The sequence below is a fragment of the Saccostrea cucullata genome, unplaced genomic scaffold (assembly GCF_032062105.1).
Source record: "Saccostrea cucullata isolate Sc308-1 unplaced genomic scaffold, CSIRO_AGI_Scuc_v1 ctg1324, whole genome shotgun sequence".
Classification (NCBI taxonomy): Eukaryota; Metazoa; Mollusca; class Bivalvia; order Ostreida; family Ostreidae; genus Saccostrea; species Saccostrea cuccullata.
Genome location: NW_026920528.1, coordinates 48457 through 120545, shown reverse-complemented (window position 1 = coordinate 120545; position 72089 = coordinate 48457). Strand labels below are relative to the sequence as shown.

At 32.7% G+C, this 72089-nt stretch overlaps 2 protein-coding genes and 1 long non-coding RNA gene across 3 annotated transcripts; all 3 read left to right on the top strand.

The window, feature by feature from the left end:
- The first annotated feature begins 20670 nt into the window (after nucleotides 1-20670).
- Nucleotides 20671-26979, top strand: LOC134250433 (uncharacterized). The gene is made up of 4 exons (XM_062732806.1): nucleotides 20671-20781; nucleotides 22780-23043; nucleotides 26436-26539; nucleotides 26937-26979. The coding sequence occupies exons 1-4, from the start codon at nucleotides 20671-20673 to the stop codon at nucleotides 26977-26979; spliced, it is 522 nt and encodes a 173-aa protein (XP_062588790.1).
- Nucleotides 26980-28280: 1301 nt separating this feature from the next.
- Nucleotides 28281-34639, top strand: LOC134250391 (serine/threonine-protein kinase Nek4-like). Its single transcript, XM_062732746.1, has 3 exons — nucleotides 28281-28336; nucleotides 30229-30333; nucleotides 34388-34639. The coding sequence occupies exons 2-3, from the start codon at nucleotides 30244-30246 to the stop codon at nucleotides 34532-34534; spliced, it is 237 nt and encodes a 78-aa protein (XP_062588730.1). The 5' UTR covers nucleotides 28281-28336; nucleotides 30229-30243; the 3' UTR covers nucleotides 34535-34639.
- Nucleotides 34640-44312: 9673 nt separating this feature from the next.
- Nucleotides 44313-46232, top strand: LOC134250384 (uncharacterized). Its single transcript, XR_009988500.1, has 3 exons — nucleotides 44313-44646; nucleotides 45237-45302; nucleotides 45825-46232. It is a non-coding gene; the product is annotated as an uncharacterized LOC134250384 (long non-coding RNA).
- Nucleotides 46233-72089: the final 25857 nt, after the last annotated feature.

Here is a 72089-nt window from a genome sequence, read left to right as displayed (position 1 = left end):
GCCGCCGGGAGCATAGTGTTTCACGCACACATCTTGGGTTTTATACAATCATTTAAAAGTACCAGATTTGTTGCCCTAATTTTTAGTTTAGTTCCTTATGGTCGCATTGGCGACAATCCTGATAGTTATCGTGACTTGACATGATATATGCTTTATTGACAAAAAGTTAAGTTCATGGCATAAATATACCACAGTTCCTTTGCTGTAAAAGTTATAAACAAAGAATCTTATTGTAGCTATAACATTATATGCACAACCTTACATTATTAACATAAAGAAATACTCAAGTATTGTTTTGAAATAACCTTAATTTGAAAATACGTATAAAGGGTTTCATCTTAATTTAGAACAATTGGGAATAAAATATATTAGAAATTTAAATTGTTAAGATTGCTTGTCAAAATTAATTACATCTCAAAATTGATTTGTAAGATTTCTTAAGATTATAAGCAGATATCCAAGCTTCTTAAGAGATCTGCTCTTCATGATCACTACCTTACCCTGTTGATAACTATGATTTAATCTTAATTTTAAAACAATTTATTCGAATTTTTCTTGAAATTCGTCATATGTATTTACATTTAAAACATTGCTGTGACGTCATGCCTTTGTTCTTGCAGTCTAAAAATTTACCTGTAGCCGTCCGATGATAATAATTACCAGTCTGATAATGTACTATCGGACGGCAATGATAACAAAATCGGACGGTATTTAAAAACAAAAGGAAGAGTGGAATAAGTTAAATATTTCCACAAACCCCCCCAAAAAATTAGGGAAAAAAATCAGGGAAAGAAATCGCTAGGAAATTAAGTTGCTACAAACTAGCAAATCCATGAAAAATCGAGTTTAAACCATCCTCAAAATTTATAATTCGCATCTTTTAAGTGTTTTCGATACAGCGCTTTGAATAATCGAATTTAGATCCATTTCTGAGAAATATTCGGCAAATCTATTTATTTTATAAGGATTGTTTCCAAATGGCTGCACTTGTAAAACCTGAGAATTTCCATTATATAAGCTAAAACTCAGGATGAAAATTCACATTTTTACTTTCCATGGCGACGGTAGTTATATCACTAAAAAAAAATCTGTATCAAGGTTAATTTATGCACAAAATAAATGAAAATGTTCCAAAATAAAAAAGGAAATCCTTCCCCACCGGACCCCTGTCCTGCTTATCTAAACGACTGCCATTGAATGAATGAAATGAAACAACAGTTCACCCACTTTTTTTACTGTATCTTTTCTTTTGTCTACTTATAAGACGGGTAAAAAACAATTAATGCCTAAACTCCCATTGTTTATTATCGGACTCCTCCTATATATATTTTTGGACATTTAACAGGTCGAGACCACTAGATTTTCTGACGTCAGAATGTACATTAGCTAATATGTTTACTTTACCTACTGCTGAATGAGCCGCAATGCATTGTGGGCTACTATAAGTACCTAGCTGTGTTGAAAATAAAGGCAACTGTTCAATTCTTTTTTTAAATTTGTGAAAGAAATATTTAAAATGATATATAATCTTTCATTTTTATGCTCACAATTACAAAATTTGCTTTATGAAGCCTTATATAAACTTATAATACAGCGGCCTAGTATACCATTATTAAAAGAGACGTATAAGTGCTATCGTATCGATAAAACATTGAGTTTTTTCACGTGATATACTTGTACATAGCTTTCCCAGGTAGTATATATGTCCTTGTTTTTAGACAGCAGGAGAAAGTGCGCAATTATTATTTATAGTCTCTATAATATCAGAAAGTGTTTTATGCATAAGCAAAAGTCAAAGCGTTTGTACGGTATTCGAAGCTACTGTTAATCATCTAAAACAACTCCAATATTAAATGTGAGCATTTAGCAGTGTCTTTAGAATATAATCTTTCAATTTCGGTCTAATAAAGTTATAAAGAAGCTCTACAGTATTTCCGGTGACGAGTTAAATTTTGTGCAGTAAACCGACAAAGACCACGTGTAGCCATTGAATCGTAAACACGTGGTAGACTGTAATGCTTTGGGACTCTTTCAAAGATTGGAAAACGGCCGTGACGAAGACAACGTCATGTGTTGAAAATTGCCTTCCATATAAGGTTGTGGTCTCGACCTGTTTAAATGGTAATGTTTTAAGTAAGATATATGCCTCATACTATTCTATATGTAAAATTATCAGACAGTTATCGGCCCTAACGGGACTCAAACAGTCTGATAATTTTACATATAGAACATAATTCGGCATGTATCCATTACCTATACCCCGTAATATCATTCATTTTAAAACTGGAAATTGTTGCAGAGATTTTGAAATGACGATGAAAGACATTATTTCTCAAAAATATTTAAACATTCCGATATCAACCGCCCCGTTTTTCTGCAAGCCATGGTTGATCCACTCCTTCCTTCTCAATGCAAGAGACGTCCGCTCCTTAACTTACCATCCGCCTCTCATTTTGTCATGGTATAGATTCCCAGTGTATATACAGAGTCTGCCTGGCTTGTTGTCCGTTCACATGTTGATTCCATTACACGAAATAAGAAAACTCAAACCATTACACGGAATAAGAAAACTCTAATGAAGCGAACACAGGACTCACGTTAGGAGCCAGAAAGGTCGCTCTCAGGAGACAGATTACCCCGACCTCAGCTGACAGCGTGGGAGGCCTACATTTACCCCGCTCTGAATGAGGACCCCGTCCCTCCACGCCTTACTTTAGTACGGAGTCGTGGGTGACTTAAATCGTACAGGTAAATCCATGTAGTGACAGACCCTAGGGCCCCCGGCCTACTGCCGATGAAATCTTACCGGAGGGCTTTCTATGACCGGCAGAGGTAAGTTCCCAGGGTAGGGTTGAGAGGGGGGGGGGGGTGAGGGTTGTTATTTAAACCAAAGCGGGCTATAAGATGCACTAGATAACCGTATACTAATTGATCACATTTATTATTCAGCATCTTTTATTCCGTGAACTAATTGACCACAGCTGAGGTATATAACGAGTACTGCCTGCTGGCAATGTTACAGAGAAAGCTATACAAAATCTTACCATTACTCCGCCGCCAAGATAATGATGCATTTCATTGGAATTAATTAAAAACAAAACATGAAATAAAAATCTTAATGTAACAGTGACATAAAACTTGTTGACATATATAACATATTAAAATCTGTAGTCTAACCGTGACATTATTGAGTATGTACTGAGACTTCTACTGTTATATTCAAGAAACCATTATATAAATTGAAGTATATACTGCTGATCGAAAATCCAATGATTATTTAAATTTCCTTCTAATATATACTTAAAAGTCTTTTTTTCATTGTAATTTAATCACATGACTCATTTGTTATCAATATATTAAACGATTTCTTGATAGTAAAATCATAATAAAGGGGAGTAATCAAATGTTGAACCCGCTTTTGGTTGGTTAATTGGATCTTGAAACTCGAAACTCGTATTTCGAAACTCGAATCTCGAATGAGCCTTCTGGGCTTCCGTAGTAAGCTCCTTGTTCTTCAACTTTCAATCAAACAGGTACTTTTTATTTCTATTTGAATATAAAAATAATATAATATAGATAATGGGGGAAATTTATAATAAAAATATTAAATCTCACTCCTGGCCTCGTTTTTTTTTTTATCTCTGTCATTTTGTTATGCTTCCCGCTTTTTCTTTTTTTCCCTCTGTTCATCGACTCCCCTGGGCTATTTGGAATTCCTACTTCATACAGCCCATTTTGTTCTTCGATTTCATTGCAAACAAAGCAAATACTGGTATTGGACTCTAATATATAAATCATATAATTCTTTTAAAAAACAGAATGATGTATAATACTAGTAGTGCATATTAATGTATAAAGCTAAGTATCCTTGTTAAAACTACAATCGTGTATGCAAAAGATAACAGAGTGAGACAAGTTGAAAGATTTATAACATGCTTTTTATTGTATTTTCAATAAGCACTAGAATTTAACGTGAATAAAGCTTACAATACATACATATGCAAACTCTAGACACAAAATTATATAATTAATTCATATTTACACTAATTTATAGTGTTTGTGAGCATAAACATGAACAAATGAAGCCCGAAACAATTTCAATATTAAACTTCAATTAATAAGAAAAATTGTAATTACATCGCTTCTAAAGTCCAAAGTCTCTAATGTTATAACAACTGTATTATCCTATCACCACCTGTGAGCAATTGAATCTGACAGTTCACTAAACAGTTAGGTATTTCAATCGTCGCGAAACTATCGAACCTATAGCGAATGCTTGACTTTTTCAATTTAATTTTGAGCTGTGTTTATGGTAATCTACCAACTAAACGCTATGACAAACTTGATGACTTCAGCTTTTCTATCGTCAACTTCCCCCAATCATGCAGCAAGATTAATACCTTCATCACCTACATACGGGGTTTACATCTCTCAGTTGATTCCTTTTGCAAGAGCTTGCTCAACGTATGAGCAATTTCTAAGACGAACGAAATTACTGCAAAAGAAGTTGCCCATATGAAAAAATACTATTAGAATTCAATCGGAGTATTCAGTTGACTACTAGTTGACGGTCAACTGACCGTCAATTGACCATTAGTTGAATTTTTGCCATGCAAATGAGGGAGCGATCAACTCATTTGCATAGAGTGGACCACTGTTGAATGCTCCTATATATTCTTTGCAGTTGACCGCTAGTTGAATACCCACTATTTCCTTTACAGTTGACCGCTAGTTGAATACTCCTCTATTTCCTTTGCAGTTGACCGCTAGTTGATTACTCCTCTATTTCCTTTGCAGTTGACCGCTAGTTGAATACTCCACTATTTCCTTTGCAGTTGACCACTAGTTGAATACTCCATTAGTCAGTGCACGTAGGTTGCTTTCAGTATAAATATTTGAAAAAAAATGGAGGGAGATTTGAAATCTAAGACAAGCAGTGTTCTTGAAAATACGAAAAGTCAAACCAATACAGTTTCTAAATTGACATAAATGTACTTGTAAATCTATATGCATTATAAATGAATTGAGCTGGCACACTCTCATAAGTTGTTACAGTCCTTCTTCATTTTATGGGCAGAAAAGGTTATATATAGAATAAGTCTAAAGCAATTGTATATTTTTACAACACAACAAAAAACACAACAAGACACTTGATGCATAACAGGTTTTCAGAATTCTTTCAAAATTTAAAAAAGTACACAAAAATCCTATACTGGCTACATTTTTTTGCATTTCTATTATGATCTGTTTAAAAATAACAAATCTTTAAATCTTATATACTTACAATAGTACATGAGATATTTCACACGCTGAATCATCACGAAGACAAAAATAATGTTTCAAATCAAAATTCCCATCTTCTACAGAAAACACACATGTACTGATTCAAATCTTAGTTGTTGTAATTATGGTATAACAAACCCGATCTATGATAATGTAATTTTGAACCCAACATAAATTGAGCGTGAGAGAAATTTCTAACAAGTCGGAGTGTTCAACTAGTTTTCAACTCTTGTTCTGCATGAAATTTCAAAGTATGAGCATTCAACTAATGGCTAACTGTCCGTTTTATGCTAATCATTTGATCGCTTTTCAGAAAAGCATTCAACTCCGAGTGGTCAACTGTTTTCGCATTAACAGTTGACGACTAGTTGACGTTTAGTTGACGGCTAGTTGACGGTCAACTACACATTTTCGTATGGGTGATAAATCAAGAATATCAGCAGTCTTATTTTGAGTCATCATTTCGTACGTTCTACAGTCAATACAATAACCTTGTCAGTAAATACAATTTATCGAGTCAAATGCTTACTGACGTTGTTCAAACTTACAGTTAGGCCATTAGTTTCACACTGCATTGACAAAAGATTTTTGCGTTATTTCCAAATCATGACAAGGAGCACACCGAGGCTGTGACCGGTCGGCATATATTTTATATATTTCATGATCGAAAGTATTTACATTAAATAAGAAATCTACAGTATTCTTGGCACTCGGAGCCATTGAGTAGCGAGGGTATTTTAAATTGCACTAATATCTACAGCGACACAGGTCCTAGGTATATATTGTCTCATGCGAAGAACCAGTCTACACGTCCATCAGTGGAACTAGAATCCATGACATAAGAATCAACTCTTCATTCCGCAACTATAGCCCTGGTGCTAGCGCAGACGATTAAAGTAAGCCATGAAGAGTACAATTGTTGTTGGATCTAAAAATAAAATAATAAAATAAAATCAAACATGTCTGCGAATAAGGACACATTACTTAGAAATGGAAGTAATAAATAGTATAAGTAGGAATCATGTCTAAATTGATAGTTCGTCCTTCGTTGTCGAAGATGACCATAATAACATCTCGTCTGTTAGGTTTTTTCGTGAATGCGAAGATGGCTGTTAAGTCCAATCCTTGCATGGAACGTCCTTTCACAAACTGGGCATGAAGGTCCTAGTTGAGTGTCGACAGAGGCTGCTCTCTCCTTTCGCTTTGTGCGTTTTTGCTCAGCCAGGTGCTTCATCTCTTTTTGGTACTGGTTTGCCCCCATCATCACGTTTGAGCGCCAGACGCTGCGATCAAGCGCTAGGTTTTCCCATTTTGTAGGTTCTATATGGAACAGCTTCATGGACACTTTTAGGGAATCTTTGTATCTTTTTTTCTGTCCACCCCTGGAACGTGTACCATTTACTAACTCGGCATATAGGAGCTGCTTCGGGATGCGCGAGTCGTCCATTCTACGAACATGTCCAGCCCATCGGAGTTGACTTGAGCGTAGCATGGTATCGATGCTGTATATATTTGCCTGGTTTAGAACCTCTGTGTCCGGGATCTTGTCTTGCCATTTAATTCCCAATATTTTCCGGAGACAAACTGTATGGAAATGGTTTAGTTTCCTGGTGTGTCTCTGGTACACGTCCAGGTCTCACAAGCATAAAGTAAAGTTGTCAGTACAACTGCTCTGTACACACTCATGTCTAAATATACTAAGGATCAAACATTAACATGTTCGCTTCATTAAATAAATGGCAAAAGGTAAGATATTTAATCATTGTTAACAAAACGTAGTAAAATTGCTTACTCGATCAGGGCATAATGGGGTTTTTAAATAGCATTGTATCCGACATTACCCACGGTAAAGCGAAATATGATACATCAAGCAAGATAAAATCTTAATAAAAATATAAAGTTTACACAAATATTCTTTTTTAAAGATCACATCTATGTTTTAAATCTCGTTATATCATGCCATTCAGGCATTGAATAAAAGTGAAAAAAAACCCAGAAATGCCACAAATATGAAATATAACATAATTCTTGTTTTAAAAATATCAGATAGGCAAGCTTGTGTTCTAAATTTTTGCGAAGTAAAAATTATTTCTTATTTGCCTTTCAGAGATATTTGTAGGAAAAGGAATACACAATTTTTGTTATTTTTAGGAATATAAACCATTCTTATATATGCACTTTTCCTTTCAATATAAATTTGCGAGAAAATCATTTTTTTTAATTCAGCAGACGCTATTAAAAACTGTAGATCATCATATTTTCAGGACACCTTATTTTCACCAGATAGTCATTGACTCTCTATAAGGGAGACAAAATTTATTTTATTTTTTTTTTGAGATTGAATACTGTTTTTATCTCCATTTCTTAAATCTTCATTTAACAAATTGTGGTTATCGCTCAATATAATCTTTTGGGGTAGAGATGCCTCTGTTTGTTAAACGAATCCGAATCTTAAATGAATATGAAAGGAATATGAAGATGCCATGTGTGAAGTTTGAGATCCCTAGCCCAATCCATTCAAAAGTTATTGACAAGGAGGTTAAATTATTTAAAAGTAGGTCAAACTCATAGTTCAAGGTCAAAAAGTCAAGTGTTAGTATCGAAATGAAGGTTTTTTGACAATAATTACATAAGTGAAGTATGAAAGCCCTGGCCTTAACCGTTAAAATTTATGGGATATTAAGTTGAAGGGTTTTTTTTGAAATAGGTCTTACTCCAAGGTAAAGTCAAACAGGCAAAGTTGTTGGTATCCACTGAAAGAACTTGTGCAATTGCATATTTGATGTATGAAACCCTAGCCCTAACCATTCAAAAGTTATGACCAAGAATAAAGTTTTTTTAAAAGTAGTTCATACTCAGCCCAAGGTCAAAGGGTCAACGTTATTGGTTTCAAATGGAAGTTCCTGACACAAGGATTACATGTGTTAAGTATGAAAGCTCTAGCACTAACATTCAAAAGGCAAGATTGAAAAAATTTCAAAACTGGATCAAACTCCAAGGTCAAATGGTCAAATTTGATGGTACCTGTTGAAGAAAAATCTTGTCACAGGTAATACATTTGTGAAATATGAAATCCTTAGCCTCAGCTAATCTAAAGTTATGGGAAATGGTAAATAAAGTATTTGCTGACAAAAAAAACAAACGAACAGACGGACAGGGAAAACACTATATACCCCCAAATCTCCGATAAAGGGGGCATTAAAATAAACTTTAAACACTCTATTTGATATTATATTACAAAATCATGCAATACCATGATATCATGCAAGCAGATATGATAGACATTATTTTTCTTATCGGGTTCAAGATTCAACGTTTTTTCATTATTGTATTTTTAGATGCAGGAAGGACAATTCAGAAGGTCCTTGGAAACGTACACAAATGGAAAGCAAACTAGGGCTAATTGTAACGGGAACCGTTACAGATGTTCCCCAAACGCTCCCCAACTCCCTTTTGGTGCCTTATTCCCTGTAAGCTTCATTAAATAAGACGAACTCTATGCCTTTTAGACTATAACAATGTTTTCCCAGAAGTATATTCAGTATATTCAAATTTATGCATTGCACGCATGCGCATTTGAATGCATGTGCATAATGACCATATCATCTTGTCTACACTATTTATATAGTAGAAATTACAGCGTTTTATCCAAAAGTATTAAAAAATACGTTTTAATCTAGTGTATTTGTAATTTTACTCATTTCATGTGCACGCACGTGCATGCATGTGCATGTCGACTGTATCTTCTTGTAGGAATCTGTTATGTTTGTCTATGTTCTAAATCCCATCCTGTTTGGTTGAAAAACGAGGAAGTTATAGCCATTTTAAGTTTAAGCCAATCAGATTGCAGCGCACGTGTATGCGCATGTTTTCATGACAACTGTTATATATCATATTGTAGGACATCCTAATGCATGATTATGTTTAAAATTTTAAAGCATTTCGTCAAAAATTAAAAAAAAGATATTGCGATTTTTGTTTCAGCGAATCACAGCAAAGCACACGTGCATGCACGTGCATGCATGTGTATGACGACCATACCTCCGGTGGGAGTCCATTATGTTTGTCTATGTTCTAAATCCCATACTGTTTCGTTGAAAAACAAGGGAGTTATAGCCTTTTAAAGTTTAAGCCAATCAGATTGCAGCGCACGTGCATGCGCGTGTTTACATGACAATTGTTATATATCATATTGTAGTACATCCTCAAGTATACCTATATTTTAAATTTCATAGCATTTCGTCAAGAAACAGAAAAGATATTGAGATTTTTGTTTCAGCCAATCAGAGCGAAGCGCACGTGCATGCGCGTGAGTTCGTGCTAATTTGACAGTGTCACATTATCTACACTATTAATATATCCTTATTAAATGAGTTTTAAAATATTTCATCAGAAAATGTTAAAGTTATGGCTATATAAAGTATATCACTCATTTCACTCATTTCACGCGCCCGCACGTGCATGCGTATGCGCGCAAAATAACCTTCGTGTTGCACACCTACACTACACACCTATTAACCCTAAAAAGGTTTTAACTCAGTTGGGTGAACAGTTTCTGAGAACACTCGCGGACAAAAAAAGTACCGGAGAACAAAGAAGAAAAAAAAGAATAATAATAATAACTAGTGCTAATTGTAACGGGGACCGTTACGGATGTTCCCCAAACGCTCCCCAACTCCCTTTTGGTGTCATATTCCCTGTAAGCTTCATTAAATAGGACAAAATCTATGGATTTGAGACTTTAACAACGCCAAGTTCATTCAAATTTTAGCATTGCATGCGTGCGCATGTGAATGCATGTGCGTAATGACCATATCATCTTGTCTACACAACCTATATATTTTTTATATACTAAATATTAAAGTATTTAATCCAAAAGTATTAAAAAATACGCTCATTCCAGTGTATTTTTGATTTTACTCATTTCACGTGCACGCACGTGCGTACATGAGCATGGTGATCACACCTTCTTATAGAAGTCCATTACATCTATCTATGTTCTAAATCCCACCCCGTTTGGTTGGGAACCAAGGGAATTATAGCTGTTTAAAGTTTCAGCCAATCAGATTACAGTGCATGTACACGAACGTGTATGCATGTGCATAGTGACCATACCTTCTTTTAGAAATTCATTATATCTATCTATGTCTCAAATCCTGTTTGGTTGAAAACCAAGGGAGTTATAGCTATTTATAGTTTAAGCCAATCAGATTGCAGCACACGTGCATGCACGTGTTTTCATGATAATTGCTATATATCATGTTGTAGAATATCTTAATGCATGGCTATGTTCAAAATTTCATAGGATTTCGTCGAAAAACAAGAAAGATATAGAGACTTTAGTTTCAGCCAATCAGAGCGAAGCGCACGTGCATGCACGTGAGGTCTTGCTATTTTGACCATGTCATCTTGTCTACGCTACTAATATATCCTTACATTATAAATTTAAAAAGATTTCATCAAAAAATAGAAAAGTTACGGCTATATCCAGTATATTGGTCATTTAGCGTGTTGCACGTGCGCGCTCTTGCAAGCACGTGCGCGCAAAATGGCATGTTGACAATGTCATCTTATCTACATTTATAATATGTCTATATATTTTAAATATCAAAGCATTACATCGAAAAATGTATAAGTTACGGCAATTTCAAGTATATTGGTCATTTCACGTGTTGCACGTGCGCGCTCTTGCAAGCACGTGCGCGCAAAATGACCTTCGTTCCGCAAATCTACATACAATGCCTACTTACCCTAAAAAGGTTTCCCCTTAATCGGATGTGTACTTTACAAGATCATTCGCGGACAAAATTTTCCCGAGAAGAAAAATAATAATAATAAGAAACAGAGTAAAAACAATATGTTCCCCAACTTCGTTTGGGGAACATAACTAGATGCGTTCTTGTTGCTAAAGCAACAAGCGGTCTTCCGACCGACTTTTCGTTAGATATCTATGCTGCGTCATCCCATGAAATAGGTTTCAGAATGTATTTTTCCCTTTACGTTCATTTACAGCAGTCTCTCAACATATATCATGATTATTACAGATAAACCTCAAAATATCTTTAAATATAGCTTTCAAAAATCGGCAAAATATTTCATACATGTTATAAAAAGTGAGAAAAGTCATTTACAATTGAAAAATGATAGAAACAAAGAAAAAATTTGGGAACGCCCACGGCGGGATTCGAACCCCCGACAGTGGGACAAAGTTTGGTTCGATCATATCTTTTCAATAAATGCACGCATCAAGATTCTGAATACATATTTAGAATTCTCATAAGACACACTATAAACCCTGTAAAACCGAAAGAAAAATATTGAAAAATAAAAAAGTTGAAAAATGAGACTTTTTGAATTCACTTCCGTTTGCGACCGGAAGTGCAGACGACGAAAAATAAAGGTCGTTGCCCATAATGGAGTTCGATGTTCTATCACCTCAGTGAGTTTCACTTTCATATCTTTAGCCGTTCTCGAGAAAAATGCTGGACAAAATGCCTTTTAAAAAAAACAAAAATCCCCAAAAATCGCGAACAAAAGTGAATTTCGAAAAAATAAAAACACGTCTGGAGATATTCTCATGATGCATCATCCCTGTGAAAATCTTTTAAATCCATCCACGCACAGCTGAGATATCGCTCTAACTATGAAAAAAAGAATAATAATAATAATAATAATAAAAAACAGACGAATAACAATAAGGTCTTCCGAAGGAAGTCGGAAGACCTTAATAATAACTAGAATCTTGTTGCCATGGCAACAAATAAGTCTTCCGTTCTTCTAAATCTGTAAGAATTTGCTTTTTTCTCTACAAAAAACATAGATATCATATGTACTCTGAAAGAAAAAAAAACTTGCAAAAAGGTTTTTCAGTACTTAAGGTACTTTGATTTTCATGACCAATCTTAGATTATGCATTTTGGCACTCATAAGAGCTACACGTGTATCATAGATAAACCAACGGACGGACGAACACCCTATCCTCATACACTTCACTGTGTTTATTGTCAATGTACAATTGTGATGGTGTTATAAAAATGTCATGAACTAGGTTTGTACTACAGGTGCCTGAGGACAGGACCCCATCCCACCTTTAATATAGAACCCCAGGCCTGTTAGACTTTTTTCACACTTAGTACCACATTAAACGTAAAGTCGTTGATTTTTTATTACAGTAATACTATCGAGATTTGTCAGCAGAAAGATAATTCAACTACAGAAATTATTCAGCAATCAATCAATTGATTGTATGTTGTTTAATGTCTCTCTCGAGAATTTTTCACGTTGTCCTATTATTTGCCTCTAATCGCCATTGAACAGTGAGGAATCTTTTGGAATCAGTACCATCTGACACATGGGACCTCGATTTAAACGATCTCATCTGAGGAACCGGTCTCCACGTCCCACAACTGAAGTCCATAATACAGATATATGATGCTCTAGCCATGTTTTTATTTTATTTTTTATTTTTAAAGATCATTCTTAATAATAAAAAAAATCATTTCGAACAACTTTATTGCAATGTATACAGCGTCCGGTGATTTTGATTGACAGGTCAATACATGTGCACTTAGTGTAATACTTCTTAAGCAGAAAAAATATACAGAGAGTGACTATAACGGACTATAAAATCAGGAAATATTGTCTATGTAAATGGATAGGATAATCAGGATTAACAGGGAATATCTCTCTCTCTCTCTCTCTCTCTCTCTCTCTCTCTCTCTCTCTCTCTCTCTCTCTCTCTCACAGACATGTAAATTTCAGTATCTTGCGTAATGAAAAATATACTATTATAGAATATGAAATTTTTTATACATGTTCATGGTAATTATAACCAAATGTTCCAGATTTCATTGTATAACGAATTTATAATTAAAAGGCCTATAGTTGCAGTAATGTCTCCAAATAAAATCAAGAGGGGTGGGGGGGGGGTCAAAAGAATTACATACTCGGTAATTTTATGGTTTAAGAATTAAAAGGAAATTACATAAGGTTCCATGTACAAACATATAATTATATAGCATTGCATAAAATTGTGTTCATTCGTAAAATTCATCTAACATATCAACAGACCTTTGCATATGTTTTTGTATCATGCTTTTAGCGTAGCATTATTTCACACAGAAACGCGTAACTTTAACAAAATGTCAACCCTTTGAGTACTAGTATTTCACAAAAATCCAAGAATCGCTTTTTCTCATCTTTAATAACTTCTCGGGTTTATATAAAACTATAGATCGTGTATAATAAATAACACTATTAGACTTTTAATCAACGAATATACGTGTTAAAACCAAATCCAATCTATAGATTGATTTTCTTTCGAGTTGCAGATATCAATTTATTTCTAAAGGCTTAACACCTAATTTTCTAACTCTCAGTTCCCTTTTGAGTACATGTAATATTTTAGAATCGAAATCGGAATCGGAATCGGATTCCGGGATAATTTAGCATTGAAATTAGAGAATGAATTAAGATTTTTTTTTATATAATCATAACAGACATTACAGATTTACACTACGCTGACAAATTCAAACTATGCATATACTGCAAGCAGTAACCAACGTAATATTTCATGCGGAAGTGGATATGGAAACTCAAAGTCCAAATATTTTTTTATGTGAAAAATGTGGATACACGGTGTAGTATCTAAACGGCTGCTATCGGAACAAAACCGCGTTCAGTACGGCTGCTAGCAGAAATAAATATGTTGAAAACTCTCAGAACAAGTTGTAAAACAGTGAAATTAAGACCCCAAATCAAGATAGTCTCTGAAAAGTCCGGGTGCACGGAACAAGTAAGATATTTCTATAGATGTTGTCATGTGTAATTTGCAGAATAGCCCTCTAATAATTTAGAATTAGTAAAATTTCCGAAGCCTGTACAAAATCTCAAGTCAATAAATACCCAGTTTTCATGCTTTTTTAAATCATCTGTTATTCAGATTGTGGGTATTTTGGTATTTAAAATGCGCCAATCTATAATAAAACTTAGAAATAATTTTAAAAAATTGAAAAGTGAATTTTAAAAGAGATTTTTTGATAAAACACGATTTTTTAAAGTTACGGTTGCTATCAGAGTCTTAGCAAATATTGCACCGGTTAATAACTGAAACATCGCACCAGCTGCTATTTGAAAATTTTCCTCATTAACAGATATGTGAAACAAACTTATGGCAGCAGATGTCTAAAATCTACATTTTTAATATACCTAATTGCCTGTGAAATAAGATGACTATATATACAGTATGCAGTTGACTTTTACCATCTTAACTCAGGGGTGTAACTTCGATTTTGAAAAGGGGGGGGGTAGAAAAATTCAAATCTATTTTTAAAAAGGCTGACATGGAAAAAAGGAAAATTGTCAAACTTCTTTCAGTAACATTTTTTCTCACGTGCAACCGCCTACCCCTGTTTGACTATGCTGCAATAAAAAAAGAGGGGGGGGGGGGCTTCAATGAAAATTTTCAAAATAGTAAAATTTATGCTTTGAATAAAGTCAACAGGCCTTTCAATGAACATTTTAGAAAGTAAAGGTTATGATTGGAACAAAATGTGGAGGGGATTGGGGGGGGGGGGGGCGTCTGTAACTTGAATGTATCGTATTTTTGCAAAGTAGAGCTGATCTTCGAAAAGGATTGCTACACAAATAAAAAGAAAGCTTCACGAAATGACTCGTAAATCAATTTGAAATAGCATATAATATATATTTACAATCAATTACAATTATTTCTTTAAATCCTTTCTTAAGCTAGAGTTATGGGGGATTTTTGTAGCCTACATGTATACTTAAACATGTATAATATCTAGTAAAGTTATAGTACAGTGTATAAGCTTTGTCAAATATTTCTAATTCCATATTTCTTTTTCGAAGTACGATGATGCATTGGTTCGTTGAACGCCTAACATACAATATTCAAAACATCACCCCCCCTCTCCCCGCCACCCCCCCTCCCCGCCACGAAAGAAAGCGTGGTTTTTATATTAATGCTTTTCACTTCTTTTTACTGTCGAATTTCTTGTAAATTGACTTATATATTTTCATTAACATTTGTACCTGAGTAAGTATCGACGTTGGACAGGAAAACTTTATAACTTTATGTGAGATTTATTCATTTTTCAATTCATATTTTTATTTTTAAATCAGATATAGAGATTGCTAATTTGTAGGTTTATGTTTGGATTTGTAGAGGTGGGTTGCGTAAATATTTGAGACAAATAATCTCTTGTGGTTTGTGTATCGATAATTATTTTTTAAAATTCCAAATCGTAAATTTAATAAATCTGACATAATAACATAGCTGGAATATAATAAATTGAGTGGTAACATGATTTAATGGCTTACACTAAACAGGTGTGTGTGTGTGTGTGTGCATATGCCATAGACGTCGGAAGCAAATTGAAAGATGTGAGGGGGGGGGGGTGCACCTGGTCCGATAAAAAAAAGATTATAGCCCAAGGTTTCAGTGCCTATATTATGTCTGTATCTTTGCAAAAAAAATGTGAAGGGTTAGCCTCCCCCTGTTCCAAAGCCAATGTGTGCAGGGGTACATGTACATGTCATACATATGTACAAACCCTTCTCTTTACAACATACTTATAAATATACGATTAATTTGTCATTATATGATGGAAAGTAACATATACGACAAGTCTATCATTAAGAAAGAATGTAAGGTGTATATATAGTTTTCTTAAGGAACTATATTAATTGCATAAATCTGTAAATTGAGGATGTGATTTTAATTTACATTGTATGAAATTTGAAAACAAACTTATTCAAATAGTAACCGGTGCCGTTGTCTAATAGTAGCCGTAACACAAGATTCTCCTAATAAAAACGCTCTATCTTGTAAGAAACCCATCAAAGCGGATAATGATATAAAATAACCAATAATATTTACAAATACACAACGAACTGTCGATTCATTTTTATCAAATATCTAAAACTTTTGACGCAATTTTAATATATTTCTTACGTGCATGTAAATGTGTCCAACACCTTCGACAGTTTTCGTCATATATATCAGCAATCCTTCAATTCATTAAAATTCTAAATATACATGTTAGTTTCAAAATGTATGTAACGTTCCGTAAGGGTGAAATACCAAGCAGCTAAACTTTAATAATTGAATTATTGACCATTTTGTTGAGCCAGCGAAGAAAAATACTTACAATTTCGTCCATTTTTTTCCACTAGCAACCGCTCAGTTTTCAGATAGCAGCAACGAACGCGCAATTTTTTCTGATAGCAACCGTTTAGGTACTACACCGTGGGATAAAGACGTCTGCAACGTCATGGAATCTACCTCCGCCTTTATCTAGAAAGTTCTATTCCCACTTACAAGTCAGAGTTATCCATCTTTGCTCATTGTCACTGCGTAAATAGAGAAAATGAATTTATTGACGGAACCTTAAATCTCCAAAATGCAGAATCCGATTGAATAAATAATATGTTTAGTATTTTTGTAGAATAATTTGTATATACAACGCTGTAATGTATACTGCATACAATATTATTTTTCTTCAAAGTGGTTAGTTGACACAGAACGGAGATTTCTTTTTAAGATATAAATTTGTAAATCAAAAACTTTCAATATACAGACTAACACTACACAGCTAAATTTAAACTTATAGGCATATAATGAATTAAGTAACATGCAAAAGAGAGAATATTGAATGTGTAAATATGTTGATCTGGAGAGTGTATATATCTCTAACATCATCAATACTATTTCCGCTTTTATCTCGAAAGTTCTATTCTCATTCACAGGTCAGAGTTATCATTCTTTGCCCACCATATACATACTAAGTAAATAGAGCAAATTTGGGTACCGAAAATATACAAAATGCGGAATCTGATTTAAAAACAAACTATATAATTAATATTTGTAGAAAAATGTCTGTTTAACATGAGAATATTTTGAAAAAATATCCAAAAACAAAAAAAATTAAAATTGACCAAAAAGAGATTCACTTCCGGTTCGGACAGGAAGTACTGGAGTCACACGAAAACAACTTCAAAACAAATAGAATATCATTATCTCATACTCCTGTAAATATCATATCTTTACCTCAAACCGTTTCTGAGAAAACTGCCGGACAAAAATCCATTTTAAAATTCGAAAATCGACCATAACTTCGGACCGGAAGTGAATTTTTCAAAAAACGGATTTTTATATAAACTTCATATATCAACCTACTTACATGAGAAAAATTGTGAAAATCTATTCAGCCATCTCTGAGTAATCGCGCTCACAAAATTTGGGAGGAATAATAATAATAATAATAATAACTAGAATCTTGTTGCCATGGCAACAAATAAGTCTTCCGTTCTTCTAAATCTGTAAGAATTTGCTTTTTTTCTCTGCAAAAAACATAGATATCATATGTACTCTGAAAGAAAAAAAACTGCAAAAAGGTCTTTCAGTACTTAATGTACTTTGATTTTCATGACCAATCTTGTTGTGCATTTTGGCACTCATAAGAGTTACACGTGTATCATAGACAAACCAACGGACGAATGAACACCGTACTCTCATAAACTTCACTGTGTTTATGTTCTGGCACAATTGTGAAGTTTATAAAAATGTCATGAACTAAGTTAGTACCACATTAAACGTAAAGTCGTTGATTTTTACAGTAATACAATCGAGATTTGTCTGCAGAAAAATTATTCAACTACAGGAATTATTCAGCAATCGATTAATTGATTACTAGTATATGTTGCTTAATTCCCTCCCGAGAATTTTTCACATGGAGAAGCCTCCACTCGCCGATGGAGACTGCAAAATGTTGTCCTATAATTTGGCTCTAATCGCCATTGAGCAGTGAGGAATTTTTTTGAGTCAGTACCATCTGACACACAGGACCTCGATTTAAACGATCTCATCTGACGGACCGGTCTCCACGTCCCAACTGAAGTCCATAATACAGATATATGATGCTCTAGCCATGTTTTTATTTCATTTTTCAAATTTGTTGCATCAGATTTTCTTAAAGATCATACTTAATAAAAATCATTTCGAACAACTTTATTGCAATGCATACAGCGTCCGGTGATTTTGATTGACAGGTCAATACATGTGCACTTAGTGTTATACTTCTTAAGCAGAAAATATGTACAGAGTGACTATGGCGGACTATGAAATCAGAAAATATTTAATAAAGAATGGGTACAACTGATATAGAACTGATTTTTTGTCTATGTAAATGGATAGGATAATCAGGATTAAAAGGGAATCTCTCTCTCTCTCTCTCTCTCTCTCTCTCTCTCTCTCTCTCTCTCAGACATGTAAATTTTAGTATCTTGCCTAATGAAAAATCTACTATTATAGAATATTAATTCTGTATACATGTTAATGGTAATTATAACCAAATGTTCCAGATTTAATTGTATAACGAATTTATAATTCAAAGGCCTATAGTTGCAATAATGTCTCCGAATAAAATCAAGAGGGGGGGGGGGGGGGGCTTCAAAAGAATTACATACTCGGTAATTTTATGTTTTATGAATTAAAAGGAAAATACTTAAGGTTGCATGTACATACATATAATTATATAGCATTGCATAAAATTGTGTTCATTCGTATACTTTATCTAACATATCAACAGACCTTTGCAGGTGTTTTTGTATCATGTTTTTAGCGTAGCATTATTTCACACAGAAACGCGTAACTTTCACATAATGTTAACCCTTTGAGTACTAGTATTTCACAAAAATCCTAGAATCGCTTTTTCTCATCTTCAATAACTTCTCGCGGTTATATAAAAGTATAGATCAAGTATAATCAATTACACTATAAGACTTTTAATCAATAAAATATACGTGTTAAAACCAATCTAAAGATTGATTTTCTTTCTTTTAAGTTGCAGATATCAATTTATTTCTAAAGGCTTACACTTACTCTTCTTTCTCTCTGTCCCCTTTGAGTACATATAATATTTTAGAATCGAAAATAAAACTCGGATTCCGGGATAATTTCGCATTCAGATTAGAGAATGAATTAAGAATATTTTTTTTTTTAAATATAATCATAACAGACATTACAGATTTACACTACGCTGACAACTTTAAACTATGCATATACTGAAAGCAGTAACCAACGTAATCTTTCATGCAGAAGTGGATATGGAAACTCAAAGTCTAATTATTTTTTTTATGTGAAAAGTGGATATAGACGTCTGCGACGTCATGGATACTACCTCCGCCTTTATCTCGAAAGTTCTATTCCCACTTACAAGTCAGAGTTATCTATCTTTGCTCATTGTCACTACGTAAATATAGAAAATGAATTTATTGACGGAACCTTAAATCTCCAAAGTGCAGAATCCGATTGAATAAATAATATGTTTAGTATTTTTGTAGAATAATTTGTATATAAATCGCTGTAATGTATACTGCATACAATATTATTTTCTTCAAAGTGCTTAGTTGACACAGAACGGATATTTTTTTTTTATATAAATTTGTAAATCAAAAACTTTCAATATACAGACTAACACTACACAGCCAAATTTAAACTAATATGCATGTAGTGAATTAAGTAACATGCAAAAGAGAGAATTTTGAATGTGTACATATGTTGATCTGGAGAGCGTATATATGTCTCTAACGTCATCAATACTATTTCCGCCTTTATCTCGAAAGTTCTATTCTCATTCACAGGTCAGAGTTATCTTTCTTTACCCACCTTATACATACTACGTAAATAGAGAACAATTCGGTACCGAAAAATACAAAATGCAGAATCTGATTTAAAAACAAATTATATATTTAGTATTTGTAGAAAAATGTCTGTTTTACATAAGAATGTCTTGAAAAAATATCTAAAAACAAAAAAATCAAAAAATGACCAAAAACAAATTCACTTCCGGTTCGGACAGGAAGTACTGGAAACACACGAAAACAACTTCAAAACAAATAGAATATCATGATCTAATATTCCTGTAAATTTCATATCTTTATCTCAACCCGTTTCCGAGAAAACTGCCGGACAAAAGTCCAATTTAAAATTCGAAAATCGGCCATAACTTCGGACCGGAAGTGAATTTTTCAAGAAACGGAATTTTGTATAAACTTCATATATCAACCAACTTACATGAGAAAAATTGTGAAAATCTATCCAGCCATCTCTGAGTAATCGCGCTCACAAAATTTGGGAGGAATAATAATAATAATAATAATAATAATAATAAAAAGAAACAATACAAACACTATAAGTCTTCCGTTGTGAACAGAAGACTTAATAATAAAAAGAAACAATACAAACACGTTGTGAACGGAAGACTTAATAATAATAAGAAACCGAGTAAAAACAATATGTTCCCAAACTCCGTTTGGGGAACATAATAATAACTTGAATTGACTGGTTGGTCTGAAAATAAATAGATGGCAAGCGGAGATGATTATAATTTTGAACTGGGGGAGAAAATAGAAGATGGATCCTACGGCAATGTATACTTGTGTTATGACAGAAATGATGGAGACAAAAAGATAGGTGTACGAAAATACCTTGGGGAAATATTTGTTATCTATTTCTTGTGTGGTTTTAAATGGTGTTTAAACTGAAACTTGTCTGCATTTTGTTCATTTTGTAATAATTGAAACAAACTTTAAATTGTGCCTAGATTGATTTCATTCAGTTAATTATATAGATGTTTTAATTCTACTTTCGTTTCGAAAAGGCGTGTTTCCACTTTAATATAATGATAATAATAATACAAGTAGAGCTTTTCAAAAAAGCTTACCGTCTTTAGCAACAATTTTAAACAGTAAACAGATCTATACTTAACAGGCCGTATAATTCTTTTGAATTTCTTGATTTTGTATTTCTAAATTAGCTTTTTACGGGCATTAGCCCTACCACGGTTGTCGCTCAGTCATCTCCGTAAACTTTGACTGGCCGAGAGCTTTCGGCAAACCTCGGCTGATTCCCATTCACTCTTCAAACAAGAAAGGGGAAAAGAATAATAACAAATTGTAGAGCCTGCAAGTACGAGGGTTGTCCCGTAAAATCGTGGACAAGTTGTCTAGTTTGAAAAATAATCATCACTGAATTCTGAAATTTTCACCACTTTTTAGTAGATAAATTATGAATATACATAGCAAATTTTAAATAGATATATGCATAGGTAAACAAATTATGATATTTTATGTTATGTACTTTATCGCCCTACGGCGCACGGATGATAACGTCAAAGTGTCAAAAACAGCGTCACGTTTCATCTTTGCTAAACTTAAAGTTGGATAAGCCCCACTTAAATTTAGAAATTTTATTGATTTACATATGTGAGTATCTATAACCAGTTAAGAAAACAATGTGGCCAACTCATGCGATCTGATGAATATTTATTAAAAAGTTACAGACAGTATTCTCACCATCATTCAACTAAAAGAGAATCTCGCATGGACGGTCGACAGTGACAGCTTCCTTTGCTATTACAAATGGCAGTCTGTCCATATGTTTTGTACTATCTGGGGACTCGACCACGAAGACTTCACTAAGAAAACTTTCATTTCATTTATATACTAAGGATCTGGTGATATTTTTCATATTTTTTCTTTCTTCTGTATTCATTTAAAGTCTCTTAAGGCGTCATTACAACATCCTAATCTATCTGAACTGCTCTCCGGTGCGCCGTAACGTCATAAAAAGTCGCCATTTTTCGTGTATTGTGTTTATTACTTTCCCATTTCAAATGCTCGGGAAACTGCCAAAAATTAACCAAATGTCTTGAAATTTTTAAAAAGACGACAGAATCGATTAAGGAATGGAATTAAGATAATTTTCATCCTAATCTTATGTATTGAAAACTTTTATTACCAATTAATTCTTATGTCTTATCTAATATAGCCTTGCTATTTTTAGCTTGCGCCGTAGGACCGTACCTTGTGCACATTCAAGCAGAATAAAATCTTTATTTTTGAATATATATTATCAAAAACATTATGATTCACTTAAATATGATGAATAAACATTTACTGAAAATTTCAGCTTAGTGCGCCCATTACTTTTCGACAAAAACGCCTTGTCCACGATTTTATGGGACAACCCTCGTAATAACTATCAAATTTTATTGATAATGAAATTAAAGAGACCTTTATATTTATTGCTATAAAAAATATCATGTTATCAAGAAATAATTAATGCTGATTTTGTTGTTCGTTTTGTCATTTTTTTAAGATTGGAAATCTTGCAAAATTGTTAAGTCGTACGAAAAATAGATCATCAGAAAGTTATCTCCCTTGCCTTGAACAGCATTTCAACCAATGAAATAATTGAAAATTTTCTCATCATGCAATTTCTACCAATCACAAAAGAGAGGAAGTGCATAGTCCGAAGACTGTAAAAAACTTCAACTATATAATACCGTCTTCAAAGGAAGACGGTAATCAATCTTATAACTTAAACTCATGGGAATTGAAAATCAGTTTGCTGTAAGCATTTCTTTATTATAAAAGTGTTCTTTATGGACGTGTTTTATTGTGTACTTTCAGTATGCTTTGAAAGTAATTGACCTGACAAAATCAACAGAGGATGAACGTGAACGAGCAGAACAAGAAGCAAGTTTGCTGAAAGATTTACAGCATGAATTTATTCTACGTACAGTTACATCATATCATGAAAAAGGTGCATTATGTATAGTGACAGAATTCTGTGATCAGGGAAATTTGTCAGAATTTTTGGAAAGAAGAAATGATAATTTTTTAGATGAACTACGAATAGTAGAGTGGTTTCGACAGATATGCAGTGCTTTAAAGGTACATACAACTTAAAAAAAAAACAATTGGGGTTTAAAAACAGGTATGAAACTCTTTTCATTGAATGCCCAATCTCACCAATGAAATATTTGTATAATCAATCAGACAATCAGGCAAATGATCTAATTTACTTTCCATTCATATCAATTCATTCTAAATAGTATACATAACTAACATTGTTCATTTCAAATTCTGAATACTTCCTGAGGTATATATGCTTAATGAAAGATATGAAGAAAACAAACCTAATTCAAGATAACAAAAATAAAACAATACAAAATAGGAGCAGAACAAACATGGACCTCCAAAATCAACCTACTTCTTTAAAAATTGGATTATTTATATGTGAATACATGTAAAAAGTAAAATATTAGATCTTGAAAGTATTTATGAAACATTCTTTATAATGACTTGGAAGAACTAAGAACGATAGCATTGTTCTCCCGCCTACCTCCAGGTCAGTTTTCAAAAGTTAAAATAAGATGATGTTTTATTATTTCAGTGGAAAATATCGTCTTAGGTCTACCCCCCTTACATGTATTTCAAGAGCTCGATTTATTTCAACAATAAAATGCTTTCTTTGTTTGTTATTACTGGAATTCACGGAAGCAGCTGTTGCAAAAAAAATACATAACCCGCGTAAGCGGGTTATGTAATTTTTTTCTGCAATAGCCGCGACCGTTAATACCAGTAATAACAAACAAAGACATTTTATTGTTTTATTTATATTTGTTTGAATAATCATTTAAAGTAGAATTAAAAAGATTAATTATTGTATTAATGATGCTAATGTCTTTATACGTTTCATTGATGGAACAGCCACTGATCATGAAATCTGTACAGACGACATGCCGACTGTAGTTCATGCAGTGATAAATGCAATGTGTTTTCTTAAGAAATAAAGAAAAAAATATTCAGCGGATATAAAAATTTTACTATTTAGCACGTTTACTATTTAACTGTTCTTTGTATTAAACAAAGATTTTATAGTCAAATTGTCAACATTCTTGAATTATATGGCTGGAAAATGTAGGCGGGAATTGAGAATTATCGTGTGTAGTTCTTTTACAAAGGAGCTGTGGCACGCATAGTCTCGGAATGTCCCCAAATTCCCTATGATAAAGTCTTTGATTCCCTAAACTGAATTCGAGCAAGATTGTTTGCTTTATGTAATGGACACAATGGAAACATGTCTTATAGTTTGAATAATGGCATTTTTAAAGCATGTTTAGAGCCCCATAGTTAGCTTTTGCGGTAAATCAAAAATTGACAAAGACTTTTTCCAAAAAATGGAGGTTTTGAATTCATGATAAAAATATCATATATTCAAAAGTAAAACAAAATATTTTACATTTAATTTCATAAAGTCATACACGTAAAAATAAAACACAATATTATGAATAAATGTAACCAAATAAAAAAGAAAAGAGCCTTGATACATATTTTAAGAACAAAAAAAAAAGATATTTCTTATAGATTGGCAATTGTAAATTTTATTTCATCACAGAGAACCTTCAAATTATATACTCCGTTTAACGAGGTCAAGTCTAATTGACTTTGTGCAGCTTTTTATTTTCATGCAGTCATTAGTGCGACGGAAAACCTTTCCAAAATATTGTGAATTATATATAAATTTATATAACATCTATCTGTAACGCCTACTGGACTGCAAATGTGATTTTTCGACAATTATTAGGAAAAAAACGCTGAAATGGCTCTAACGACGTGATGGTTTTCCGATTTTTCAAACAATGCACGACGCTGAAGAATGACACATGACTTGCTTATTTGTTTGTGGAAGTCCATGGATATAATACTAAAAACTGATAACAGAACATCAAAAGAAACAGAGCACATGTAGCTATAATATTGGACTTATTTAATGATAATTACATGTATATGTCCAATAAGATCTTCTTTTATTAGCATAGTGCTAAGATAATGTGTGCTTTTAGCTCTACTGGTCAAAGACCGGAAGAGCTTATGCGATAGTAATGCGTCTGTCGTCCGTCCGTCCGTCTGTCTGTCCGTCTCTCTAGCTGTCTGTTTCAAAATGCTTTTCCTCTTCCAGTTTTGGTCCGATTTCAACATAACTTGGCACACAAGTAGACTATAATATGATTTACGGTGTGAACGTTGGGGCGAGCGCAGTTATGTACTATCATAAACTTACACATGCACTGCCTATCATTCAAGAAAAAGAAAGAAAACAAAACAAAAAAAAGAAATCACTTCCCAAGCATCAGGATCGAGATTCCGAAATTCTCGGAAGTTTCCGACAAAATCGGAAATACCCGAACCGTTAAAGTGACGAAAGTATGACGTCAGATAAAAAACCCTGTTGACTTAGGACACAAACGATAGTTTTATGGCATGGATATTGCATTAATTCGTTGTTTGTAATTTTTTTCAAGTAAGTTGTTGCTATGATTAACCCACCATGTTGCTATGAACCGCAAAGGATTATTGGGAATTAAGTATGTTTTCACGTGGACTCATAAAAATTTCTTGGAACAATGTGCAGATTTCAACCCCAATTTCCTCCGTTCGTACACGTTAGTCTATTGAGCTCGCTACGCGAGCGGCGCTTCGCGCCGCCTCGCTGCGCTCGCTCATAAGATACATAATTCTGTGCATCGGTTTTTGATTTTGATGATTGTTTTGTCGTGATTACTAAAAATAGAAATTTCTGTGAAATGCTTTCAAAATGCTACTCCTTCTACAGGTTTGGTTTGATTTCAATGTAACTATACAAGTAGACTATACTAAGATACATAATTTTAAACATAGGTGTTTGATTTCAATGAACGGAGTTACCATGGTTACTGAAAATAGATTTTTTTTGAAAAACTTTCAAAATGCTAATCATTCTACAAATAAACACAGTATTATCGACTGCGTAATGGTGGCTTAATGGTAGCTTAAAGGATTTAGGACATAAAGCACCTGTAAGTCTATCTTGATGGTGACTTAATGGTATTTAAGAATCTGTGTTCGATTGATTCGTACGTTTAACATGTGGTTTTATGTCAATTAAAAAATTGTAGAGTTATAACAGTTACCAGTATCGTCACATAAAAATTAAAAATTTTACATTTATTATAAATAATGTTTAGAATAGAAAATTTACTAGAGTTTGATAAAGATGTAGAATGGTTGTTGACAGCTACACATTCATAGGTATGAGGCAAGAAACAAAGTGTAATTATTATTATTATTATTATTATTATTATTATTATTATTATTATTATTATTATATATGCACACGGTTAAAAATCAGGATTTGCCGGTATACCGATGAAATCACACATCCCTAGTAACAGACATATACATGCATGGTTACAGACAAACATAAGCACAGGAATATTACAGCTGTGTTTATTTCTTTACAGTACCTGCATGGTAGACATATTTTACATAGGGACGTGGCGACAAGCAGTGTCTACCTGACTGGTGAAGATATGAAATTTAAACTCGGTGATTTTGAATTTGTCAAGTATGTTAATTAGCAAGTTTTCAAGTACACACAAAGCATCACAATACGATCAAATATTTGATCTGCTCACATAGACTTTAATTTGTGTTGATCTTTGGTATTTCAAATGTTTATATCTTAAAATGGAATTTTTTACTATATTTTTTTACTTACTTTAATCTCAATATCTCAAACCCTCAGATATTTTGTATTGGTTTATCATATCTATAGTATCAAAGCAAACACGTTGAGCAAACATGCTTATAATAAATTGACCCTTATAGCGAAGTGATTGTCATACTGCCAGGCTTCCAAATATTTTGTTAACATTATGGATATGACAAAATTCATTTATATAGAAGCAAAATTGACCCTCTGGAGCACTTGTTTTACTGTATGATGATTTTATTTATTACAGAGTCGTGGAGGGACCTATTACCGAAATCATACCCCATCCCTAACAAAAAAATACTATAGTTAACTATAGTTAACTATAGTTAACTATAGTAAATCAAAGTGTCAAAGTTTTCGTCAAAGTTTTTGAAAGTGTCAAAGTTTTCGCCAAAGTTTTTCAAAGTGTCAAAGTTTTCATCAAAGTTTTTCAAAGTGTCAAAGTTTTCGCCAAAGTTTTTCAAAGTGTCAAAGTTTTCGCCAAAGTTTTTCAAAGTGTCAAAGTTTTCGCCAAAGTTTTTCAAAGTGTCAAAGTTTTCGCCAAAGTTTTTCAAAGTGTCAAAGTTTTCGCCAAAGTTTTTCAAAGTGTCAAAGTTTTTGATAAAGTTTTTAAAGTATCAAACTTTTCAATAAAGTTTTTCAAGGCATCCCAAGTTTTCGATAAAGTTTTTTAAATTTTCAAAGTTGGCGATAAAGTTTTTTAAATTTTCAAAGTTGGCGATAAAGTTTTTTAGTGTCAAAATTGGTGATAAAGTTTTTCTATGTGTTAAAGTATCCAAGTTTTCCATAAAGTTTTTTAAATTTTCAAAGTTTTCGATAAAGTTTTTTAAATTTTCAAAGTTCTCGATGGAGTTTTTAAAGTGTCAAAGTTTTTTATAAAGTTTTTCGAAGTGTTTAATTTTTTCGATAAATTTTTTCAAAGTATCCAAGTTTTCGATTAAGTTTTAAAAAGTATCAAAGACTTCAATAATGTTTTTCAAAGTGTCAAAGTTTTCGATAAAGTTTCTCAAAGAATCAAAGTTTTCGATAAAGTTTTTTAAAGTGTCAAAGTTTTCAATAAACTTTTTCAAAGTTTTAAAGCATCCAAGTTTTCGATAAAGTTTTTCGAAGTATCCAATTTTTCGATTAAGTTTTTCAAAGTATCCAAGTTTTCGATAAAGTTTTTCAAAGTATCAAAGTTTTCGATAAAGTTTTTCAAAGTATCAAAGTTTTCGATAAAGTTTTTCAAAGTGTCAAAGTTTTCGCCAAAGTTTTTCAAAGTGTCAAAGTTTTCGCCAAAGTTTTTCAAAGTGTCAAAGTTTTCGTCAAAGTTTTTCAAAGTGTCAAAGTTTTCGCCAAAGTTTTTCAAAGTGTCAAAGTTTTTGTCAAAGTTTTTCAAAGTGTCAAAGTTTTCGCCAAAGTTTTTCAAAGTGTCAAAGTTTTTGTCAAAGTTTTTCAAAGTGTCAAAGTTTTTGTCAAAGTTTTTCAAAGTGTCAAAGTTATCACTATAGTAAATCAAAGTTTTCAAAGTGTCAAAGTTATCACTATAGTTAACTATAGTAAACTATAGTTAACTATAGTTAACTATAGTATTTTTTTGTTAGGGATCTCCGGAACCTCCACTACAAGAGTCCTGAAATCTTATTAAATAAACCTTATGACTCTAAGGTATTTATAAAATTTTTATATTTTTAGAAAATTGCAGGAAAAAATTTCACTAGGAAGTTGAAGGCTTGTTAATACTCTTCCTCCTTTGAGAGGAAATACTCACCGTCAACTTCTCAACAGAGAATGATGCAGGATCTCAAAAGAAAATAATTTAGAAATAGAATATTTCGAGACATATAGAGTAGCTGACAGAACATAGTTTAATCATGAGAGGTCTCTGCATCGTATATACATATTTTTAATTTGAAATTATGCGGTTTATAGCATATATACCTTAATATCGGTATGTCTGTCCGTCCGTAAGTCCAGCTGTATTTCTGTAACAATTCTATTGTATCATGCAAATCATGCAAAGTTTTTGCCGTGAAATTTTACAAAACGGAAGGCGCCTTTTGATTTTGAGGCAAAGGGCCTAACGTCACATTCGTAAATTTATACATTTTATGTTTGTGTATAAAAATAAAAAAAAAACTTGATAAATAACTGGTAAGTGGGCCTTGAAATGTACACCCAAACCCAGGTAGCACAAAATATTTTAAAACATTTTATTGGTGTTGTAAAAAGATTTTTTCGACACATTTTAGACTAAACATTTTAAACATATTTTCAAAACATTTCCTCTTCTAATTATAACATTATAAAAACATTTTAAAAATATTTTCAAACAGCTTAGGATAAAATCCTTTTGGAACATTTTTTTCTAAAATGTTTTTGAAACATATGAACAATGAAACATGATTCCTTTTCCATAAATTTGAAACATTGCATGAAAACGTTTCTGAAACAAATGGAAGGAATATTGTCAAAATGTTTTTGAAACATATCTAATATTGTTAAAAAAAAATATTTCTAAAAATTTTTTGAAACATCAGTCAAAAATTATTCAAAGGGTATGTAAAGTTTTCAAATATTAAAGATTTTATATAACGTTTTAAAGCGTTCTAAAAACATGAAATGAAACATTCTGTAAATCGGAAATATTGCATATTACGTTTCTGAAACATTTGGAAGGGACATTTTAAGAATATTCTTAATATCGCTGTTATTTTAACACTCAATTCTGGGTATTATTCGGACTAGGCAGTGAAAATGATTATTTAAAATATTAAATAAAATAATTCTTTTTACAACAACTGAAACATTTTAATTATAGTTTTTGCAACATTTTTTGGAAACATTTTCAAAATGTTTCTGAAACAATTATGTACTAATGTAATTGCGGCTCAATTTAATTCATTTAGTAATTTTAAGAGTTTGTTGTGAGAATGTTTTTAGAACATTCATTTTTCATTGCTGCAACATTTTTTAATGTTACTTTTAAAATGTTCTTAAGACATTCAAATAATGTATGATTGCGATTTACCTAAAATTGAGTTTATGAAGAAGAAAAAAAAGAATATATAGAGGAGGAATATTGTTGAAATGAGGAACTGTAGTAATCTTTTAATTGAAAGATTTTTTTCTGGAATTTTATAATGATTTCTAATTTTGGCTTATTGATTAATCAGACATGTATAAAGTCCTTCGATGAAATGAAATGATTTTTGTTACATTTTTAAACAATGTTATGATAACATATGTTGAAATATTTTAAAAAATGTTTTAGAAACGTTTAAAAAAAAACATACAAAATCACGTGATTAAAACATTTTCAAAAATGTTTTTGCAACATTTTATAAAATTTTAAGAACATTAAGATAATGTTTTTTGTGTTAACTTATCTTTAGCTAGATATAACTCAAAAAAGATATGAAATATTAAGGGTATTGGAGACGTATAGATAATTAAGATATCAAAGTTCCTATTTAATGAACAACGTGTATATCTGTAAACCTGTGGTGACTGGAAAGACATGAACTTATAATAAAAAAGAAAATGTATATATTTTACAGAGTGACATCTGGGCTATGGGTGTGTGTGTTTATGTAATGGCTACTTTAGAACAACCATTTCATGGAGGAAACATACAGCTAGCGTTTAAATTTGTACACGGTCAGGTATGTACAGCCACTTTACATATCAGAACACATGTTATCCCAGATAGACGATTGTGTTATTAGAAATTTCATGTATACATTTAATAGATTTAACGGACAAGATAGGCTTAAACATAGTTTTAGTTATTTCAGATTTCATATAAATCAAACAAACAATATGGATGTTATTTTTGCTTGTTTAATATGGCGCTTCTGGCCGCGACGATCAATTTGCTGGGGTTACCACAGGGCTGTTTTTATCAATCAATTATTAATCAATCAATCCATCAATCAAATCAAAAATCAATCGAGTCAATTATTTGTCAATCAATCAATCATTAATCAATCAATCAATTCAAATATCAATCAAGTCAATAAACAATAGAATGAGCGTAAGAATATGTGTTGCACTCGTCCAATTTCGTTGAGGTGCGATGGAATGTGCCACTTGCAAGGGCCATGAATACTCGTGTCTACTACGAGTAAAAATGGAACTGCAACCGCCACCAGTGGGGTGCCAAGAACCATGGTGACGCCGACAGTACCTCAACGCAAATGGTCACCGTCGACCAGGGCCTGCTCATTCACCAATACAGATTAACAGAATAAGTGATTACAGACGTTTTACAAATAGAGTCATGGACTTTTCCAACATCTATTTACTCTTACATTGTTGATACTTACAGCCACTGTATTTCTCCAGGAATGAAATAAAATATCTGTCTGGTTTAAAGTCATCATTTCGTAAGTTCTATGTTCGATACAATGACCTTGTCAGCAAAAATAATTTATCATTGAGTCAAATGCCGACTGACGTTTTTTATACCAATTGTTAGCCCATTATTTATACACTGATTTGACGACGGATTTTTCTGTTATTTCCTGATCATGACAAGGAGCACACGGCGGGTGTGACCGGTCAGCAGGGCATGCTTACTCCTCCATTGCACCTGATCCCACCTCTGATGTTTCGGAGGTCCGTGTTTGCTCTGCTCTTATCTTGTATTGTTTTATGGACTTTGAGATTGAATACGGTTCCTTATCTCCATAACCTCCTTTTATTTAATTATTATTTTCTTATTTGCAATACATCTGTGGTTATTGAACACAGAAGGAGTTGATAAGTAAGTGGCTAATTATAAGTCGCAGGTTCAAATTCCAATGAGGAACGTTGCAAACGGTCCTTCAAAAGGTACCATAGAACATATGTCTAGTGTCGCAAAAGATACTGACCCCAAAAAGATCCCCCACTGCAAAATGGCAAAAAGTACTGAGTACGTCTAAACTGGCAGCAATGAAAACATGTTCAAATGTTTTCCCAACAAATCTTGAAGGGATAAAAAGCAAAAAAAAAAGCAACCAATCTTCAGGGGCCAAATTGAAGAAAAATAAAGTCGACGCCTCAGGAAACGAAATCATGATTTCAAAACTTTTTGGAAAGAGTATTTAAACAATATTTAATTGAACAAAACCGAATCTACAAATAAAAATAATATATACAATGTCATAGTCACGAAGTGAAACCTATAAACAAGAGGCTAATGGGCCTTATACACGTAAGTCACCTGAGTATCATGAAACAACTTTCCAAAAATTGAATTTGCTTCGTGTTTTAAACCAGAGGGCATGAAATTCACAATTTTGAAAGAGACACCATTGTTTATCATAATAATACACTTTGCATGTTTACTCTAGTTACCTTATTCCCAGAGGTGGATCAGAGTATCAAAGAGAAATGCACTTCTACTTAATATCCAGTTGTGCACCCTACAGGAATCACTGACCTTAGTGCAACATACATGTATTTCAAAATTATGAAAATTTTATCATAAATTTTATTTCATCATAAATCACTATTTAAACTACGAGGGTCGTTCAAAAATTACACGGACTTGTGGAACAGAAACAAATATTTGACGGCATAATCGAGCAAAATGTCACAAATAATATTAAATAATCATTACTTATATGGTCTTCAAAATTTAATAACAAAATGTTGTAAATTGGTTTCAATTTTGAAGGATTTTTCAGGACATATCATTGAGTCACGGAGCAGCAAAATCTCCGACCTCACTGGCATTATAAAAAAATGTGATTGAGTTTTAATTTTCTCAACATTTTCCTTATCTACTCAACATCCAAACGCCTTTTTTTGTCAAGCTTAAAATCTTATAAACAAGTAAAGAATATTCTTTTTTTGTTTTAAAACCAAAAACTGCAGGTATTTATGAGATATAGTATGATATTGCTGACTCTAAATCACGTTCTTTATAATCCGGATAAAGTTTTCCTCGATAATCTTCTTCCCGTCCTTCCGTATAGCCTTTTTACAGAGGTCTAACGTTCTAAAATTTAAATTTGCTATTTGTGGACGAATGTCACGAATACCCTAGTTTACTACATATTTTTTTATGCATATTTTGGATCTTTGTTTGCGATATCTCGAGTATTACACATAATTTAACAAAAGTGTAGTGCGCCGTCAATTCAGGAGACGTCATTTTCACAGTCGTTTTAACGGGAATCGCATCAGAGAAAAATCACAATATTTCTGTTAATACTTCAAATATTAAGTCAGAAATTTAAAACATAATAAAAGAACAATTTAAAGATACTTTTGAGAAAATTGTCGAAAAATATCGCGAATCATAGAAAATTATTGAGTTAAATTTTGGATTCCGCATGCTTTTGCTTGAAATTTTTTTTGTCGTGCTCCGTACCACTCTATCAGCGATATCAACATACCGTTAATTTGAGTAGATTTTTAAAATACCAAAAAAAATGCCTTACATTTATTGGAATCTTTAAGATACATATTTCTGTGAAATTTCATAACAATACGACGTCTGTAAAAGTAAATAATAGCACATTCTTGTAAATTTTGAACGGCCCTCGTATAATTATAGCCTTGTCCTAGGACTAGAACCCCTGAACATTGGGCCTTGAATTTCACAATTTTGGTAGAGGACTTAATGCTCATTACATTCATGCCAACATCTTTGACAGCTTGAAATCCAAGAGTAAAGAAGAAGATTTTTAAAGATTTCATTAATTTTAATGCTATTTCCCCACCCCTAAGGGGTAGAGACATGAAATTCACAAATTCGTTCCCTTTCATCCATAGATGATTTATACCAAATTTGGTTGAAATTAGTTTAGTGGTTTCAGAGAGGAAGTTGAAAATGTTTAAATGTTAACGAACAGCGCACGACGACGGACGAATACAGATAGCAACAGGTCACTTAAGTTCACTCAGCTGACCTTAAAAAGACATGAAGAAAGGACATATAAATTATATTTATCAGGACGAATATGCAGACATATTTACAACAACTCCTATGGTTCCATAATGGCATATGGTAAACATAGGCACTTAAATGCTTTTTTTATTAGATAAAAAGACTCAAATAAAATGCAGTGAAATTAAATGATGTGTACACTAGATGGTCCCCTCATCTGCATATGAGGCGGACCTTACCATGTAATTCAAGTCAACAGAGAGGTTTGTTTGTTGTTTAGCATCCCTTTCAAAGATTTGTTCAATCACATGGAGACGTCAAGACACCCCTGAAACACTCTTAATTAGTCACGGTAAATTTCATTATAGAATTGTCTTAAGAGTGAAGAATTCTAGTTAACTAAAGGCATAAGATTGAGACGTCGCCGTTGATTTATAAAGTACTAATTCTCTGTAATCACATATGAACAACAAATGCTTGAAAATTACAGTACAACAACATCAGCCGTTCTTATAAAAACTGATTTTGATGAAATTGTATTTTATATAAAACTTGATTAACAATTAAAAAAATATTTGAATCATCTTTATTAAAGAGAAACTTTTCAGTCGGCGCGATTTAATTAGGTCGGTCACGTTAGGGGAAACAAAGATATTTTTTTTTAATTTTGGCCGTAATATAGAATTTTTCTCCAACAAAGTTTTGTCCAATTAAAGGTCCAATACAATCATGATTTGAACCAGATAAAAATACTTGGTACCAGGAGATTTTTAAAGACCCTGATAGCTCATAGAGTTCTCTGTAGATTAATCTAATGTATAACCTCTGTTACACAGTTACCTATGCCTAAGGATAGATATAGTCCCCAGTTGATAAACCTGATGGAGAGAATGTTGTGTCGGGAAACAGACAAGAGACCGTCAGCTGAAGATCTTCTGAATGATGTCCTCTTCAAAACTCATGTAATACCAAAAGTAGGTTAAAAAATTATTATTCTAAGCATATTAATTTCACGTGTTTAATAGTTTGATTTTTTTTTAGCTATAATGTTACAATTCCAATCTTGGACAAAAACACGTTTAAGAAAAAGTTAAACATCGATAAATTTTTCAGTTATAACTACTTTCTTGACCAATCTTCCGAGCTATCGTATAAACAATGAAAGTAGTCATAAATAAAACAAAATAATTGGAACATAATTGCTAATGTACCTAAAATGCACAATCTGCAATTCTGAATAATACTTCATAAAATGTAAGACATTACACCTAATGAAATTACATTTGCGTAGATAAGTGTGGCACATGTTTTGACTTTCATGTTAGTAATGCATTATTTTTTTTAGATCTATACTAAGTGGGGGCCAGACTCATGATTGTGTCGTCTACAAAGCAGAACGGTACGTTAGGATCACTTTACTCGGCGTCTGTGTGCCTTTCTGTCTAGCTGTCTGTCTGTCTTTCCTTCCGTTTTTCACACCCTATGTCTTAACAGCTTAAGAGGTATGCAATTCATATTTTGAATATATATTGCTTTTCAACGTGGCTTATGCAATTTAGATAGTTAGATATTTATATAGTTACTGTTCTAGTGACTCTTGCCCTTCATCTTTGGCCTACTTTTAAAAATAATTCATATTGCAAATGTACAGCATATTTTTGGCATTTAAGAGGTATGTCTAAGTTATTCAGCATGTGCAATGTGGCAACGCACTTTGAAAAAATTATGCACATTGAAAAAAGATTTTCAAAGTGCCAAAAAATTGGGACAAAATCAGCGCACTTTGAACATTTTTTTCACAGTGCGTTTAATTTTGGACACACTCAACGCGCATTGATTTTTTATTCAAATTGCGTTAAGAGTGTTCATCAACATTTTTGCCATATGAACATTTAACATTGAACTTCCAATTATGAGGGATGATCCACTTCGTGATTGTAGTTCTTCATTTTTTGTTGCTTTTGGGGCTTTGGGTCTTTCGTCTTTTAATTCAGCAAGTTCTGTAAGGCATATCTCTGTGTTTTTGCTCGACTCAGTCACACTTTTTATGGTGTTGCACATGTCTAGAAAAGCCGCCTGAAAAAGTAAGCCTCTCTGTAGATGTCTCCTTGTGTTTAGCTGCCAGTTCTAGGTTTGTGTACTGGCAGACACAGACGATTTAGTATCTTAAATGCTCAATTTCTCTTTTAGTTTTTCTACCTCAAGAGTGAGGAATTTAACAGTCTCAGGCAGCTGTTTTATCGCAGCTGCACTATTGCAGTGTCTGCATTCACCGAGTTCATTGTTTTTACATTTTTTTACAATAGCGTTTGATGTTGAAGCTAATTGTGGTTGTGGGTAGGTAGATATTTCAGCAATGATCATTTTCAAGTTCTTGCAGGAATTTTTGTACCAGGTGAAAGCAGCATCTCCTGGATATGAAGAGAGTCTGTAAATTTGTAAAGCGCAACACTTACAGATTTACACAGAGTCTTATAAATCCATCCATTTCTGTTACTCCGATTGTAGAATATCAGGTTCTTCTGCAGGAGTCTTGATAATTTAGAATACCCCTCATTCTCAAATGTGATTGTGACACTCTCATTATGTAGCTTCTCTTTTAAAAAATCTGGTATTTTCACATCTTCTGGAGTCGACTCATTATGACTGTTAACAAATGAATTTGAGAGTCTAGAATTGATGTAAAAAAAAACTGTATTTTTACTAAGATCTATTTTTATCCATTCTGAAGTTATTATCTCCAATAGAATCTTAATAGAGAGATAATAGCATCAGAAAACACGTCCGCTCACCTTGACTGTCTTATATCGATTTCCTCTGCCTGTAACTGGTTGAAGCGGGCCAACAATATCCACAGCAATACGTTGAAAAGGTTCTGATATCATGGGCTTTTGTCCAAGAGGAACTGCATGTACCCTTTCCTTAGTTATTTTTCTTTGGCATACGTCACACGAACGACAAAATCGCCTGACATCTGCTTGTACACCTGGCCAAAAGAATTCTGCTAGTATTCTATCTGTAGTCTTCTTAACACCCAAATGTCCTGCAATAACATTCATGAGCCATCTCATTAACCATTGTTCTATACTTCCTCGGAAACGTCTTTCCATTTGAAACCTTTGGACTACTGAATTCTTTGTAGAGTAATTGCTTCCGTATAAACATCCTTGTTGAACCTCTGTTATTAAGCTCCTTTACTGTCCCTTGTTTAGCAATGTTCCAACTCTTGCTTGAAGAATCATCCTTCGTCTGTTCACTTAATATCTCATCACGTACATCACGTACATCTTGTAGGGTTTCAGGAACACTCAATGGTTTATAAGGCAACTGTTTTTTCCTAAGTTGACTGCGAGTCTCAACAGCAAATGAAGGTTAAGTAGTTTTCATCCAATGAATATCCGGGTTGTCTGGTTTCCGAACATCATCGAAATTCCCAAGAATCAAATCAAATATCGGTCTTTCAAAGCATGAGACCTCGATTGTTCCAGTTAAATATGGTGTGTCTTCAACTATCGCAAGATCTGCATTTACTACACTTCCGTCAGCAAGAATGCATTTGTGAGCTTTTCCAGTCAGTTGGTTTGACGTAACCAAACTTTTCCAAATCACCGCACCACGACATCCGGTATCTTTTAAGTTTTAGTTTAAGTTTATCGCCAACGCATCCTTTAACAACAGGCATCACACCATCATCAACTGAAATTTTGTCACTTTGAGGCTTATGTGCTCCAACAAGAGAAAATTTGACTTCTTTTCCTTGTGAAAAGCGACGTCTATATCTGTTGAATCCCTGTTATTGCTCACTAAAGCGTGATGGTTGATGTGGTCTATCAGATTTTTCCTGTGTGTCTGTCTTAATTCTGAGGACTTCCTCGAAGGGCAATCAAACTGCTTGTGTCCGTATTCATCACAATTAAAACACTTGATTCCACCACTGGTTTTGGTTCCTTCACTAGAACTTTGAAAAGAGGATTGCTTTCCAAAGGAAACTTTCTTGTCGAAGATCGGTATTTGGGTAACAGCTGATGAAGAAGTTGCTCTCGCATCAACATACTGATCAGCATATCTGGCCATATCCTGAATAGAAGGAGGAATTCGTTCCTTCAAGAATAAGGAAAGTTCTTTGTTTCAGCACAAAATGAATTGTTCACGTAACATCAAGTCTTTGAGTCCTTCATATGTCTTAAATGTTTTCGATAACTCCACCCATCGTTCCATGTAACTTTCAATTCTAGTTGAAAACTGAATAAAGGTTTCACTACCATCGGGTTTTGAAGATCTGAATTTTTCCCTGAATGCATCCTAAGTCATGTCAAAGAGTTTCATCAGTGCTTTCTTATGTTCATAAAAGTCCAACGCACTGTCTGGTGGTAATCTAGCGAACACATCCAACGATTTTCCTTTTAGAAGGGCACTTAAGTGAGCTCCCCAATTTTTTCTTTGCCATTTCTGTGTGCTAGGTTTACATGTAGAGGTAGACATACACTGTAAAATGCTTAACCTCTCTATTGACAGAACTATTTACTTTTAGTTTTATATATAGGAGTATGTGTATTATATAATATGGCTGTAATGTATAAGGATTTACTGTTATACACAAAGATTTCATCATACCATGATTTTTCATCTTCAAATATTTTTATACACCTGGGGTTTTTTTCTGAAAAGGGAAACTTTCACTTAATGTTAAAAAGATTACATTGATTGTATAATGTCTCTTAGTCTTCAGAATTTTTTAATACAAATATGGAGAGACCAACCACTTGCCGTTGGAGAGATACAAACTTTGTCCTATACATGTCACTCATGACCATTGAGCAGTGAGGGATTTTTTTGTTCCAGTGCCTACTGACTACTGCCACACGGGACCTCAGTTTATATGATAGCATCCGAAGGGCTGGTCTCCACGTCCCACAGTGGCATATGAACCCGCGATATAAGCATAAACTCCTTACTTTGAAATTCTAGAGCAGACGCTCTAAACACTGCACTGCGCAAGTGACTTAGAAGTTGCTTTGAAATATAGGATTGACTCCTTACTTCGCGACTCTAGAGCAGACGCTCTAACCACTTCACCACGCGGGCAACCATTTTTAAATAAAGCCTGTACTCAGTTAATTGTCTTTAGGCCGGATCTCCTATAGATTCAAATGTCAAAGCTCGACATTTGTCATATTCATTAAAAGTGACCGGGATGAACAAAATAAGTGGCATTTTAATGTAATCGTATATGAAAGCGAGATGATGTCATACTTAAATCTTGACATTTGTGTTACCAAAATTTCAGTAAAAAATTCCTTGCATATATGTTGGAAAGAAAAGTTTGTACACCATGTAATTATAAACATTTGCATCTCAAAACGATTATGGTATTATTTTTGGAATACTTCACACGGCTCAACTAGGATCAACCGAAGCCAATGACATTAAACCCACGTCATTAAAGAATTGAAATTTGACTGCTTTTATGACATTTTTGTGCACAATGAATTTCGGTATTATTGTTTATAATTATGTCATAACAGCATAGATAAAAAACTTGAAACTTTTAATATGGCTATTTTGTTCTATTTCGCTTTATCATTTTTACATATGAAATGCATATGAGATAGAAAGAAATATAAAAGATTTCATTTGAAACTGTGAAGAAAACTTTTGATGTCACATGAGTGTAAGATGTCAAACATAATGCATTGTTTTCTGTATGAATGATTTACAGAAGGTTTATCTTTGAACACATGATAGAAATAATGTATATGTGTGAATTCGTGTCGTCTGTCTAGATTGTCTTATGTGTGGATGACTCATAATTTGATTTGTATTACATGTTTAAAATCTGCTGTAAAAGAAAAGTTGTTAATTCATTTTTTACTAGACTGGCGTATGAACATATCAAATTCATCTGAATGTTTAAATTACAGGATTTTTAGAAACAATTTTGGACGAGAAATGTATCTAAGTAAATTCCCGAAAAATTTAAGAATAAAATTATCAAAATTTGTAACTTGTAACCACCAAGAGCGTCCAATTGAAGTTGGTAGATGAAATACGGACAGATCTTTAAGTATTTTTGTATTATGTATAAGAAAAATACTTTATGTGATGAATTTCAGTTTGTAATGGAGTGTATATCAGTCCTGATTACATAGAAACTTTATGATAAGATGAATTGATATCATATGAAAATTTTAAGCTTGTATCTTGTAGATACATGTATGTAATTTTGTTATTTATCTTATAGATAATTGAATTGTCTTAGAGTAACAAAAACAAACAAGTAATCCTTTCTATAACACTAGATCTGGCCTAGATATGCCAGATATGTTTTTATTGAAAATTAATTTCTTATACAATTACTAGATCTATTTCGTTGGAGTACTTGTATAATACTTGCATTTTTGAATTTGATTTTAACCCGCTAGTTATTATATTTTAGTGCATTTCATTTCATTTTGTTTCAATTGCTGTATACTTATAGTTCAATAAATATGTAAAACCTAAAACCTATTATTGCGTCTTATTACAAAGAGGAAGATAAAAAAAAAAGAAATTGAAGGTACATCTCTGCTTTTGATTTTATTTGAGAAATTCAGTTAAAACTGTTTTTAATCTACAAACAAACATCTCATTAAACAGAAAAACACAAGAAAACTTGATGTAATCTAATTATTTTTACTGTTACAGTCTAACATACAAGCATACCCCATAACTTTAATTTACGTCTTTTGCTGTTTTAAGCAATATGTGTTCTCATGATAGAAATTATGATTGCGTCTTATTACAAACAGAAGATAGGAAAACAAATTTAAATCATATGAAGAACCCGGGGATCTATATATCTTGAAATGTATATCCCTCCCCTGATTTTTGTTTTATAAACTTGACTCAGTTTTTGAAAGAGCCATCTCTCTTAGCTTATTGGTGTGCTGCAAGCTGTATAAATACGGTTAAGCTATTTCTTAAGGAAACACCATATTATAGAATAAGATGTACTAATTGGCTTTAATATTAAATGCTAGCATACAATATGGAAATCGTATTACTTCCAGAACCAAAGGATTATGTTTCATGTTTACATTTGTAAAAAGTTACATTTGTAGATACCTCGCGAACACATTGTCAAACGTGTTGTGCCATTTGAAAAGTCATCTACAATGAACCCCTATTTATATTTTAGTTTCTTTGCATAAAAAATAATCATACCATGTTGAAGCAGATATAACTTTTGTTTCAGGGATTGTTTTAAACCAAAAAAAACTATTTAATTAGAAAACAGTTTTTCCTCCAAAGAACGCTACACATATCTGACATATAAGTCGCAAAAATCATTAATCGCCAGTATAATCTAAGAATAAATTGTTTAGATTTTTAAAATTACAAGAACGAAGACACGTTTTTTGTGAGATCAGTAAACTTCTCTTCCTTATCTTACTCTGGAAAGATATGATTAAATTGTTTATCACTGCACTCTAATTTCTGTATACAGTTGTAATTAAAAATCACAGCGTAGTTATTATTAGCATTTACGACCTCTAATATTATTCATTCTTAAACCTGAAAAACGCATGTTTGAACAGTCCAGTCCAATACGAAAATTTGTAATATTACTAGTTATCGTACTATAAAACTTATATTACAATTTTTCGTAATGTAGTTACGAATACGCGTAATATAGCATATTGTAAGAGACTATATTACGAGTTTTTGTAATCCAAGACAAATTCAAGCATTGCAAGAAATTGAGTGGTGGGTAGCAAATATGCCGTCAGAAATATATATCAAATTCCACGGCTACTGATAGCACGCGGTCGGTTTGGTTATTTACGCCTATCAGAAAGCATGGAAATTCAAGAAGAAAGTACCACCAGCGATTCAATTACACTAACACAGATAAATTTGCAATACTAGACTCCGACAAGATTGAACTCTTAAATAAGTATTTTACATCTATCACTTTTTTAGACGACAGTGACCATGAACTTCCAAATATGGAAATTAGATGTAATGATAAATTTCCAGAAATACAAATTCAAGAATATGAGATTACAGATATAATTTCAATAATTCCTGTCAATAAAGCAGTGGGTCAGTCACAAAATGTTAAAGTCCTGTAAAAATACTATATCAAAACCACTGTGTATTCTATTTAATAAATCATTATCACTAAAACCATTTCCTGAATGTTGGAAATTAGCATATTTTCTTCCACTATTTAAGAAGGATGAGCCCTCTATAACTTCAAATTATAGACCTGTCTCTTTGTTGAGTTGTGTTAGTAAAATATTTGAAAGAATTATTTTCAAACATGTGTACAATTACCTACATTCCAAAAATCTTTTTTATAAATATCAGTCAGGTTTTTTACCCGGGCACTGTACTGTATATCAGCTTCTAGAAATATACCATTCTATTGTGAAAAGTATTGATGAAGGTAAATTCTATTGTATGGTGTTCTGTGATTTATCCAAAGCATTTGATAGAGTATGGCATCAAGGCTTAATTTATAAACTTCAAATGTACGGAATTAATAGTAATGCACTAAAATGGTTTGAAAGTTATTTAAGAAATAGAACACAACAAGTCAAGTACAGAAATCTGCTCTCTTCCATTGGTTATGTAAAAGCTGGAGTCTCCCAGGGATTTGAACTTGGACCACTCATATTTTTGATATATGTAAATGATGTTGCTCAAAATATGATATCTGTTTGTAGATTATATGCTGATGATAATTCTTTATAACAATAATCAGATAATATTAATCATATTGAACAAAATCCTAATCATGATCTGAAAGTATTACATGAATGGTCGAAAAAATGGTTGTTGAAATTCAACCCACAGAAAACAAAAGCTGTATTTTTTCATTTGAAAGCTGTGCAATAATTTCCAAATCTAATTTTTGATAACTGTGAAATAGAATATGTCACACAGCATACACATCTTGGGATACTTCTGTCTTCAAATGTGGGGTGGTCTGATCATATTGATATCATTGTAAAGAAGGCTTACAAAAAACCTGGATTACTGAAAAAACTAAAATTTAGTGTGTCAAGGGATATTTTGTCCCAGATGTATATTTCTTTTATTAGACCACAATTGGAATATGCAGTTGAAGTTTGGTCGGGGTGTACAAAGGCAGACATTGAAAAGCTTGAGAAAGTTCAATTATTTGCTGCTATAATTGTAACAGGTCTTACACTTATTGCTTCTAAAAATTCACTTTATTTGGAAACTGGATGGGAACCTTTGGAAAATAGAAGAAATCGAACAAATCTAGTAACAATGTACAAAATACACAACAATTTAGTACCTACTTATATTCAAAATATAGTACCTGTTATAAGAGGCAACATTTCACAATACTCTACTAATAATTCCTCCAATTATTCCTTGCCAAAATGCAGATTAGAATTATTCAATAAATTCTTTATTCCAGATAGTGTCAGAAAGTGGAATGCAATTAAAATCAACATAAGGGTGGCACTTCTCTGAAAAGTTTTAAAAAATGTTTGTCAAGCAATATTGTAAAACCTCAAAAGTATTTTTCTTTTGGAAAGAGATTTTGGAATGTTATTCACACAAGGTTAAGACATAATTGTATTTTAAATTCTTACCTATTTTGCTGTAATTTGATAGACAGTCCCAATTGCTCATGTGGAAAAATAGAGGATTCTTATCAATTTTTTTTGTTTGTAGAAAATATGCAACAGCAAGATATTCTCTAATGAATAATTTATTATCATTCAACAATTTGTATATTATACAGAGGCAATTTAGCCACATATGATCCACATATGCATTGCCTTTCATATGAAGATCATATGTGGATCATATGAGAATCATATGCATATACAATCATATGAGAATCATATGTTGCCAATCATATGGGAATCATATGATCAAACATATGTTAATCATATGAAGTAATATACATATGATTCTCATATGAAAGGTCTTACATATGAGAATCATATGTATATTTTGGCAGAGGTCATATGAGAATCATATGAAACTGATCATATGAGAATCATATGAAACCATATTCACTAATTTGCTCTTGTTATACTCAGGTTAAAATTATATGAATACTTGACAGTGATCATATGAGAATGATATGAAACAGTGATCATATAAGAATCATATGAAGCAGTGATCATATGAGAATCATATGAAACAGTATTCACTAATTTGCCCTTGGTATACTCAAGTTAATTTGCAATTTCAATAATATATCTCAATAGTAATTTAAATGTACATCAATTCCAAAAGAATTTGTTAGCAATAACAATGTTAAGTTCTACTCTGTTTAACACCCCCCTTCCCTTATTTTAAAAAAAAAACTTTCACAATTTCCTTTTTCAGTAATAGTGCATATCCCAGACAAAATTGATAAAGAATAAATTAATTTGCTTTTTATTTCAAATCTTTTGGGTTTGGGTTTATTACTTGAGTAAAATAAAAAAAAAATCCGTATTTTTCCCAGACCGGTTTTGACTTCTATCGGATGAAAGTGTACGTCATGTTTAACGTCACTGCTGCAGCAGAAGTGCTGGTGTTGGAAAAAGTAAGTAATCTCCTAAAAATTTTTAAAAGAGATTTAATTAATATTGTTTTAATATCGTTTCATTACGGCTACAGGTTCGTATGAACTCATCTCTGCAATACTCTCAACACTTCTAATTGTTAAATTAATGCATTTCGTAAACCTACATAACGTTCGTGATCTGTAAGTAATACTTTTGCATAAATTTGTTTCTAAATGGATGTAAACATTACAATTTACATGTTAGGCTAAAGGCATTACTTTGTTTTCTTTTTGTTTTGACTTTTGTTACGTACTGATTTGAAAGTGAAAGTAGAAACCTTGTATAGCAGTTTGGCGTTTTTGTATGTTGAGATCGTTTATATCAAGTCAATTCTTTCGTCAACTTAATGACAAATGTTTGTTTGTATGGCCTATAGATGCATTCAACAACTTGAGTTCAGTGTCACCGTGCTGCTTTTTTATTAAGTCTGAGAAGCCCAAAGCTGATAAGACCGGCGATTGATCCAAAAGCTGATTGTGACAGAAGATTGCATCATCACAATATTAAAGGTAAAAAGAAATACTTGCAATAAGAAACCAAAGTGAATATCTGTAATGACTCCTTAATGACAAAATATTTCTTGATAATTTCTTTTTGTTCCTTTGTAATTCTACATTGTTTGCATGGCTTCATCAAAAATAATTAAATTCAACTCAATAATATACAAGTTGTATTCTACATTATGAAACAATTTTAATCCAATGCACTTTTAAAATATGGTAAGTGTGAATAGAATATGCTGGCTTTAAAAGCTATGAAACTATACAATAACTTCAGGGGGTAAATTGATTTTTTGAATTTCAGCAAAAATTAATAATAACAGTGGCAACTTTCAAGGTACACACATATGCATGTGTTTCTGTTGAAAGTACATCAGATAGCTAAAGTAATTAATCCATTGAATATTTACATCTATGTATTCAATTGACTGACATTTATTAAAAAAAAATTCCAATACTAATAGAGAAGCTAGTTTCAGGTAAATTGTAAGATATTTAAGACTTTTGAGAACTATGAGCTTGTATACTCTTCTCTTTTTAGTAGTTTAAGTTTTAATTATGCTTAGAAAATATCTACTGTGTTAATATTGGTTTTACAGGTTCAATATACAGTCAGCCTCTCACAAGAAAAATTCCAAAGATCCTAGACTTGTTTCAAAGTTAAGGTAACTACACACTGTTTAACAGACTTTGTTATATTCTTCCCAACAAAACTTGGGATAACCTGGAATCACAAAGTCTGTTTTTCTGCATATCTACTTGTCTGTAATTTTCTGTCCAAAAGTTATATATTTGTGTCAGAATCTTCTTAATTTTTGGCAATAATACTATTTGCACATTCCAAATTCAATTGACAAAAAAATTTGCTTTTTTTTATTTTAATATAAAGCATATCTTCCAATAGTGTAATTGTCTTGCAAAATTCAATTCAATTGTCATAATAAAAAAAAATGCTTTTTATGATTTTATTATGAAGCTATATTCAAACAGTGTCTTGCAAATAACCTCATAGGATTTCACAAAACACCTAGTATAACATATATAACATTAGTTTTATCTTGTATTATATCTGTGTCGGTGAATTAGGAATACATTTGTTTGCTGGTGATAAGTTACTTTAATATAACTTGTAGAATTGATTTTGTAATTTAAGAATTATTTTATTATTATTTTTGAAATTTTTGTAGAGACCATTCAATGCCACAAAGAAATTGTTCAGGAAGGGGAGAACTGGTGGATTTGCATTTTTGGTACAGTTCAAAGAGATTTTCAAAATGGTCAGATCAGAGGGAGGACAACTGAAAATATTGAAAAGATACAGAAGGAAATAGAACCTGGAAATATGTGGAATAATTATGAAATGTCGAGGATGTACACAATCTTGTCTGAATTAGACCTGTAAAGATTTCCCATTCTTATCTGTATGCTAGAATATCAAATAACTTGATTTTTCATAAATTTACAATAGAGAATACATGACAAATGTTATTGCTGATATTTCAATTTTGCTGTGGACACTTTCCTGTCATTTGCTATTTTTATACAGGTACATGACCTAATTATTTTATTCATTTGTAAATGTATACATGTTTAACTACTTAATCATTTTGCTGAAATCTTATAATTTGAATGTACTCATTTTAGAATATGATAAATACATGTATCGACAAATGCTACTGACTTGTTTGTATATTTTCTTGTTTAGAATGTACACTGTGAAAAATAAGTTATTTCTCTTGATGAAAATAATTTTATGATTAATTTATCAAAAAAGTTGTGTAAGCATTATAAGATATTTTAAAATATTTAACCAATGAAGGAAGATCATTGTAATGTAATGAATTTTCATCTAAAGCAGAAATATCTGATTTTTAAATGTGTACAATAATGAGAAAAAATATTGAAAGAATATACACATAACTATTTCATATGATTTACATATGATGCCCCTTTCATATGATTCTCATATGTAAATGGCTTGAAACACACTTAAGTGTTTCATATGATTTACATATGGTGCCCTTTTCATATGATTCTCATATGTAAATGGCTTGAAACACACTTAAATCATTCATATGCAAATCATATGTAGTTATTTTCATATGATTCACATATGTGGATCATATGTGAATCATATGATTTGCTTCAAATGATTCACATATGATGCCCTTTTTCTATGATTCTCATATGAAACCAATGATATGAGAATCATATGATACTCATATGAGAATCATATGTGGCTAAGTTGCCTGTGTAGATGTCCATTTGATGTTATGGGGTGTTGATATATTATCTGATCAACAAAATTTAGAAATTTTTATTAAAGTTATTCATACCTTTTTAAAAGATTGTGGTCGATTCTCTGAAAAATCTTTAAAAAATTTTTCTTTGTACGTGTATATATGGAATTGTGTTCTGGTATCGAGAGTTTACTGTCTTTGACACTACTAATTGTTACTGAAAATAATTGCTCTTTATTTTGGCAATATTATAAAATTTTGTATAAGGAGAAGACTATCAAAGTTGTTACAGAGCTTGTGTCTTATCCTTTTGGCTTTAATTGTCAATAAAATATGTTCAATTCAAATATCTTTAAAACACCCAATTAGAAAAATTCAATTATCAGAAATCTACCAACCCTTTTATCTGTAAGCAACCGAAGATTCTGTCTTTTTCTTTTCAGTACACATGTATCAGTCAGATTTGTTTCTTTATATTTATGTACAATCCGGTTCCTCATTTTTGTTTTCATTGATATATAGAAACCAAAAGAAACAGCAGTACCTCTGCTAATAGACGGCTTAATTTTACAGTAGGACAATATAGGAATAGGAAGCTCCTTTCTGATATAAATATTTCAATAGCCGATTGATTTAAAGACAGAAATGATAACTACATAGCGCAAACAGTAAAACACAGTTATAAGGAAAACTTAAAGCTTGCGTAAAAAATCGGTTAGAAAGAAACTACTAAGAATCTTGATGAATTTGCTATTTTTCTGATACTGATATATGGAAAATTGCAAAATATGCGACATCATTTTACTCCGTTTTTCTGTATAAGAAGTATTGTTTTTTCATCTTATTTCATTTGAAATTGACAATAAATTCTACCCTCGTCAAAAAGGTATATTAATGATTAATCTGTATTATTTGCTTTAAAAGCCAATCACTTTTGCTGGCATAATGGTGTATGTTCTAGTCTGTTTTCTACGTTATTACCGATTTTAATTTACATGGATAGAGGGTTTTGGTATAAATAATTTCATCATTACTTATACTTAGGATCACTCAAGGAAAATATTCAATCCAAATAATCTACGTTATATACACGGGTTATGTACTCTGTGTACACGTCATGCATGCACATTTAGTTATATAAAGTTGTAAACTAATTTATACACATCAGTTATTATTCAACAATGTGCTAAAATTCATCAAAAAACCTTCTGATTAAACGTCAACTCGCGAATTATTCATCCCGTGATCTTTAGTCTAAAGGTGCGGTCACACGATACGATTTTTCATCCGATTTTCATCCGACTTGCTCAGGTAAGTCGAATGGAGTCGATTGATCGGGTGGTCACACAATCCGATTTTACGTTCGATTTACAAAAGATTTTCAGCAAGAAATGAACAGGTACTTGTTATAACTTTTTAGATAGAAGTACATATATTTCTGTACAAAGACGTCTCTGTTCTGTCGGAATAAAAAGAATGGGAAGAAAAATTTCATCAATTTATTATTACGTCATTTTACCCCATTATGACGTTGATGTTGACGTAGTGTACACGGTACACATGTCAATGACTGATCACTCAAAAGTAGATGATCAATCGAAGTTTATTACTTTCTACTTCGGCAAAAAAAAAAATAAAAAATAAAAAAAAATCTGCAAAATATTTTGGTCTACCAACAAAGGTGAAATTACGGCGCCGCTGGAGGGCCAGGTAAAAAATATATTTCTAATTTGTCCGATCGAATTCCTAATTTGTCCGAACAAATAAATGCATTTTTTTTACCTGGCCCTCCAGCGGCTCCGTATGAAATAATATGCATCACAAAAGTTAACTTTTTATGAAAGGCTAGCCGTTGATGAAAAAAGAATAAATGAATAGGCGAGAAACAGTTTATAAAACGCTCTTCAAGAGTTGATAAAAGCGGAACAAAATTGATATTGTGTAGTTACTTAAAGGATAGACTGTTTTCTTTATTATATATTAAAAATAACAATTCATTTTCAAAGTATAAATTCTACTGAGAGTATTTAAATTAACTGATTACTGAAATCTTTAAGGACATTACTGCTGATTATTGCAGAAAAAACGTGTTAGAGAAATAGGAGTTTCCCTCCCAAATCATTGACATCAGAAGCAAATTGAAAGGGGTCGGGCTAAGTGCAAGAGTACCATTTTTTTTTACGAACACTAGGCCTACATGTTCCTCTTACGTAAAATGCAACTTGAGTCTTGAAGGAGGGGGGGGGGGGCTAAACCTACACCCCTAAGTATAAATGTTTAATGCCTATATTATGTCTATCTTTCTTTTAAAAAAAGTGGGGGAGGGGAGGGGGGCTAATCCCTCCAGGTTCTGACGCCTATACAAATAATACGATCACGTAGTTAAATATACATGTAAAACGTTGTATTCGCATGTATTTTAATTAAAGCGTTCGCCCTCAAGAGATTAGTAACTTTTTAAAGATTTATATAAAAATAATTCGTTTATTTATTTTCAACTTGTAACGTACAGAATGAAGTTGTCTACTTTATAATTGCTATATGTTTTGTAGATACCGGTAGTAATTAACAGCGATATAAGATATTACGTGAAAAATCTTAATTTTAATCAGTTACATGTACAGTGTATCCTAATTTTAAAATAACCCATTTTTGATAATATTCACAAATTGAATGAAGTGTAATCTATTAAATTCAGCTCTTAAATAACCGAAAAAATATAAAAAAAACATTTGTGATATATCAGATAAATCATAAATGCGTAATAAAGACACGAATTTCCGTGCTTGCAAACTTTGGTTGTAGAATACATATTTTTTTTTTTTGTATGCATATTCTAGTAATTTTTTCTTATCCACAGAATGTTTTGGGGTTTAGGAGTTTTCTTTTTATTTCATAACACAGGTGTATTTATATATAAAAAGTTTTTTAAAAACTGTTATTATTTTACATGTTTTTTTTTATTTCGTGTCGCGGGAAATGCCATTGTGACGTCACGATTTTCTTCAGAAAGTCGATTGAAAATCTGACGGCCATCCGATTTCCAAACGACTTTCAGACTTTGCTTTCGACTTTCGACTTGGGTGTTCACACGGTAAGATTTTAGTCGAAAGCAAATCGGAAGGAAAAATCGGAAGGAAAAATCGGATGGAAAATCTGATGAAAAAGTCGCATCGTGTGACCTCACCTTAAGAGCCATTTAAAAATATAAAGCACTGTAAAACACTTAATTTTTGCGATAACTTATTTTTTCGCCTAATTTTGTGCGACGGTGTTCTGGCAAAAATTTCATTATCGCATGCATTAGCTTTTAATAATTTTATAACGAGTAATCATTACCATTCGTGAACAATTTGTTCGTGCTTATAAGGAGCCAATGAATCTTTTCGCGTAGATAATATATCGCAAATATTAGTGATACATAGTAGTTACATGATATAAGGAATATACAGCATAATCGGCACTAAACGCCATTGATCAGTGATGGGATTTGATTGGAACTTTTATCAAGGCCAGTATCACAAGCTCTAAAAATTCTGTCATTTTGACTGGAAGTTTTAAAAATTTTGATGTACAATCTTATATTTCTGACCTGCAAAAAATTGAAACACCCCCAGTAGCAAATGATGCCTCAGATGTTAATGCAAATTATCAAAATTTTGAAAAAGCATTTGTAAAAGTTGCAGATAAACACGCACCCTGGAAAAAAAAGGCGTAAACATAGAAATAGTGTACCATACATGAATTGTGAATTAAGGAGGGCTATCTATAAAAAGCAAATGCTGAAAAACAAGTTTGATAAGTGTAAGACAGATGAGAAATGGGAAGAATATAGGAGAAAAGAAACTTGCAACACTTTTAATGAATTTTATGCTAATGTGGCTAGTGAAATAGGGAAAGATGTAGTTTTTAATGAAAAAGATCATTGTAGTTTGAATGCCATTAGGGAAAATGTTGCTTTTACCGAGACATATGATTTTAAGCAAACAAATGAAGAAGTGACCAAGCTGATAAACAAACTCAATGTTAAGAAATCTACTGGTGTAGATACAATATCAGCTAAACTTCTGAAATGTGGAGCACCTGTTTTGAGTAAACATATTTCTATTCTTGTTAACCAATCCATACAAAAGGATATTTTTCCTGATAGACTGAAACAAGCTCAGGTCATTCCCCTATACAAAAAAGAAGACCCTTTGTTAAAGAGTAATTATAGACCTGTTAGTATTTTACCAACTGTGTCAAAGGTTTTTGAAAAGGTTTTATGTGCACAACTTTCTGACTATTTTGATGGTATTTTTAACAATGCACTTTGTGCTTTCAGAAAAGGTCATGGATGCCAAACTACACTACTGCGACTCCTTGAATACTGGAAAATGGCTTTAGATCAAAACTTACATGTTGCTGCTATTCTGATGGACCTCTCTAAGGCTTTTGATTGTTTACCTCATGACATACTATTAAGTAAACTTTCTGCATATGGTTTATCTCCAAATTCTGTTTCTATTCTAGAAAGCTACTTGTCTGAGCGCTTTCAGCAAGTGAAACTTCAGGGAGTTGTCAGTAGCTGGGTTGGTATCAAAAAGGGAGTACCACAAGGTTCCATCCTTGGACCACTACTCTTCAATGTTTTTATAAATGACATCTTTTATTTCATTAAGAATGGGTCTTTATATAATTATGCCGATGATAATACATTAGCATACTGGCATAAGGATTTCGACACTCTGATAAATACTTTGCAAGATGAGATTTTTGTATTATTGAAATGGTTTAAAGAAAACTGTATGCAAGCCAACCCAACTAAGTTTCAGGCAATATGCTTTGGGTAAGAAAACTTTTGGTAAGAAACCTGTATTTAAAGTTGATGGTGCAGAGATTTTGTGTAATGAGACTGTCAAATTGTTGGGAATTGATATTTATTTTATGCTCAAATTTGATGTCCATATTAGTAACATCTGCAAAAAAGCTGCTCAACAATTGAACGTTTTAAAGCGTATTGGCTCAGTATTAACTCGGGCAAATAAAATTACTATATTTTATAGCTTTATTTTGTCAAATTTTAATTTTTGTCCTCTTGTATGGCACTTCTGTTCAAAGAAAAATACCAGGAAAATTGAAAAAGTTCAAGAAAGAGCTTCACGTTTTATTTATGATTATTTGGAAAGTAGTTATGAGTCATTACTACATAAGGCAAAATTACTATCATTAGAGATTAGAAGAATGCGTAGCATGGCTCTGGAATGTTTTAAGATTTTACATGATCTTTCTCCAAGATGTTTGTAGGACTTAGTGAGTTTTAAGAACGTGACATACAATTTCAGATATTCAAATATTTTAGAAATACTCAAAGTGAGAACTACATCATATGGCAAAATGTCTTTTAGATATGCAGCACCAGTTTTATGGAATTCCTTACCTGAACATTTTAAATGTCAAACCAATTTTTTACAGTTTAAATCACTGATAGTCTCTTGGAGCGGTAAGGACTGTGAGTGTACTGCCTGCTCCACTAGGTAAGTTGTGTCCTTTTGTTTGTATGTCTGTGCTTGTGTGTAAATCTATTTTGTTCATTTTTTTTATGTCTTTGTCTATGTACTACTTGTGTTTTTGTAAAGATGTGACTTATATATGTATCTCTATCTGTTACTTTCTCTATGTATCTGTGCTGTATTTCATGTATCTGTACATTATGTGTTTTATTTATATCTTTAACTGATGTCCTTTAAATTAGACTGTGTGCTGTATTGTTGCAAGTAATTCTATGTTTATATAATGCTGCATGTTTTCATTGTTTTACTGTTATGTTTTACTGTTATGTATATGTTAAACATGTCAGTCAAAAGCTCATTATAGCTTGTATTACTTTTTAACTACCATACTGACTTTAATTAAAGCTTATCTTATCTAATCTTATCTTATGGGTTTTATTTTCTAAGGAAAAGATATTGCTACCCGGTTTATACGGTCTCTCCAGAAGAACCGATCTCCACGTCCCTTAGCAGACATTTGATTCTTTTAACACAAGAATCAGTTACCTAGTCCGAAACTCAAACCATTTTAAAAGCAAGCAATTATAGCTAAAAAACTACGAGGTGTGATCGATCTTAAAAATAAAATTGTATACTCTTAAGACAAAATAAATATGATAAAAGATACCAAAAAACATGAAGAAACAAATACGAATGATGTCTAAACATTTTCTGCATAAGTATTAAAGACATTCATATCGTTTTCAATACCTTTAAGGGATTGGGAATATTTTAAGCACTGTAAACAAAACGTAGTTAAATTGCTTGCTCGAGCTTGGAATGGCGACGCTTTCAAATATCATTGTGTTCGACATAGCAAACAATTGAGTGAAATATGAAACATCAGGCAAGATAAAATCTGAATACACAACCAAGATCAACGAAAATGTTTTTTTAAATGATCAGATCACTATATCAAAAACTTAGGCCAATAAAGAAAAAAACCCCAGAAATGCTACAATTACTTTAAACACATAAGTCTGTTGTACATAAACTGTTAGATATACAAGCATATCTCATATGTATATATTTGCCAAATTTGGAAAATTTCCGAAATGTTTACAAATTATTACTTATGCACACCGTGATTATATCTGCACCTTTTTTTAATATAGTAAACCTATCATAAGTAAAGTTTATTTTACTGAGTCATAACTATCATAGTAATCCAAAATTCAGAAGACGTTTTTAATATTACAATCTATACCGATTTAAAGTAAAATACGCTAAGCTTTCAGCCCCGGAATTTTATAACGTTCAGACTGTCCTCCAGAGAAACATCTTTGGTTTAATAAACCCGTTTTTAGTTTACCTATCTTTCATAAAACCTATTGTTATTCGACATCGTCTATCGTCGTCCGTCGCGCGTGAAATTTTCAATTTTTGTACTTGAACTCACTTACAAATTCTAGTCAATTTAGAATATAGCATTAGTCGGTGAAGGAGTACCAAAATATCATCCTTTTCATCTCTGAAACGAGCTGTGGGCTACACAAATCAAATATCGATATATTAAAAGATCCAATTATATACCTCTCGACATCAAGCAGTCAAAGTGATTCAGATTGTACTGAGCATAAACCCTCTACCATTTCACTGCCTATTTTTATTTCTTAGTTTGATACATTTTCTTTCCAACATAAAGCTATTTTCACTAAATGAAAAGAATGGGAGCGAAAATTTAAGAGTAACTTATCTTGATCCAGAACATTGCTCTTAATCATGTTAATATATAAAGGTTTTTCCTATTAAGTCCTCTTGTTTACAAATGTCTTATATCTCCGGGACGTTCAGTATCAGTGTAAATGTGCTACAAATGAATAAAAATTGATGACGCTTTGTAAAAAAAGAATAACGTAAAGGAATAGCGTACAAAAATAATCCTGAAATAAATATTAAAGTTACAATTAACACATGTTCGAGTGTTGATGTTTATTGTGTATCCAATCCCCGATTGGTCGTAGAATACGTTTCTCGGGCGTATCGAATTTTACATGGGTACAGGTTTATGGACATTGGCAACGTTTCTGGTTTTGGTTTACGATTTTTAAAAAAATTTTGAACAGGTTTATTGGTACCAAACATATTCAATTCATGTCCTTTTTATCCATCAAACCAGCCTTCTTTTATAAATTTTGTCAAATCAATGTGTTTTTTTTTTTACAAGTTTCAATGCATTTCCTATGTAAAATGTTGATAAAATGGCCCTATATTATTTTCCACAATACGTTTTCTCCAAAACCCATTTATTTCATAAGGTTTTTACATAAACTGCATTGTTGAAACCTTATTTCCGATGACATGCCTATACTTTGGCTGAAAATGAAAATATTGAAACAAAACAAATTTGCGTAACTTCCCTTCACATTTAATCAATATTCATTATGATCAAGAGGTTGTTTGTTTCTATATTCTATATAATGGAATATATCCCGTATGGAATTCTCTAAGCGCTGAAAACAAATGAAGCAAATGTTACAGACTGAGAATTCCGCTACGAGTATATTGTAATGATTTGTGGTAACAATAAACGTTTAGAAGACCAAGAAAACGGGTTAAATGGAATAACCTGTCACCCCTGTCTGGGTCAAAATATACTCGCCCAAAAGGGGTAGATATAAGACCGCGCTGAGAGTTTCAAGACAGTCAGTCGAATGCTGTACACAGAAGCTGTCAAACAAGCGGGAAGAAAAAGAAGAAAAGAAGAGAAAAGGTGAAATTAAAGAAATAAGCAGTATACATTGCACCAGTGGTAAGAAACTCGGGGAATTGAAGGCGAGATACTAGGGGCTGTAGATCTGCATAAGAACGAAATTCCTAGTATCCGCCATCAATTGGAACCTGGGGCAAGTTCCACGGTGCTTTGTATTAAATAAAGTTACCAGGTTATCATAATTTACTCACGCTCATGTATATAAATTGTAATTGTTTGTATAAAGGATAATATAGTAACCAACATAGGTTGAAGGAAAATTGTTGCATTGTAAATATTTAAATCATTAGATCAAATACTCAGATAGAGTAACTCAGTTAGAGTAAGAGGAAAATTTCATCCCCTATAAGAACCCAAACGCAGGGGTACACGTTACAATATTAACCCGCGTAAAATCCGCCTTTCGGAAAGCTTTCTTTTATTGTTTGTTAATGTATATAATAAAAAAATTATATGATACATTGAGATAAATTTACATATTGAATTATATATATAATTATAATATAGAAAGAAAAAACTAAAATAAAAAGTGTACTGAAGTTAATCTAAACCGGAACCTCTCAACAGCCTCGTTAGCTCAGACAAATGAGCATCGGGCAGATATGGTAAGCGTACCGGGTTCGATTCTTATCATGGGTGATCTACCGTATATACTCGCCTATAAGTTGGTATTTTGGGAGTTAAATATTGGTTTAAAACTCTATGTCCGACTTATAGGCGAGTCATAAAGAGATTGGTATTTTTCTGGAGTCTAAAAGGCAGTATCTTATTTGCATTTCAGACATTGTATGGAAATATAAGATAATTTATGTATTCTTAGATCATATATATAAAGTACAAGCATATATACATATTTCAATGATTTTATTTGCATTTTAAGTGGCATTGCCTTTTTGTTTGATAATTTAAGATTAAATATACCGGTAAGTGTCTTTTCGAAAAATATTAATTGAAACCATGTTAAAATATCAATAGATTTACTTGAAGTTGTCACCAGATTTTGGCAAAAAAGTTGTACCGACTTATAAGCGGGTCAATAGCAAATCCCACCAAAGTAACGTCAAAAAATACAACCGACTTATAGGCGAGTATATAATTTTCTTAATGTAAAACTAACCCTTACAATTTTCTAAAACTCTTCTCTAAAAAGTTCTTTCCTTTGAAGAGGCACGGAAAGGAGAATAAGACCAAAACGAATTCCGTTTTCAATGCAATTTGCAACTCTCTATTCCTTAAGAATAATGGAGCGCTGTTGAGTCACGTTTTGTCCGCCGTCACGTTATGTCCGCCGTCACGAAATGTCCGCCTCTTTTTCGGAAAAATCGTCACGTTATGTCCGCCGTCACGAAATGTCCGCCACTTTTTCAGAAAAATCGTCACATTATGTCCGCCGTCACGAAATGTCCGCCTCTTTTTCAGAAAAATCGTCACACGATGTCCGCCGCTACAGAATGTCCGCCTTTCTTCTAAACTAACCGTAATATTATATTCCCTGCTACAAAATGCCTGCATTCTTTCTAAAACAAATCGTGATATTGTCCGCCAACAAGAAAAGTCCGCCTTTCTTCCGAAAAAAAAATCGTCGGATTACGTCCGCCGCCAAGAACTGTCCATCTATTCTCGGTAAACTCGTCACTGATCAAATAATGTCCGCCGTTAAGATATCGTCTCGTAATGTCCGCCAACACGAATAGTGCGCACATTCTTTTTTAAGAATTGAGACGTTTTATATACTTTAAATTTTTTGATAAACTTTATAAATTATTTTAATCTTTTTCTAAGAAATGATGTTCTCAATTTTTTAGCCTTAGTCGTAAGTTCTTTTGTAAAACGGGCCCCAGGCCTTTGCCGACTTGAACAAAACAATACACAATTGTCCCTTTCTAAATTTTCAAATGATCACGTGTTTACTTCATCCAATGAGGGAACGCGTTGCGTGGTCTCACCTGGCCGCAGGTAGGTATCTGTTTTTACTTTGACCCCTGCTGCGCCACATGACAGGTTGATAAGAAAAATGAAGACTATTGGGTAAGTATTAAACAAACAATACCGTCATATATGTTGTAAAATAATTAAAAAAGATTGATGATGAATTTATATTGATTTTCTATTATCATCATCTAATTGTTTAATAAATAAAGTCCTTCCAGATTTCTTTTTAAGCAGAATGTTCTCAAAGCCGGCAATGCTATCATTTTATCATTCTTCATGTTTATCTTAACTAAATATACTTTCTTGAATCATTTTTCTAAGCGAAATAATACCTTACTTAGTTACCTTTTCTTATAAACTTTGTTTTGATGCATCTGTCAGTTTATTCAATGCATACACTTGTTTTTAGCATCCTTAGTTCGGGTGGGGGGGGTTAATATTTTCTTCATGATGGTTTAAAATTGTAACTTTTGGCTCCAGAAATAAAAGACGAAGCAGTTCTGACATGGTTAATTCTTTATGAATTGAATCAGTAATATATTTTTAGAAAAAAAAATACATGGGAAGAGAATGTAGAACGCATTTCAGAATTCCTGAAACTCGGGAATTGAATGCAATCTTATTGTATTTGAATTGAAGGTAAAAAATTTCCCATGCTGTAAAACAAAAGGTGTGAATCCCAGGTGTCTGTTGAAAAGGGCTTCATTGTTTTAGAATCACAGGTGTCATTAAATGTATTGTACACATCCTGTCTCTACCTGAAAGGGGGTATCTCGGTTGCGTTTGATGTAATTTTCACATGCCCCTCAATCAGTGCGATTTCTTCCATGGGTGTCCGACTTTTTTTTTAATCTCAATTCCACATATTCCCAGTTGCAAATAACAATAAATGTTTCTATAATAATTTAATTACAGTAATTACATCTTTGATTTACCTGTATTTTGTACATTTGATGACAGAAAATAGTTTTAGAAAAAATGATTTATGCGTGTTAATCAAATATAATTATGCATTACATATTTAAAAAATGCATAACATATTTAAATTTTTGAAAACAAAGGGTTACAAAACCCTCTTATATCTTGAATTTTAAACGTAAAATGAGAAGATTTTTTTTAATGCATTAAATTACCTGAATTTTAGCTAAATTAACGGGAAAAAAATCATTTAATATCAGTAATTCAGTAAAAACTTGGAATGTTACCTTTAAATATTAGCAAAAAGTCTGATTTAGAATTTTTAAAAGCCAATTTTCCTTTCAGATGGTCATTGATCAACTGTTGATTCAGCAGTAGTAATATGTTTTAAGTTAATTATTCTTTTACTTTAAAATTCCACAGATTTCCACATAAAATCTTACCTTTTCCTACCCGATTTTCAGAAAGTGGGAATAGGTAAAATGAACCCTTCCATCTACTTTAATTAGCTAATGAACAATTTTGATTTTTTAAAATTTATAATACATATATTTTTAATAAAGGTATAATTACTTGTTTAAAAACAAAACCTATATTGCCCAGAGTTCGGTAACAAGATCCCTATCCTTGTCCCTGGAAACCCGATAACGACATAGATTTTAGTTATCAATTTCTCTTAAATTTGTCAGTAACATTATGGGACTAGTGATTTTTACCAAATTATTTTATTTGATAAAAGACAAAGGTACAATACATAAGCCTCGTGATCAAAATGAAAGGAAGGGGTGGCTTAACTAACAAAAACGCATGGGGACTAAGCCCCGAATTTCAATGCCTATAACGCATGTTTGACTATTTTTAGAGTGCGACAAAACTGTACGTGTCCGGAAAACAAAGTACACAACATCAAAAATACACACATTCACAGTTCTATGTTCAATCTATACATGCCAGGATGACGGAAAATGTACATGTAGCTACAGACTATGAAACTTATACGATTGCAAGATACAATTTTTAAAAATCATAAAGTTTATAAAATAAACAATCGTGAAAGACAGAATAAAATGCAGGATAAGTGAACGATGGAATATTACGATTTAGAAGTTAATCAGAAGAATCCAGCCAATGTCCATACAATTTATTTCAGAATATGAAGATCGATTCACCATTACAAGATAATTGACCAGCACGAGAAAACAGTTTCAAGCACGAAAAAGTGATGTATTTTTTTTATACGCGTGTTTATTTTTCTTCAATTTTCTGTCCGTTTGCATGTCTATTCTTGATATGATACTTATAAGAGAGACCAAATCGTTGCATTCCGATGTACATATGTGCTAATAGTCCTTCTCTGGGTTACATGTAGTATTGTTTCGATTATTTGAGCTTAATATATTTGGATATGTACATGTACATTTGTTTTGAGTCAATGTTCCCCTTTGACACAGTAGAAGTTTAAAATACATTGTATTTCACTCTGCTGTCCTTTGGATGATTTCATTTAGGTCTATGATTTACAAATATTAATGATATGATCATGCATTATATCCATTGAAATCTGATGTACACATAAAGAATATATTTCCAGTGACTGTATACATTACATGTTGTACCACTGATTATGTACAACTAGAAGTAATATCGATGTCAATGTATTATTACATTTAGAGATAAAAAACTTGGAATATCATTGAGAGTGGTCCGCCTATTTCAACTCAGTAAAATAAACTTTACTTTAATTAACATTAATCGGAACGCGTTCGAACGGAGATCAACAACCTTTTTTTTTCTTCAATTTTTGTAGAGAAAAAAAAACAAGCCCGGCTCTTTATAAGTCAGATACCTATTTATATTGAAGTCAACGTTTACATAAAGTTTTTCTCATATCCTTTGGAAGATAAATTATTTTTTTTTATTTTAAAATAATGCATTAATTAAATAACCTATAATTTAAAAAAAAATATATCATATTATCTATCTGCAGTACTCAAACGATTGTAACTCAATCGGCAATCCTCGGCTGAATCCGCTACACTCCATTCATGCGAGGTACAAGCCATCCGAGGATATACTTGTGACCTTTACTTGGAAAGGTTATTGCCCTTTGTTAACTCTCCTGTTCAAATGGCAGCATCCCGTTATTATTTCCAAAGTGTTCACTTTAAAACAGTCACAAAGTTTAAAAACTGAAGGTAAATTGTGTGTTTTACGGTGCGGTCGTTAGCGTTAGGGAGTTACAAATGCGGCTTTTTATAGTTTGACACTGAAATAGGTATGAACAATTACAGGTGTTTTAGGAGTAGAGTATCAAAGAGTGCTTTTTTAAATGAAAGGTTAGTTTGACATTTATTTATATAATATAGATTTTATTGTACTACTTTGTGAATGTGCCTATTCAAAATACTCTGTAAAACAAAGTCGAAAAAAACTTCCGGTACGTTACGCAAGGCAGGGGAGGGGGGCGGGAAGGGGAGGGGGCGTCCTTAAACACATGTCATTCAACACCCTCGAGTACAACAATATATAGACACGCGCACACACTCACACACAATATTTGTTGAAAAATCTTTTGTATCCTCGTGAAAACGAACCCCCATTGCAAATGAGCTTGTGAAAAATTCATAAGTTTTATATTTTATGTACAGAGAAAATTCAAATTGACTTTCTTATGCATACTTAGTACCCATAGTTTATTAATGCAAGTGCACATTATGACGTCATCATTCCCTCCCATTCAAGGTAAAAATCACATCAACAAAATTATGTCGGCGCAATTTATTCCTTGATTTACTCATCCCGTCAATATGTAATACGTTTAATTTTTTTAGGAAAAAAAAATTCCATCTGCGTACTGCCCACATTCGGCTATTGTTTTACCTTAGATGAGAGGGCAACTAGAAGAAACCTTTATCTGATTAAAGAAGCACAGGTGCCCGTAGACAGGACCCCCCCCCCCCCCCCCGGCCCCTTTATTGCAAACTACTCATTTCTCCCTCAAAAATTACCTTGATACAAAATAAGGCCGTATGAACGTAGATGGGATACACACTGCGGTTAGAGTTACATGTATAAGTGAACGATAAAACCACCCAGACACCTCGCATTGAAATACTCGTAAGTCTCTGTAAAACTTCAGTTTTGATAGATATGTTGCATCATGGGCGTCGCAAGCAAATTGACGGGGGGGGGAGGGGGGTCTTAACCAACCAGAAAGGAAAACTCCAATTTTCAATGCCTGTTTAATATATATCTTTGCAAAAAATGTGTGTGGGGGGGGGGGGCAAAACCTCCCTGCGTTTATGTTTTACTTAATTTTGTTAATATAACACTAAATAATTACCACTTAATTACCTCGAAAAAAAAATAGGACCGTGTGTACGTAGGAAGGATACACAAGATTCCGGTTGGAGTTACCTGTATAATTGAACTATAAAACCAGACATCTCGGAATGAAATACTAAATACTCGGAAATCTCTGGTTTATCCTCTGTTTTAAGCATTCGCTACATACAACAGTACGGTGACTTTATTTCGACCCGTACATAAACGAGCCTTTACATGTAACATATCAGTTTTGATAGATATCTTGTATCTATATAAATAAGGGCTGGAAATTACTGTAAGACATAAAAATTTGAAAATAGTTCACATATTGAAATTTTACATGCATATAGTACGTACGTTCGTGCATATTTGCAGCTGGCAAGCATATACATGTAAATACATCATTAGCCTGACAAGGGAGCATAATTTTTCGTTAATCAAATTTTATATTAACAAGTGCAAGAACTACATATGAATTTTATTTGAAGTAAAAAAGTCCACAAGCAGTTACACATATATAAATATATACATGATTTACCTTGATTTGGGGGAAAAACACAGATTTCAATAGTTTGTTTCGTTTCGTTTCGGCGGAATTCGTTTTGGTTATGTTTCGTTTCGTCTTGATTTCGTTTCGGTAGATTTTGTTTCGTTTCGGTAGATTTCGTTTCGTTTCGCACTTTACAGGTACACTGTCAAAATATCATCTCCAAGATGTTGAGGTACAACCCGGACATCGTTGTAGTGTGCTTAGGGGGAAACGACATTTCCAGTGGAGCCGAGGCGTCTACAATCATTGACTGTCTGACAAGCCTTTTCAACCAAATTAAAGTCTTGAGTCCCAGCTGCAGACAACCAGAGATTTTCTTCACAGATATTGTTTCCAGAGGAAAATTTCGATTTCCTCTGCAGCGTGAGGAGGTTGATGCAAGGCGTAGGACTGTTAACAATAAGATGAAGAAAATCCTTGGCAGAACCTACATCAGAATAGATGTCAAATTTCCCAGACATTACCTTTCCGATGAGACCCACTTCAACGGGGCGGGAACAGTCCTCTTTTTGCTTTCAATAAGCAAGACCATCAAGAGTCGCTCCTAGAAGTTGACAATAAACGGCCCTTGTAAGGGCCATTCAATTAATCGAAAAAAGATACCTATGAATACAGACGTAGAAACGTCGCACTTGACGTATTTGCCCATTTATTTTACCGAACTTACCGGTAAATGAAAAAGAAATACGTAATACCTATAAATATACACATATAATATGTAATACACAATTACTAAAAACTTCTTTTTTATAATTCCCGGATATTTCGGCTCAAGTGATATTTGCTCGAACTTTTAATTAAACTCGTCATATCTACACAAAACATTTTAGTTAGGAAATTAAAACAAGAAACATTTTGATTTAAGCGGCAAACCACAATGTTCCTGTTATGAGGCAACATACTGAAATTACTTTATCTGTTATTAATAGAATATATATCATAAAAATCTATAAATATGCCACATTAAAAAAAAATCAATAAATGAAAGGATAGGCAAACAAAAAAATTTAAAACATAAATAAATGTATAAAATCATAAGCATTAAATAAAACTCTTAATGTCTTTTAAAAAAAATGTTCTTCATCAAATCTGTGATCCACTCCCAGAATTTTACTCTGAGGCATTAGATAGGGATTGGCACACTGGTCAGTTTCAGTGTCACGATAACCTATTATGCAATTTTCCTGCTGGGCAGCGCGTTACAGAGTATAGTGGTTTGCTGCTTATCTAGGCCAAATTTTGAATTCTGGTAAACAAGATGTGCGCGCTTACTCCGTGCCGATTTGAATGAGAAGACTTTGCACCATATAAACCACAATAATAACCTCGGGATTAATTAACTTTGAATGGTAAGAATTATTCCTTTATCATAGACTTTCAAAGATCATTTAAAAATGGCTTTTATACTACCAGTGCATGATCAATAACTTTGTACAAATGTATGTAGCAATGACAAAGCGTTACGGTTATTATACATGTATTTGATTTGAATATTTCATTCTTAAGGCAACACAAATATATCCAGATTCCTTGATTCAAGTATTCGTTGTCTTTGTGAAATGTTAATCATCAAACAATATGTTGATTTAAAAATGAAATTTCTTTACAGCATGGTGTTGGTTGCATCATCCGTATTTTCAAATTCCCACATTCAAAAGACCCGCCTTTGGTAAAGGCAAAGGTGTACGTAAATACTATAACTCTTCAATAATATTGTCGTAGTAATTATTTTTCTGCTTTTTTCAATGCAAATGAGGAAAGAAATTAAATTTGATATAATCATTTAAAATATTTTTTGTATATTTTCATTGATTATCTTCAGATACATTAGATGTAGAACGCTGATACAAACACAATTTTCCTTATCTTTACAGATTGTGCTATTCTTTCCGAGAGGCGGATTCCTTATCAGCCTTTTCAGTGTATGTGATTCTAACTAAGTCTTATAGATCCGCCGCTCTGTTCTACCTCTAAAGTGAACATAGGATTTCTGTGATTCTGTTCTTTCAAAAATTCAGTGAATGGATTAGACGCCGTTTTCAACCTTTAAAAACCCGGTGACTTGAAAGAAAATAAATTAAAACGTGTACCGAGAATGGAATTTAAATGTGATTAACATATTGAATATGGGTTTGTATTAAAGGTTAAAAAATTAAATATAGTTTGTGTTTATTTCTTTTAAAATATAAATATATCATTATTTAATGAGAAAAAGTAAAAATTCAGGAAATTCTTTTGTAACCTCGACTTGAATGTTTTGAAAACGTTTTAAAAACCAAAAAATTAAACGTGAATAAAACATTTTTGAAAATGTTTTTGTTACATTTAAAAACAATGTTATGATAACATTTGTTGAAATATTTTCTAAAATGTTTTAAAAACATTTTTAAAAAAACTATACAAAATCACGTGATTAAAACATTGTTGAAAAATGTTTTTGTAACATTTTAAGAAAATGTTCCGGAAACATTTGTTGAAATATTTCACTAAAATGTTTTAAAAACGTTTAAAAAACCATACAAATTCACGTGATTAAAACATTATTGAAAATGTTTTTGCAACATTTTAAGAAAATGTTCTGACAACATTTTGCTGAAATATTTCAATAAAATGTTTTAAAAACGTTTAAAAAACCATACAAAATCACGTGATTAAAACATTTTTAAAAATGTTTTCGCAACATTTTGAAAATGTTTTAAAAACATTTTTAAAATGTTTTTGTGTTAGCTGGGTACCGGTACTTATTTTAAAACACAACAAATATTCGGAATCTCTTTCACTCACTCTAGCATATCCCAAAGGAGGTGTAATCCCCCCACCATCCCATCCAGATTTGCTAAATTGCATTTCCTTTTATTTTGGAAAAGTATAAAACCTGCTTTATCCTGCTGCAGCAAAAATTTCGTATTTGAGAGAAATTAAAATTTTTACATATAATGAAAATCCTTAGAAAACGTATACATGTAGAATCTGTACCTATATGTACATGCTAATAGTCCCTCCGCTTCAAAATTTCGTCATTCAGGATTCGATCAGAATTCTTACCCGATTATTTATTTTATTTTAATTGCATTTTTACAACATGCCATTAAATTCTCAAATACCGTAAACAATCAAGAGGAATTAAACGAATCTCCATTAATTGATCGAAACAATGTAGTTCAATGAAATCATTTGTAGCAAATTAGATAAGACAAACCGTTATCATTAATAAACACTATTTTCAATCTTTGACGGACATTTTGTTGGGGCAGACATAACGAGACATAAACATGCAACCAATACTTACTAAATTTTGCATAGACATAATATAGTCAATGATCTTTTGAAGGATTAATTTCTGAATGCATATCTTTCATATTTATAATATTAGGACGATTTATCTGAAGACCGATATGGCCTGTCGGCGCACTTACAATATTCGGAATAATTTACACATATAAGTATGACATTTGCTTTTAATTATTTCTTTAGTATTATGTAATACATTGAGCTCAAATTTAGATCACTGAAACCAGAATAAAAATCTTTTGCATGTTATGTAGATTTCATATAGATATCTTAAGAAACAGACGATTGGTGTCCTGATTTTCATAGTATCGTTGAAATTGAGAATGATGAAAATGACGTCGTCAAATGCGTAATCAGCTCACGAAGATGTAATAAATTGTGTTGGATATGGTTATTATACACCAGAGACGGGGAAAAAAGAGTACAGAAGTGACATTACACACCAGATTTTAATAGAGAAGTTATTTTCAGATTGCACGATATTCGATGGGAGTTTTTTCTTCTGTACCTAACATAGTTAATTAGGGTATGTAAGTAGAGTGCGGTTTGTTAAACACAGACAATTGGGGACAATCTGGACCGCGAACGGCGTCAAACAATGTGTATTCTCTGCTGCCTACAATATGAGGTAATCTTTCGACCAACTTTCAACTGAAATTTGAATTTGCATAAAAAACAAGTTAAAAACAAACGGACAGTAGTGAAAAAAATATTAAATGTAAATACTGTAACGTGGAATGAGTAAGGCTTTCCTTTTAAATCGAAAACAAGAATTTCTTCAAAGAAAACAAGAATTTTCTTTACAAAAAAAATAAAGAAAAGACGATTAACTAATAAATCACACAATCACATGCACTCAAAACAAGTTAAAAACAAACGGACAGTAGTGAAAAAAATATTAAATGTAAATACTGTAACGTGGAATGAGTAATGCTTTCCTTTTAAATCGAAAACAAGAATTTCTTCAAAGAAAACAAGAATTTTCTTTACAAAAAAAATAAAGAAAAGACGATTAACTAATAAATCACACAATCACATGCACTCACACTCACTCAAATGATCGTACCAAAAAAAAATGTTATTTACAATGACCAAAAAAAAAAATGAATGATAAAAAAAATGTTTAAACAGCTGTATTACATGTAACTATAAACATGTGTTCAATCAAACCCAACTTAGTGTTACTAGTATTGTCCAATATTATCCATATGATGGTCTCAGTCCAACACTGTCCTTAAACCTCCCAAGCCTCCGGGGCTGTAGTCCCTATCTGTGGTTGGGATAAACGTTTACAAGTATTGGAGATTCCCGTGTCAAAGTCGAATCATCATTGACATCGTCTTCATCAACATCCTCATCATCGACGTCATCGTCATCGACACTATCATCAACATCACCGACATCATGTCGACATCATCGTCGTCATCATTACATGTACCACGAACACCTCAGCATGGTGCTAAAATATCAACTTTCCCTTATCAGTAAAATGATTATGTACTATACATATGGCAATACTATAATATAATTATACTGGCTTTAATTAATAACCATATAGTTATGTTTGAGTTCAATATAATATAAACACTAGGATACTTTCAATATCTTCAGTTTGTTTACAGTAGACATAGATACAAAATGGCTGACAACACTTCCGGTCACTTACTTCCGCTCAGACATTTAAATGAAAAAGTAATACAGCGAACAAAAATACAATAAAATAAAGAAACAGGCTGTTCTTTAAATGTATAGAATTACACTAACAGCGATAAAACTTCTAACGAGAAAACCTATTCAAACACTCTCGCTAATGTCACACCTGAACGCACACACAGGTAAGTCATTGATGACTGCCTGCCAAGGTGAATTAATGTAACGAATTTTCAAAGGTACAAAAAACATGACTAAAAAATACTTGCAAAAAATACTTACCACGGTCTGTTTTCCGTGCAGAAATAAACTATACAATGCAGTACTCTTGCTGCAAGTTAAAAGCACATGCTGGTGCAAAACTTAAACAATATGTCCTGACCCATAAACGTGTCTAACATGGTGGACAGCTCTGCCGGGAATACCTCGCTATTGTTACCTGTTCTGTCGGCCAGAATTCTGCAATGAATTCTGGGTGCCTATCAAAGAGGTGCCTGAAGGGCAATACTTGAAACAAACAACGGGGTACCCTAAAGGTTAAACTAGTGATTGTTACAAATACCCGCGAGCAAAGTAGTGAAAAAGAGATCATTACGTTATAAGAGACGTAATTTACGCTAGCCTTGGTGCGCCGATGTGCACTTATATTCGTTCTTTATTTTTTCATAATTTTCTTATAAGATGTGATATCATCATGAAACTTGAAGTGCATGATCGTTAAATGTTACTCTTTGCTATGACAAGAAAAGAAATTCAGTAAAGCAATGAGAAACAAAACTGTTTTTCCTGTCGACGACGTTTTGAGACAACCCTCGTACAAATGAAAATATGACTAATAGTATGTAATCCTAAAATTTTAATTCGTAAATGTTAAATATCTGTTATGGAATGAAAAAAAATCAGAAACGCAAATTTTCAGAAAATTCTGCTGAAATTTCTGGAAATGTAAAAAAAACCCAGAACAACTACTGTTTTGAATAACAGTAACAGAACATCTACTCAGAGACCCAATTTCTGAAGACGGTCTTATGACTATAAACCAAGAGAGGACAATTCGAGAAATACGTCTACATCTGCTACAGTAGACAGACTTTGCTCTTTTCGGATCCCAAAGAAGTCTAACAAATGACTGGAGTTTAGAACAGGTAACCAAAATAACACTGCTTCCCGAGATACCAGTTGGGGGCCGTCTCAAACATTTTGTAGAAAACTGGAATCTTGTAACTCAAGACAGTCCCAGATAGCAGGATGTTATTGGACCTTTGTTGGGCCAACAACGCTCCTTATGTTGGGCCACTGTTTGAATTCAACATTGGGCCATCGGTAATTTGCTCATCGGCCCTTAATGACAAACCAACTTGTTGGCTTATTGTTGGGCCAATGTAACAGTTAATATTGGGCCACTGTTGGGCCAATGTATTATTTCAATATTGGGCAAACGTCATTTTTTTTACAATTGGGCCATTGTAAGCAACAAATGTTGGGCCAACGATAATTTGCTCATCGGCCCTTAATCAAACCAACTTATTGGCTTATTGTTGGGCCAGTGTAACAGTTAATATTGGGCCACTGTTGGGCCAATGTATTTTTTCAATGTTGGGCAAACGTCATTTTTGTACAGTTGGGCCATTGTAAGCAATTAATGTTGGGCCATCGGTATTTTGCTCATCGGCCCTTAATCAGACCAACTTGTTGGCTTATTGTTGGACCAACGAACTGATATCATTGAGCCATTGTTGGGCCACTTATTCTTTCAATATTAGGAAAACATCATTTTTGGGCCAACGTTGGTTTGTATCTTATTGGCTCTCCATCATGACAACTCATTTGCTCTTCACTGGTTGGCCATTTGTCCTCAAAATTGACAAACAAATATATACAATAAGGTTATACTAGTTTTGTAGTACAGTTTAATGGTAAAAGCCCTTTAATACTATCTATATATGCTATATATGCTAGACTAATAGTTTAATACATATTCTCAATATTCTCATAGAATTGCCATCAACAAGTATTGCATTGTAAGTAGCTCTACATTAATTAAAAAACTGAAGAAAAAGAAATCAAAATATAAAATTAAATTACAACATACTATAATCTTATTGCTCAGTGCATGAAGAAAACATTAATAAAGAATTAAAAGTTGATGCTCACTTCAAGCGATACATGTAGGGTTACATGACTGTATACTCCCTCTCTGATGTAAATTATGCACAAGTTCAGTAAATTACAGGTATCAATAAGCACGTCTAAAAAAAAACGTCTAACAAATAAACAAAGCCCTCATGTTCTTAAAATAATACTAAAATGAATCCCGTTATTTATTACTTACACAAAAAATGTTTCTGGCATCTGCATCGTGTTTATAACCGACAAACAGACACAATTATGGTAGAACTACAGGTATGTCACACTATATCACAGAAAAAAGTTAGGCACTGCCACTTTCCATCCGATCCCTCTCCTAAGTCTCCATTTCCTCTTCCCGAGTCTCCTCCTCCCTCATCCCTGTCCATGGCATACCTTAGCCATTCTTTGATTGTGTTCTCCATGTCTTTTTAGAATCTCCAGAAGCACTTAAATTGTAATATTTGGTACTTAATACATTTGTTACTTTTCTCAGTAAAGAGTAAACATACGATCAAATTTACAAGTATATCACTATATGTTTAAGCTGTCAATTAAGGAATAACCGTCATTTTTGTTTCATGGTGTAATTAAGTAATTAGCTTGCGTGATGAAGGCATTTATGCATAATATTTATACGCTTGATAATCATCATCAAAACAATTTTGATTCAATGTTGCCCCATTTGAAATACATGTATTGAAAATTTGTCGTTACACTGAACAAATTTTAAATGAAAGAACCCAATTCATTTTTAGTACTGAATAAATTTTGTTTTAACTTCAGCAAATTCAACATTTTCAAAATATTTGATCATGTTCTCGACTTTTAAGTGCATATAAGTAAATTAAGTGGTAGACTTCGGAAATGTATTCTACTAGACACAAATTTCAATTTAAATAAGGAGCAAATTATTAATTGTTTTAACTGTATCAAAACACATTTTTATACTTTCATTTATTTTTCTTGTATATAAACAAAAAATTTAATCACTGATAATCTATTTTGTTTCGATAAATTATAAGAAATTTAAATTTATTTTAGCTAGCTTGATTTTACAGGTAGGATTGGTTGTAGATTTATTTCTGATTGTAGAGACGATCAGATTTGTTAAAATACAGATTTGTAACGATTAAATGTTTATACACGTTGGTCCAATGTTGGTCCAATATATCGGGCCAACATTGGACCAAGGAGCAAAATGACACTGGGCCAACGTCATTTGCAAACATCGACCCAATGTTCTTGTTGACGTTTCGCCAACAATGTCGCATTCATTGGGCCAGCTTTGGCGCGACGCTGGGCCAATATCTGTAGAAATAACACTCTACATTAGGCCAACGTTGGCCCAACATATCGGGCCAACATTGGGTCGATGAGCAAGCTTAAACTGGGTCAATGTCATTTGCAAACATTGGCCCGATGTAACCGATTACATTGGCCCAACGTTGGCCCAATGTTAGCATGCTATCTGTACAGTGTTGACCCAACAGCACCTGGCCTCTGCACTTCCCCGTGTCTGATTTACACAGATTTGTACATGATATCGTTTAAAAACTAAACCTACCGAGGCAAACATATAATTAATACTTACAAAGTGAGTGCAGATATGCAAGGTATCAGTCTCATTACGCTCGTGTCAGATTAAAAATGGCGCGGATATTGCAAGTAGCCCGGTTGTTGTCTACCCATGATGCTCAGTCTGATTCATGGTATATTGGGCCAACGTAGGGCCGATGCCAATCCCTTAACAAATATTTTCTCTCATGATAATAGTTTTATGATATAATGCCAACAGTAAGCCCAACATAAGCGCACTATTATACATAACCAGCTATCAATATTCCATGTTGGGCCATTGTTGGCCCAATCAAGGTAACCCAACATAGATAATAGAACCATAATCTAAGATTTGGCCAACGGTGTTCTGCTATCTGGGTTATTACAAATAAATAAGCATATACACAATTCAAAAATTAGAATAAAACACTCTTTGGTGCTTGATCACTTATGTGCAAAGTTAAAATGTTGAAAATATCATATCTAAACAAAAGCAGTCATCCAATGATAAGCATGGACATAGAAAGTCCTCTTAATTATTTCAGAATGTACCAACGTTGTCCCAACGTAAAGCTCAGCAGCTAATTATAAAATTGACACCATCAATTAGTTGGCAGTATAATAATTGGGCCAACGTTGGCCAAATATAAATATCCCATCTTTGAAGACCTAAACAAAATAACACCTGTGTGTATTACAAACACCGGGCAAACGTTGGGCCAACATACTACCACCAACTTGATAGGACACGTTCTTTAAGGGTGTATTACAAACAATGGGCCAACGTTGGGCCAACATAATACTAACAACTTGATAAGGCACTTTCTTTAAGGATGTATTACAAACATTGTGCCAACGTTGGGCCAACATACTACTACCAACTTGATAGGACTCGTTCTGTTAGGATGTATTACAAACAATGAGCCAACGTTGGGCCAACATAATACTACCAACTTGATAAGGCACTTTCTTTAAGGATGTATTACAAACATTGTGACAACGTTGGACCAACATACTACTACCAACTTGATAGGACTCGTTCTGTAAGGGTGTATTACAAACAATGGGCCAACGTTGGGCCAACATAATACTACCAACTTGATAAGGCACTTTCTTTAAGGATGTATTACAAACATTGTGCCAACGTTGGGCCAACATACTACTACAAATTTGAGAAGGCACTTTCTTTAAGGGTGTATTACAAACAATGGGCCAACGTTGGGCCAACATACTACTACCAACTTGTAAATACACTTTCTTTAAGGGTGTATTAAAACATTGGTCCAACGTTGGGCCAACGCCATGATCCTTCCTTTTATAGAAACTAAAGTGAATGGAAGTTGCTTACGTTGGACCAACGATGGGCCAACATAGGAATTCCGTCATGGTCGAGAAGGTTGACTTGGTAACATTGGTCCAACGTTGGCCCAACGTTGTTCCCCCAACGCCAACCATACAACCTTTAACAAATGGTGGCCCAACATAGTCATGTTATCTGGGGTTTGGGTATAATCAATTATCAACGAGGGGTACAATCTAGAATTTCTTCAAAAACCCCAGTTTTTAGGGGTAAAGAAAACAACATTCCCTCAAATACAAAAACATTGTTTGCT

Bases quoted from the DNA above. Each gene is read 5' to 3' on its own strand.
- LOC134250433 (XM_062732806.1), top strand. From the start codon at position 20,671: ATGGCAAGCGGAGATGATTATAATTTTGAACTGGGGGAGAAAATAGAA. The intron at 23,044-26,435 runs GTACATACAACT...ATTTCTTTACAG, and splicing joins AGATATGCAGTGCTTTAAAG to TACCTGCATGGTAGACATAT. The intron at 26,540-26,936 runs GTATGTTAATTA...TATTTATTACAG, and splicing joins GGTGATTTTGAATTTGTCAA to AGTCGTGGAGGGACCTATTA.
- LOC134250391 (XM_062732746.1), top strand. From the start codon at position 30,244: ATGGGTGTGTGTGTTTATGTAATGGCTACTTTAGAACAACCATTTCAT. The intron at 30,334-34,387 runs GTATGTACAGCC...TCTGTTACACAG, and splicing joins TTAAATTTGTACACGGTCAG to TTACCTATGCCTAAGGATAG.